Raw genomic sequence first — 70,971 nt, 5'->3', positions numbered from 1 at the left:
TTTTAAATATAATGTGAATATTGAAAAAATATTTATATTATTGCAAAGTATACCAAAATTTGGGTTGAATCAATTTTATTTTTTTGCCAAAACATAGTATATGAATTTTTAACATTAATATGGCATTACTCTAAATTCCATTGGCCAATAAATTGGCACTGGAAACTTTAAACAATAATTTTAGACAAGACACTATATTAATCATATATTGGAAACGAAAATAAAGTAAATCAAATTGTATCCTAAGCATATATGGAAAATATATGATAAATAAAAAATAACAAAATTAGGGTTTAGAATATGGGAGGCTCGTATCATACCCCTATGAGTGCTCGGCAAAGTTGATGCATCTGATCGAATGAACCGTGTTTTTGGTTAATTATTGACCATCTAATCTTTTAATCTTATGCATTTTTGTTTGATTATTTTAAGTCATTTTAATAAACGATGACCAAAAAAGATCTAAAAATAACATCAAACCCGAATTTTATTAAACAACATAAAACTGATTAATAATGACCTTCTGTATTTTTGGTTAATTATTGACCATCGGAACGTTTAATCTTATGCATTTTTGTTTGATTATTTCCCTCATGGAGTAATATTTATTTATAATCTGTTTAATTTTAAAATACGAAATAGTCTATTTATATTATGCTTGAAGAAGTACATATAGTAGAACTAGTGTTATCACATAGCACAGGACAAATGATTCCACCAAGTGGGTCCGAAGTTATAGAAACAATCATGTCAAGCCTAAATCAATTTTAGAGCATTAGCAAGCGCCCTAAGGCACTCTATGTACCGCTACATCATTATTTTTATCCTCCTACCCTCCCACCTACAGTGGGGCGCCCTAAGGGACTCCCTAAGGCGCGCCCTATATGTTTTACTATTATTTAGTTAATTAATTTAAATATTTTCATATATATAATGCAAACTAATTAAAAAAACACAACGAGTATCTAAAAACCGGCGAAGACTGCATTGATTAACAAAGTTACACAATTCAAGTTGGCTAATCTACGCAATTCCCAACTCCCGGCGCAGCTCATCGATCAACCCCTGGAGGTATTCGGCTTTGGCGGGGTCCGTGCACTTCTCAAGGGCCTTGTGAGTCTGCAACAACGTCCGCGCCATCGAGGCTCTTGCCAAGCCCACATACGCGGCAGCAGTCGGGCTCAGGGTCGGGGTCGGGACCGGGAGCGGCGATGGGGTGGCGGCGGTCGAGGATGATGTCGCCGTCACCTTCCCCTTGTTCTTCGCAGCCTTGACGCATATGGGACGCCGGGAGGGCATCGGTGTACCGGAACTCTCCTCCTCCGTGTACGTCCGGTTGAGGTCCGTCCACCGGACGAGTTCCGCTTTCGCTGCTCGTGTAACCACCAGCGGCGGTGGTCTTCGTCCTCTTTGTCGCACCGGTGTGCAGAATCTCGCCTTGGAACTTCTGCTTGTCCCTCAAGAGCGCCCAGATGCCCAAATGCTTGAAGTCGCTGTACAGGGACTGGTACGACAACAGCGCTCTATCGCGCACGTCACTCAAGCTCTCACCGCTCCCCTGCTCCCTCGCGCACTTCTCGTACTCTGACGTGAACAGGTTGACTTGCTTCTTCACCTGATCCAGTGCTTGCGGAGCTGCTCCCGTTGGCGCTTGTACGCGCTCGGCGATGCGCTCCCAGTACACGAGCTGCTTCTGGTTGTTGGCGAATATCGGGTCCTCCAATATATCCACCCAACACCTCGCCAAGACGAGGGTTTCATCCGGCTGGTAGTTCGTACGGCCGGGGGTTTACTCTTCATTCATTGCCGGAGGTGGCAACTTGTTCGCGCGGTGCCGGATTCTCTTCTTTTTGGCGGGGGCGGCAGCGGCGGATGGGGTGGCGGCGGGTCGGGTTGGAGACGGCTCCATGTTAGACAAACCATACGAATCCGTACTGAATTCGGGATCGTACTGCATGTTGGCATCGAATGGCCGATATTCGTCGGGTTCTGTACCCGGCCAACGCGCATCACCACTAAACATGGACTATTGAGACTTGAATCCATTTCGTAGTAAATGTGAGTTTCGAGAGTGGAATCGTGAAACGAAATGTTACAAATGAAGCCGGGGTAGGGGTATTTATACAAATTTTTCGAATTTAGCATTTAAAAAAAAATAAAAAACGCTTGCCATCGTTCGCGGAGCCCATAATGGTGCCCGATGGCGCAGACGATAGGCCATCGTCCGCGCTTCTTCCGCGCCCGAAGCTTAGGGCGTGGACGTAGGGCGTGCCATCGGGCGGGCACCCACGATGGAGCCATCGGGCGCCCCATTGTGGGTGCTCTTAGTGCTAATGTGGATTGCTCGGTCTAGATTATTTGACAATTGTAGATAGAGAAGTCAGAAGTACTTCATTCGTCTTAATTAATTGTCCACTTTTATCATTTTTATCTGCCTCTTATTAATTGTCTACTTTCACTTTTTACCTTAAATAATAATAATAGGTCAAATATTCCACTAAACTCATTTCGCTCTCATTTTATTAAAAAAATAGTAATATATAAAAATGAGATTTATATTCCCCTAACTTTTTTAACTCCTTTTCTTTTACATTTTTTAAATTCTGTACTAAAACTTAAGTAGACCATTCTTAAGGGTGGAAGGGTGTATATACTACCAAATTAATTAAAGAAGAATTTATATAATAAGACATGTGAATTGATAATAAATGAAAATATAAAATAATATCTTTTCCAATTAAGTTATAATGGATTAACTGGTGTATAATTTGTATCGCTCGTGAAATCTTCCACGCTTGCACTGTCTAAATAATAATATATCCATAGGCAATAGCGACATTAGTCACGTTGACTCGTACTACTAAATTAATTTAGAGACGACGCCATCCTCTTAATAAATAATGACTCGTATGCGTTTGATTAATTTCATTTCATTTCATTTCATTTGCTTGTAACAATTTACAAAACACTTTTATTGAGTTGATGTGGTGAGCAAGATTAGATCCGGATGGATACGAACCGTACCCGCGCCCCATTTCCCCAGATTTTCTCTTCCAGCCATCTTATCCTTCTACCCTTCCTTTTTCTTCTCATGGCTTCCTTGTTATCTGTCACTCGGTCTATCCATTTCCAACCCGCCTGTCTCATAAAACCCTCCTCTCTCAGACCTCGTTTCCCATTTTACCCTCGCCCCCCTCTCAAATCCCGTCCCTGTCCCCTCTGGTCTTCCTCCTTCTCCCTCTGCCTTCTCCGCACCCGCGCTCATCGCAAACCGATCAACCGAACTCACCTCCCTCCCTCTCCGCCCTCCGTCCGGTCCTTCTGCGCCTCGCCTTTATCCGACGTCGCGGAAATGGCGGAGATCGAGACCAATCCTCTGCTCAAGGACTTCGACTTCCCGCCGTTCGATTCGATCAAGGCCGAACACGTCCGCCCCGGAATCCGTGCGCTGCTCAAGCAATCGGTGCGTGTTTTTGAATTTCTCGTATTGGTGTTTTTCCTTGTTGATTGAATTGAATTGAATTGTTACGCGTTGGAATTTCGAGTTAATTGGATTGGAGGAATTTATAGGAATCTGACCTGGCGGAACTGGAGAGGACGGTGGAACCGACGTGGCCGAAGTTGGTGGAGCCGCTGGAGAGGTTAGTCGACCGTATGGCTGTGGTTTGGGGCGCTGTTTCGCATCTCAAGGCCGTCAAAGATAACGCCGATCTCCGTTCCGCCATAGAAGAAGTCCAGGTGCGTATACGGATTAAATGCAACTCTATATACGTATGTGTATTCAGTTGATAACATGATTTGTATGTTGTTTTCTTTCTTTGGCTTTTGTAGCCGGAAAAAGTGGCATTTGAGCTTAAGTTAGGGCAGAGCAAGCCTATCTACAATGCCTTCAAAGCTATTAGAGAATCTCCTGATTGGGAGAAGCTCAGTGATGCCCGCAAACGGATAGTTGAAGGTGCATTGAAACGCCTGTCTTTACTATGATTTCTGGATTCAGACGATTTCGTATTTCTTTTTGATATTATGTGATTTTGCTTAGTTCATCCTTTTATTATTAGGATGTTTATATTGGCATTCTGATCTTGACGACCTTCCTCATTGAACAATTTCTGCAGCACAAATAAAGGAGGCTGTGTTGAATGGTGTTGGACTTGAAGATGATAAAAGGGAGGAGTTCAACAAGATCGAACAGGTATCTTCTACAAAATATGTGATCTTGAATGAACTTGACTATGTTTATTATGCTATCGTTGATCCTCCTGGGATTTCAAGAGTTCATCGTTGCTTGTGTACACAATGCTATGCATACGCTCCAGCATATTCATTTTTAAAGCAGAACCAGTGTAACTATGATCATGAAATGTGGATGGAATGTGCATATTTCTAATCAGTCATCCCTATTGTTACTCTTAGTTTTACAAATATCTGTTGCATAGTAATTAGTATGCCAATATCTGAACATTTGGAAGTTTTTCTGGTGACCTTTTTCTGTAAAATAATCACATTTTCCTCTATTGAATTGTTGCAGGAATTAGCTAAACTCTCACAAAAGTTTGGGGAGAATGTTTTGGATTCGACAAAGAAATTTGAAAAATTAATAACAGATAAGAAAGATATCGAAGGTTTGCCAGCTACTGCTCTCGGACTGGGTGCACAAACAGCAGTGTCTAAGGTAATTACATTGGATGATTTATTTGGTTATACCTCTATCTTTTTATTTGATATGTTATCACTTGTCAATTAGGCGCTCTTGCTTATTTTCATTTTTGCAATGTATACAGGGTCATGAAAATGCCACCACAGAGAATGGGCCTTGGATTATTACTTTGGATGCTCCTAGTTTTATGGCTGTTATGCAGCATGCTAAGAATAGAACCTTACGTGAGGAAGTCTATCGTGCCTATATAAGTCGTGCTTCGAGTGGAGATATGGATAACACAGCAATCATTGACCAGATATTGAAGCTTAGATTGGAGAAGGCTAAGCTTCTTGGATATAATAACTACGCAGAGGTATGATACCTTGTTTTCTGTATAACTATCTGTAGAAATTCCTAATGAGGCGATCTTTATCAGGTAAGTATGGCCAGCAAGATGGCAACTGTTGAGAAAGCAGAAGAACTCCTTGAAAAACTTCGATCTGCATCCTGGAATTCTGCAGTTCAAGGTAGTATGATTTCTTAACACATAAATATAGAGACATAGTGGAGAAAGTAGTTGTATATCTCATTAGTAAACATAGGCAACATATATATAGTACAAGAAACTAAGCTAGGCTATGTTACATAACCGATGTGGGATAGAATTCATATACTATATTAACAGGAACGTAGCAACATAGTATCTCTTTGACTTTAAAGGAGACTTTTATAGGGAGATTTTGCATTGACATTGTTGTTTGGCCTGGCAGATATGGAAGACCTCAAAGTTTTCTCAAAGAGTCAAGGTGCTCCAGAAGCTGACGACTTAAATCATTGGGATACTAGCTTTTGGAGTGAGAGACTTCGTGAATCGAAGTATGAAATAAATGAGGTGAGTTAGTGTATCTATCTATTCTCTCAAAAGACTAGTTTTTGAATTGTAGAAAATGCAAAAGCATGCGGTGTCTTTATCTTTTATGAAATACGTACTTACTTTCTGCTTGCTTTAATTCTGATACTCTTCCACTATTTATTTGTTCCTTTGCATTTCCTGCATAGAGATGTTGCATGATTATTTATTCATATTTTTGTTTGCCAAGTAAGTTGTGCTTAGTGCTTACTGCTTACTGCTTACTGCTTATGTTAGAAAAGGCTCCTTACAGTAATGTATTCCTCAATGCTAGTTATCATTCTTTGATTGTTAATCTTATCTGAATAAATTTAGTCTGCTGATGAATAGTATTTATTTTATGTTGGTACTTTGGGCTTTTGAGATCCGATTTGGACATATATTTCTTGTTAGTCACTCTGTGTTTGCTCTGTGCTTTCGCAAATAATGTACTTGTGTAGAATTAGAATTTAGAAGCTGTAGTGACAGTTTCTTGTGCATCTTCTTTATGGCAGAACTTTGATTGCTTTTAGTATGATTCAATGCACTTCCTATCTACCTACTTACTTCTTCTGAACATACAATCTGATCACATTTAGTGAATTCAACAGGAAGAGTTGAGACCTTACTTTTCTTTGCCTAAAGTTATGGATGGTCTTTTCAGTCTGGCAAACAAGTTGTTTGGGATCACTGTTGAGCCTGCAGACGGCTTAGCTCCAGTAAGATACTTTCTGTATCTATGTTTTAAGATTTAGAGCCAGCTTATCTGATGATGCACGGGGTTGTCACTAACAGAATTATATTTTTTCTGTAGGTTTGGATAAATGATGTTCGATTTTATCGTGTCAATGCTTCTTCAGGTAACCCTATTGCATACTTCTATTTTGATCCATATTCTCGCCCTTCTGAGAAACGAGGAGGAGCATGGATGGATGAAGTAGTTGGCCGAAGTCGTGTCATGTCACGAGATGGCTCCTCTCCTAGGTTGCCTGTTGCCCACATGGTGTGCAACCAAATGCCACCTGTAGGGGACAAGCCAAGCCTTATGACATTCCGTGAGGTATGCACATGTTTCTTGTACTACCAACTAGAAGATGTATATGGATGGAGTATAAGTTATAACAGTTTATGATTGGACTATGTTACTTTGCTAGTGGCAGCTACTCCAGTTTGTGCACTAAGCATGAGACTGCACCTTTTGGGCCCTTAAATCACATTTTAAGGTGTAAAGAAGTATTAATGAAATTTAGTTAATACTTGCCTGTCCCAAATTTGTTATATATGCTCCCTCAAGTTACATAGATTAATATGCTATGGCATGAAATCTTCCCAATTATTGACAAACACGTGTGAAATGATTTTGGAGAAAAAAGTTGCCAAGTCTGAACTCTGAAGTTCTGGTGCTATTCTTTGTTTTAGCTACTCTTTATGTGATTGATTCTCATGGTACTTGTAGGTTGAGACTGTATTCCATGAATTTGGCCATGCACTTCAGCATATGCTGACAAAGCAAGATGAGGGTTTGGTTGCTGGTATAAGGAATGTAGAGTGGGATGCCGTGGAACTGCCTTCCCAGTTCATGGAAAATTGGTGCTACCATAGGTAGGTATTTTTACTTGCTTATATATATTTTTAATGTCCTATCTTTCCAATAACCAGGATCTGTTATACTTAACTTTTATACTTATTAGGCCACCTCTCATGGTCAGGTTTTCCTGTTTGGTGCCATTTGTTCCTATTTTTGTAGACCTGACTAGTTCTTGTGATACGTCTCAGAATTGAAAATTGAACCTAAAACAATATTTGTATCCAACCTGCTGATTATAAAGCTGCTATTATGTTGATTCTGTCCCAACACTCAATGACATGCTCCTCGATATAAGAAACTCTTTGATTCTTCTCCAGTCATCTTACTCATTGATAAGATTTAATGTGTAATTGTTTGCAGAGATACCTTGATGAGTATTGGCAAGCATTATGAAACTGGTGAAAGCATTCCAGATGACATATACAAAAAGCTTCTTGCTGCTAGGACTTTCCGTGCTGGTTCTTTAAGTCTTAGACAAGTGAGTGCAGTGTTATCGAAATGATTGTTGATTTATTCAGCAGGGTTCCATTTCTCACTTATAAAAAAGTATGCTACTGCACAATGTTATCAAATAGCGGATATGGCGGCGCCATGGCGTTCGGTGGTGGAAACGCCATAGCACCATGTCGCTGCCATAGCACCGCCATATCCGACATTTGACAACATTGCGTGTGTACTGCATTTAGGAATAGGGCATTATGCAAGAAACATGGTTGTTAGAGTGGTATATTATGCTTTATTAATTGTTTAAAGTGTTTTAGATGTTATATTTTTAATATTTTTTAATTTTTGAATTATATATAAATATATAAGTATTATTTTATTTATTTAATTTTTGACCGCCATATCCGCCATACTAATACGCCATATCCCTGTGGCGGTTTTTAGGCAAACCGCCATAAGCCGCCATACGAGATTGATAACATTGCTACTGCATGATTACATTTGACTGCCATGGAAACTACTTATATACTCTCATGTATATTTCAGCTGCGATTTGCCACTCTTGATCTAGAGTTGCACACGAAGTATGTCCCTGGTGGTTCGGAGTCAATCTTCCATGTTGACAGAAGAGTTTCTGAAAAGACTCAAGTGCTTCCTCCACTTCCAGAGGATAAGTTCCTTTGCAGTTTCAGTCATATATTTGCTGGTGGATATGCCGCTGGATACTACAGCTACAAGGTAATTTTTTGGCCTCTCTGCATTAATGCTTGGGTATGCACTTGGGTGCTCTTTAACCTTTCAAATGCTTTTCTGGTTCAATTCGTTACTATTTCTTGATCTACAGCATTAGGCAAAAATTACCCTGAATATTTCCTTAGTAGAGAAACTCCATGCTTGAATTTTGAACTTAACTAATTTCCAATTTCTAGTTTTCTTGCTAACACCAACTGATGTCCATATCTTCATGCAGTGGGCTGAAGTTTTGTCAGCTGATGCATTTTCAGCATTTGAAGATGCCGGATTAAATAATGATAAGGTATTTTTGATGTCCTCTCGTTTTGGTGCTCATATGCATATCACGGAAAGTTAATGCAACTGGCTTTCTTACACCTTGTGACTAACCCTTGTGACAGGCGGTGAAGGAAACAGGCAATAGGTTTCGAGAAACAGTTCTTGCTCTTGGAGGCGGAAAAGCACCTCTAGAGGTTAGAAGTGATGATACTTCGGATATCCTACTCTTTTAAGTAAAAATATTATAGTACAACAAAAGATTTTTACATGATCTCTAATTTTCCAAAATATTTGGTCAGGTCTTTGTGGAGTTCCGTGGACGCGAACCCTCCCCCGAAGCGTTACTTAGGCACAATGGTTTGTTGCAAGTTGCTTGAGTTCGCTTGTAGCCAAATTTTAGTACATCCAGTAAGGGCTTCGGTTTTTTATAGACACAGAAGGGTACAATGGCATTAGTTTTTTATAGACACAGTAACTATGCCCTGTTTCTCTCAAAGGCTATTGACTGTTTATATGCCAACATTGCATTTCTTAATGCTAAGATGCATAATTTGCCTTTTTGGAGTATTATTTTCAGATACGGCTCTGCCGCACGAGTCTCAACTCTCTCTCCGCCGACTCAAAGATGACAAAATATAAATAAATGAATTTGGTGTATCAATTTTTTTTAAAAGAAAAATCAGCTTTTTAATTCATTTTAAATGTCTGTAATTTTTTACCACCTCACTAGGGGTGAGCATTCGGGTCTCGGTTCGGATTTTTGCCCAAACTGAACCAAAACTGAAAAATTAAATTTAGTTCAAAACCCAAACCAAACTGAAAAATTGAAAAACCGAAATAAAAAATCGAACTAAATCAAAAAATTGAAATTATATGAAAAAACTGAAAAATCAAAAAAACATATATATATAGGTCCATGATCAATTGAGATTTTTTTTGCTAATTGAGAAATGAGATGCAACATCAGCCACTCATTTTAATTAAATGAGTGGTCCAGATTTTGCCACACAAAAAATACTTTTAAATTAATTTAATACGAAAGGGTATAATGGTCATTTCGCGGTTTAATTTAGGGTTCTTCAGCGTTATGTGAGATTAGCGTTTGGCGATTTGCGATTTCTCAGAGATCTCTCTGAGGCCATTGATTCCAACGTTTTCTGATTCAATTGAGTCGAAAATTAGAACACAGACGCTTTCAACGATTCCTCAGCATATCAATTTTCGACGATTTCTGCTTCGACGGTTTCAACGACCAATTCGACGCAGTTTGGTTGAATCTGAAGTTTTTAGGTTGATTTTATCGACTTTGATTCTGTTTTTATGCTTTATTTGTTGATGCCCAGTCGAATTTGTTCCTAATCATTTTTATTTTTATTTTTTTCATATGTAGCTTCGAGTTCAATTCGTAATCAAAAGGTAAGGTGTTATCTGATGGATTCTTCATCTTATTCCGAGTCGATGTCGACTAATGGTGAAGGTAATTTGGATTGGTTTTCATTAACATGCCTTTTTTGTAATTTGTTGGTGAATTATACTCTGTTGACATAAATCCGCAGTTATTGATATTTGAATTGACTTTCGGTTGACATAAATGCAAATTTGTTGATATCATGTATGTTACCTGTTAAATATTGTATGTAGATATACGCTTTGTTAACATGCACAATAGTTGTATGCAAAATGCACTCTCCCCTGGCTATAGAGCTTCTGCTGTGGTGTTTGTTGGTGGAGGAAGGTGTTATGGGTAGGGTTGACGGTTCATGATAGGATGTCTAAGATGTTGGTGTTGTTGTGTTAGTGCTGCATATTTTGAGATTTTGATTCTGTTGTGGGTCATTTAAGATATGATAGTTGACATTATGTTCTGATTTGAATTGAAGTTTTATTGATATAAATGCAAATATGTTGACATGATGTCTGTTACATGTTAAATATTTTATTTAGCTGTACTCGTTGTTAACATTTTTTTGACATACGAAAAACCCCTGCTGAAATGCAAAATGCAAAATGCACCCTCCCCTGTCTGAAGAACCCCTGTTGTGGTGTTTATTGTTGGAGGAAGGGGTTATGGCTATGGTTGATAGTCCATGATAGGATGACTGATATGTTGGTGCTGCTTATTTTGACATTTTGATTCTGGATTAAGGTGTTGGTCAGTTAAGATATCGTAGTTCACATTATCTGTTTTAGGTTGTTGACATATTTTTCCATCATGTAGTAGGACCTGTTATTCCAATTTGCAAGGCTGAGTTGAGGCCTTATGAAGGTCAAAAATTTTCTTCACTTGAGGAGGGAATTTGCTTCTATGAAAAGTATGCTCAAGAGGCTTGTTTTGATTTTCGAAGATTTGGAAATAGGTCTAGTGGTGGTGTTATTACTTTTCAGTATGTTGTCTGCAACAGACAAGGTTTTCATACAGTTGATCCGTTGGATGTCGACGTAATTATATCTGACGATGTGAACGTATCAGATGACGATGAAGTTACTTCAAAGAAGAAACGCAGACGTGGCACAAAAAGGTGTGGATGTGGAGCAAGGATCAGTTTCAAGTTTTATTCTGATTGTGGTGTTAAATATTATCTTGTGCATCAATTCATTGAGGAACACAATCATGCTATGGTTGACAAAGATCATAAGCGATTTATGAAAGGAAATCGCAGTATGAATGATGTTCATCACAAGTTTGTTGAAGATTGCACCAAAGCTAACATCGGTCCTACTTCAACTTTCAACTTATTAAAGGAGTTTTTTGGTGGTTATGATGTTGTTGGGTGTACGTTGAATGATGTTAGGAATTGTTCTCGTGATATTAAAGAAAAACTGAAAGAAGTGGATGTTCAAATGATCCTAAATCAGATGCAAGAGAAGAAGAGAATTTGTGAAGGCTTTTTTTACAAATATCAATTATCACCCGATGATAATAAGTTAGTGAGCTTATTTTGGTCTGATGCAGAGTCTCGAAAACACTACCACATGTTTGGAGATGTTGTAGCATTTGATACAACATATTCGACAAATAGGTAGTTTATTTATTATACTTGGTAATTATGAAAAAATTTGTTGACTTTGGTTATTATGAAAATTTTGTTGATGTTTTGTGTTGATCTATTTGTTCAATAGGTATCGTATGGTGTTTGGTCCATTTACCGGGAAAGACAATCACGGGTGTCCTATTGCATTTGGAGCTGGTTTTGTATCCAGTGAGAATTGTGATGCATTCTCATGGCTTTTTACTGTGTTTGTTGAATGCATGGGTGTTGCTCCAAGGATCATAATCACAGACCAAGATTGGGGAATGAGGCTTGCAATTGAGAAGGTATTATCCGATACAAGGCATCATTTGTGCATGTGGCATATTATGAGCAAGTTGTTCGAGAAAATACCTAAATCTATTTCTAACAGAGAACAGTTTAGTAAGGAGTTTAAGGCTTGTGTTTGGTCAGAATTGTTAGATCCAGAAGAGTTTGACATATTATGGACTGGTATTGTTGAAAAATATGGTATGGAAGATCATAAATGGTTTAAGGACATGTTTGCTGTTAGACATATGTGGATCCCAGCCTACTTTAGAGATGTTCCTATGGGTTCTTTAATGAGAACAACATCTTTTTCAGAATCTGAAAATAGTTTTTTTAAGAGGTACTCGAAACCGTTGTTTAATTTTGTTGACTTCACTCTTCAGTATAACAACGCCATTGATGCTCAAAGGAATCAAACTGAAAGGCTTGACTATTATGATTCTATAATCTCTCCAAAATATGCCACTGATTTAGCATTTGAGAAGCAATTGGCATCTGTATACACGGATAGGATGTTTAGAGTGGTACAAGAATTGATTTCTGAGGCTGATAAGAGTTGTCGGATGATTAGCATGTCCACTTTGGAGAACATCGAGGTCTTTAAAGTTTCTGATGCTAGAAAGAAGACCTTCACAGTTACACATGAGAAAGAGACTGAGTCATTTGATTGTGAGTGTAAACTCTTTGAAAGGTGTGGTTACCTATGCAGCCACCTTTTCTTCGTCCTCAGAAACAAAGATGTCAACAATATTCCAGAGAAGTATGTTGGTAACCGGTGGCTGAAAAGTGATTTATTGAAGGCAGTTCATGGTCTCACGAGTGATGAAAGTGCGTTGGGCAAAGGTATGTGAACTGTTTCCTATAGATATTTCAGTTGATTTGTCATATGTTGCTCAAACAAGACGCCAACATTCTCTGTATCTAACAAAAAACACTCATGTTTAGAGTATTTCAATTTTGTGTTGACATAAACTGTATAGGCTGTTGACATATTACAGATTTAGTGTACATATAATTTATATAGGATATTGACATGTTATATGTTTGCAGGTTCTAACGAAGATGACAAGCTACAGATTGGGAACAGGTGTCATGGACGTTACTTTGGTCTATATCAACGAGCTTTTAAGAATAAAAATCATCTGATTGCATTGGATAATTTGCTTGCGGGTATTGCTCCTCAAATTTTTACTGATGACACTACTGGATCTTCATCAGTTGATAAAAATGATTCCATCATGAACATATATGGTATTGCTGTACCTGAAGACATAACTGCTCATGCTCCAGATGTGCTTAGTACAAAGGGAGGTGCAAGTGACAAGAAAAGCAGGATTAAGTCGAGCATAGAGAAAGCAATTGAAAAAGCAAGTAAACTTCATAGGCGTTGTGGAAAGTGTCATAAAGTGACTGATCATAATGCCAGGAGTTGTGGCAGAAAGTAGACATAATTGTTCTTTTTTAACAAACATAGTTGTTTTTGAGTTTTTAATATATGCTACAGGTTATTGACATTTTCTTATTAGTAGTTGATATTTAATTTTGGCTATTGATATGAGAATTATTTAGTTGTTGACATTTTATACAGTTTATTGACATTTTTTTTATATGTTTTAACATGTGATTTGCTGTCTATTGACATGTATTATATGACCATAATTCATGTACATGTGCCAAATAGGGGGTAAAATATTTGTTTTTTTTTAATTATAAGATTTATTTTTAAATTGATGACATTTTCTTATTTGTTTTTAACATTTGATTTGTTGTCTATTGAAATGTATTATATGACTACACGTACAAGCGACGTCAACTGTGTTACAAGCCATGTCAACTACATGCACTAGCCATGTCAACTACACGCACTAGCCATGTCAACTACACGCACTAGCTATGTCAACTACACGCACTAGCCAGGTCAACTACACGCAAAGCAATGTCAACATTTAACATTAATATCACTTTTTGTTTACTTCTTTCTACAACTAAACAACTTCTTGTACTTGTTGTTTAGCTCAAGCAATTTCTCCATGTTTGCTTCCATCCAATCATGCGCCAGTTGTAACATCGGCGACCTTTGGTTATTGTAAATCGATGAAATCATTGTGTAGCAATACCTTCCTCTGAGTATCTGGGGAATCTTTACACTACGTGCAGAGAAGCCAATATCCCATTTACTGCCCTTTTTGCCAACATAGGTCTCCATGTGCCTCATCAAATAGACACCACAGTCCTTCTTGTTCGTGCTTGTGGCCCATTCTAAATGCAGAAAGTTGAGTGCAGACTTGTTTATATTTTCTGAAATATTTAACATTTTCTTCTCTATGAAGTATGCTTCAAACATATCTTTCTGCAAAATATATAAATAACTAAATCAAACTACACAAACAAAGCATTTTAACATGATGTGGAAATTATGTCAACCAAATGTAGAGAATATGTCAATAACATAGATAAAAGCATACCATTAAACCAATATCAATGTCATACTTCTCGAACGGATCCATATCTTTATGTGGCTTGCTGTTATCTATTATCTCAATGGTATTTTTCTTCATCCAATATACTACAAGATAGTAATGGAAATTTGCACAAACTGGGAAGAAGACCTGTATGACATGAAAGATAAAATGCCATTAAAGATAAAATTATATCCAAAGAACACCTGTTCATATTCTTACGTAAATGTCATTGTGAGATGTTATTACCAAATCAATTTATCTCCAGTTGAAATCTGGTCTTCTTTGAATCTCATTATCTATCTGAGAAATGAAATTCTTCCTTGCTTTCGAAGCATCCCAATTATCCGGCCGATTTGTTACATTGAAATTCTGCACTTAACATGTTTGGTTAAGGAGACGTCTGATTCAAACAGTTTAGCTATAATTTAAGATTATTTACACATGGAGATGTAGTCAGAAAAAAGCGTGAAAGTGATGTTGTGGGCCTTTCTTTTTCTCTGTTGTTCAGGTGTGAAGCCCATGCGTTAATTACACCAGCATTAATTTCTTCATGGGGCTTCAGTGACGAAAACAATTCCTTGGTTGCCCAAGCAAAATCATCCTCATAAACGCATGCATCTGTGAAATGAAGTTATACAAACGACACAAGAACAACATTCTTCAATCATGTTAACTGCACAGAAAACTAAAAATATTTTTTAGAGCAATGAAATAATTAAATGATGCCTACTTGTCTACTCCTTCTGTTTCTAGTATGTAGTAGTAGACATCTCTTTCATTAGGTTCCAGGTATGTTTTTGTATGTACAGCTCTTATGTCAAGTGGATAGCCTATGAATGGGTCAGAGTGCGTCTCAGTATGAGACTTTTTCACTCTGACTTTTGACACTGGAATCTCCAATAATGGAACAACAATCTGTTATTAGTGCAATAAAATTCATGTTAGTTACAATTAAAATTATGCCAAATATGTATACTAGCCATGTCAGCAAGTAATATAATTATGTCAACTATGGTGCATCTCGTGTCAACATCACATACAAGTCATGTCAACTACATGTACAAGCCATGTCAACTATGTTACATACTATGTCAACAACACATACAACGATGTCAACTACAATTATAAGTCATGTTAAAAACAATCAGAAGCCATGTCAACAACAATCAGAAGCCATGTCAACTACACACAGAAGCCATGTCAACTACACACAGAAGCCATGTTAATAACAGTTAAAACCAAATGTCAACTTCACTTTCAAGTCATGTCAACTACACAAAAAACATGTCAACAACAATTAAAACCAAATATCAACTTCACTATAAGCCATATAAAAAACAATTTAGTCATTTTAGTCATAGTTTAGTTATTTTACTTTAACAATATTCTCTTCTTTCTCTTTCCCTTTGTCCTGCTGCTTTTCTTTGTTCGTTTCAACATATGCGTCATCCGTTGGGCCTGCAGCTGGTGGTAAGATAGGAGAGGCTGATTCATTACTGTAATCAACCACTGTGTCCTCTTTTGTTCCTTCTCCTTCTCCTTCTTCGGCAGCCTATTCAATTAGTAATTTATAATTAATATCAATTTAATTTCAATTGATTCTAAATAACAAAAGATAGGATTTTGCTCACCCCTTTAGGATTAGAAACTGGCGAAGTAGGGTTATTTTCTCTATTTCCTTGCTCTGCATACTGCTTGTAAATTAGTTCTACAATGTAAGTATCTAAACTACAGGATTAATCTAATGTCATCTCAGAGAAACATATGTAAAGAAAATGATGTACTTACTTTATCCAAGAAACGTGGCGTTTTGAAAGTTGGAAATTCAGCCAAATCTTCAAGTGCTTCCTTTTCTTTTTGAGCAAGAAGCATTGATTCAAAGATTATTTTCCAACGATCAAAAGTTTCAAGCTTGTCTTCCTCAAACATCTTGGACAATAGTTGACACTTCTCATTCACAGCCTCAATTGTCGGTGTTTGGCTTCCAACTGAAGATCTAGCCATATCACACAACATTCCGAATAAATAGTTAGTTTTGATATGTGGAGGAGCTTCTTTAAGGGTCTTGACAAGATTGATTTTCCAGTGATTCAAGTCAAGAATGCTTGTTACTACATTCTTTATGAATTTTTTTGGTATTTGTAGATTATGAGAAGACCCAACTCCACTGTCAAGAGTAATCTGTGGATGAGGTACATGTTCATCCTCCTCCTCTTCCTCCTCATGCTCCTCCTGCTCGTGCTCCTTCTCCTCTTGCTGCTCCTCCCCCTCCCCCTGCTGCTCCTCCTTGTCCAAAACATATCTCTTCTTTATACGTCCTAAACCAAAAACTCCTTCTCTGATCTCTTTATCTTCTCTAGCCTGAAGATGTTCACTTTTCCATCCTTTCATTAACGGAAGTGAGCGAGGAACAGGACGCTTGTCTTGTATAACTCTATCTAAGTAGCAAAGCTGCACATGTTAAAAAATGCATGTCAATTACTAGTGTATAGTGTCAACTCAATATAGAAGCCACTTAAATAACTAATACAACTTATGTCAGCTATATTACAAGCTATATCAACTACACATATAAGTCATTTCAATAAGTAATGTAATGCAAAATGTAAAACATACCATGAGGAAGGGAAGTGGTCCTGCAAAGGCGTTCTTCTCTGTCTTCGACCAATTATCAATAGCAAACTTGAGCACAGAGATTGTATATGAGCACCAGTTGATATTTCTAACATTATCCAAATCATCAACTATCTCTCCAATCTTAGATTTTATCATTCCACATGTTGAAGGCTCAATCAATGCAGATTCTAATAGGACCAAGAACAATCTCTTGAACTGTGGTCCTCCTTCCTTATCTGCTAACATAAGTTGTTCAACAGCTTTATGGTTCACATTTCCTGGTTTTGTATCGCATTGTTCTGCTAACTCCCTCATGAAAGGTACATTACTTTTCCACTTCTCCCTGCAGTAAGTAATGTCACCTCTTGGAAATCCATACACAAGCTCCACATCCTCTTCCGTGATATGAATTTTTTTTGCCATTACAAAGCTTTATCTTACAATTTTCTTCATCAAAGCTCTTCAACAAAGAAAATGCTAATCTACTAGGAATGTATTCAATTTTGTAATGCAAGACACTCTCGAAACCCATATCCTTCACAGAATTAATTTGTGCCTCATTCAACTGGCTTATTGCATCAACAAAAAACAAAGGCTTCCTTTTCACTAGAAGCCTTTGAGATACCTTTTGAGCATTCTGATTCTGTTTTTCATTCTCTATAATTTTCTTTTGTTTTTTCTCAACATTCATGAACTCTTTCTGAGATACCGAGGTACTCCTTTTTTGCTTTGATATTTTCCTTTTTTATGGTTTAAAATGAAACACAATAAATTTATATCAATAATAAGTTTGGCCATTAAGTATACTCTGTTAATAAATCCAAAATGAAACACAACAAATCTATATCAATACCTCTTTTTGGTTCAATGTACTGCTATTCAAAAAAATCCTTAACTAGGTATTATAGCTATGTATATAGCTATGACAATAGGTATTGTATTAAATTATCCTTACCTATGTTAATATTAACCATATATATAACAATTACATGACAATAGCAAGTACACATATAAGTCAGCCATCGTAACAGCCATATATATAACAATGGCAAGCATACCATGTTTTCTACACTATGTCAATAGCAAGTACCCTGTTTTCTACACTATGTCAATAGCATACCCTGTTAATATTAACCATATATATAACAATTACATGACAATAGCAAGTACACATATAAGTCAGCCATCGTAACAGCCATATATATAACAATGGCAAGCATACCCTGTTTTCTACACTATGTCAATAGCTATTGAGATACTACTACAAAATGTCAACACCATTATGTCAACAGACATCCTTTAATGTCAATAATTATTGTAATTTAAATATATAGGAGGAGTATTGTAATTTAAATATATAGGAGGAGTACTTAACTTGAAGAAGATTTTTCCTCTGTTTCTTTATTTCCAGCTTCCGACCCTTCATCAATTTCCATAGCTAATCAACCCCCCCCCCAAAAAAAGCAGAATTCAAACTCATCAGATAACTAAATTATGAAAACCTAAACATAAAATTTTTGAATACTCAAACTTTGTTTTAAAAAAACTAAAATTAAAGCCATACAATTAAAAACGAATGTAATCTTTAACCTGAAAGAGTCGGTTCAGTCGTTTTGGTGTTGACCTCCAAATTGGAAGCCATTTTTCCGGCAACGGGCGACTGCTCAATCGATTCTCTTGTCATTGTTTTAGAAATTATTTTTTAGGCAGGAGATAAAAAGGGCTTATAAATCAAACTAGTTTGATATTGTAGATGAAGGTTTAGGAATTGAATGAATGTCGACTTTGGATTTCTATCGGCATGAAGATTTAAGAGAAGAGAAAGTGGTTGGGAGAGAAATTTTATATAAATCTTCTTTTGAGAGAGGGGTTTTCAAGTGACATATGAGAGAAATGGCTTTTAAATTTGATTACAAATCCGTTTAACTCTGTTTTTGAGGAAGGAAGGAAAATGTTTTTTTAATTAAAAAAATTGTTTTTGAATTGTTGTCATTTTATATGATGCCTATTGAAAAGTTGTATACATTTTTGCTATAAATTATTGACATTTATATTCAAGCTTTTGACATGTATTGTATTATAATTATGGTATAACTTATGTCAAATTAAGAAAATAAGAAAAAATAGTTGTATACTTCTTGTTGACATTTAATAAGACAAAATAGTTGCTTACACTTTATTAAAAAATAGTTGTCATTTAATAAGAAAAAATATATGTTAACATTTAATTCAAGTTGTTGACATTTGATAACAAAAAATTGCTGTTGACATTTTAATTCTGGTTGTTGACATTTCATAAGAGAAAAATAGTTGTTGACATTTAATTCTAGTTGTTGACATTTGATATATTTCTATATAGTGCATGGTTTAAAAATCAGTTTGAGATAATTGTTTAACATATCCATCTAAAAAACATAATAAGATCAAATATCCAAACCACTTTTTGTTCAAAATCAGAATAAAACAGTTGTTTACTTCTTGCTTCTACAGCTAAACCATTCCTTGAACTTTTTCTGTAACTCAGACAATCTGTGCTTGTTTGCAGTCATCCAGTCGTCAGCGACACGTAGCATATCCATACACTTCTTGTTGCTCCTTGATGTAAGCATCGCTTCACAATATCTTCCTCTGAGTATCTGTAAAATCTTTGTGCCACGTGGAGAAAAGCCAATATTCCATTCCCTTCCCTTTCTGCCAAAGTAAGTTTCCATGTGTCTCATCAAATATATACCACTGTCTTCTTTATTGGTGCTTGTGGCCCAATCTAAAGGAACAACTTTGTATGGAGACTTCTTTATATTTTCTGATAGCCCTGATATGTTCTTCTCTTTGAAGTATGCCTCAAACATATCTTTCTGCAAATATATAAACAAAACTAAACTACTTATACAAAGCATTTTGACAAGATGCATAAATTATGTCAACAAAATGTAAACATAATGTCAATTTTATTGAAAAAAGCATACCAGTATTCCAACTTCAATGCTATAGTTTTCCAATGGATCCTTGCCTTTTGGTGGTTTGACACTATCTATTATCTCAATTTTGTTGATCTTCATCCAAAATACAACAAGGTAGTAATAGCCACTTGTAAAAACTGGGAAGAAGACCTGTATAATATGAGAGAAAATATTAGATAAAAGAATTTGACAACACCTGTCCAAATTTATGTTGTTGACATTGTGAGATCTTTGTACAAAAATAAATTTTTTACCAAATCAATTTTTCTCCAATCAAAATCTTGTATTCTACTAGTCTCTTGATCAATTCGTGATATAAAGTTGTTCTTGGATTGTAATGGATTCCAATGAGGCTCCCGATTTGTTATATTCAAATACTGCATTCAACATTTTTTGTGAGTGAAATATGTCATTCAAATAGTTTTTGTATAAATTTAGATTACTCACACATGGGGATGTTGTTAGAAACAGCCGTGGAGGTGACGTTTCTGCCCTTTCATTTTCTCTGAAGTTCAGGTATGTTGCCCATACATCAATTACACCTATATTGATTTCTGTATGGGGTTTCAGAGATGAAAACACTCCTTTGCTTGCCCAAACAAAGCCATTAGTGTAAGCACATGTATCACTGAAATGAAATCATGCAGACAACATTTAAACATCATTCATAAATTATGTCAACTGCATAGAAATTTAGAAGTGATTCAAAGAATTAAATTACACATACTCATTTGTTCCTTCAGTTTCTACTATGTAGTAGTAGATATCTCTTTCATCCAGGTTCAGGGTTGGTTTCATATGCACAGCTCGTATTTCAAATGGTGATCGTAGCACTGGGCTGGGGCGCATTTCAGCATGAGTCCGTCCCTCTCTAGCTTCAGCCAGTGGAATCTCAGAGATAGGAATAGGGTTCTGTTGTCAGTGAATTTAATGTTATTTACCATCACAAATCATGTCAACTATATTATACTAACCATATCAATAACTAATATAATTATGTCAACTACAATAGATATCGTGTAAACTTCACATACAAGTTATGTCAACTACTCTACATGCTTTGTCAACTACATATACAAGTCATTTTTTAAAAAATAATAAGGTTAATTTTACTTATTTTACCTGGTAGACAGTCATTCTTCTCTCTGTGTTTTCAGGAGTTTTTTCTTTTTCCTCATGCATCTTCTCTATCCATTTATATCCTTGTTTTTGCACGTTCCATTCAGGAGGTGTGTCATCCATTGTTTCAAGACCCTCTTGCATCATATATTCAACAATTGAGCATGCAGCCGCATCCTCCCTATCTTCCTGAAACTCCATGCTATACCATGTTAATTATGTATTTATCAATGTCAAATACGATATCCACAATGTCACTAACTTATATAAAATCTATAAAATTTATATACAAAGCTTCTAGAGTTTAAGATAATCATTATAAATTGTACCTGTTCATTCATGATATCAACAATGGTGTTTGTGGCCTTGATTGCTTCTTCATTGTTTCTGATTTCATAGTCATCACATACTTTTGATAATATGTGCAAGGCATCTTGTGTTCTTAACTCTCTATCAGCTTCAACATCTTCTTGAATTTCCAACTCACTTCCCCTGTTCTCAGATCCTATTAGTGATGCCAGTGTGTTGTCATGCTCTGAAGCATTGACTTCTTGTTGTTGGAGAGATGGGGATGATGTCCGTGGAGATCCTAGTATGGCTGTCAAGATAGGAGAGTTTGATTCGTTATGGTCATCACAAATCATGTCCTTTCTTTGTTTGTCTTCTTCAACAGATGGTCTGGCCTCTTCAGGATCACCAACTGGTGAGGTCAACTCACTTCCCCTGTTCTCAGATCCTATTAGTGATGCGAGTGTGTTGTCATGCTCTGAAGCATTGACTTCTTGTTGTGGGAGAGATGGTGATGTTGTCCATGGAGATCCTAGTATGGCTGTCAAGATAGGAGAGTTTGATTGTTATGGTCATCACAAATCATGTTCTCCTTTCTTTGTTCGTCTTCTTCAACAGACGGTCTGACCTCTTCAGGATCACCAACTGTTGAGGTAGGTAAGTTATCTTTGTTTCTTTGTTCTACAGCCTGTTCAAAAATTAGTTCAATAATGTTACTTTCTAAACTGTAGGAATAATCCAATGTCAACTAAGAGAAACATATATCAACAAAATGATGTATTAATATCATTATAGGTTGTTTATGTACTTACTTTATCAAAGAAATCTTCCAATCTGAAAGTTGGAAATTCATTCAAGTCTTCAATTGTTTCGTTTGCTTTTTCAGCATTCCGTATTGAATCAAACATAGCTTTCCAGTTATCAACAGCGACATCGTTGTTTATATTATATGACTGCGACAAATGGAGAAAAGTGTCACTCACAGAGGCAACTGGAGATTTTTGGCTTCCAATTGCACTTCTAGCAATATCACAAATAAATCCGAATAAATCATTATTCTTGCTCTGTGATGAAGCTTCTTTGAGGACTCTCACAAGGTTGGTCCTGCCATCACTTATCTGCTTGATGTATTTTACTAAATTGGCCACCATATGTGATGGGAGTATGTTCTGAGAAGAAGATCCAACTCCACTTTCATTTACATCAACACTCTTTTCTTCATTCCCTTGCTGCTGCTCCTCCTGTATGAAATCTTTTGGGAGTAGGTTCTGGGAAGACCCAACTGCACAGTCATCAGGAATCTGTTGTTGAGGCATCTGCTCATCCACCTCAACCTCCTGCTTCTCTTCCTCGTGCGGCTCCAGAGTACGGACATATCTCTTCTTTATACGTCCTAAACCAAAAACTCCTTCACTTGTCTCTCTATCTTCTCTAGCCTGTAGATGCTCCCTTTTCCATCCTTTCATTAATGGAAATGTGCGAGGAACAGGACGCATGTCTTGTGTAACTCTGTCTAAGTAGTAGAGCTGCATGTGTTAAAAAATTCATGTCAATTACTGGTGTGTAGTGTCAACTGAATACACAAGCCCCTTAAATAACTAATGTCAACTATAGTACAAGCTATATCAACTACACATACAAGTCATTTCAATAAGTAATGTAATGCAAAATGTAAAACATACCATGAGGAAGGGAAGTGGTCCTGCAAAGGCGTTCTTCTCTGTCTTCGACCAATTATCAATAGCAAACTTGAGCACAAAGATTGTATATGAGCACCAGTTGATATTTCTAACATTATCCAAATCATCAACTATCTCTCCAATCTTAGATTTTATCATTCCACATGTTGAAGGCTCAATCAATGCAGATTCTAATAGGACCAAGAACAATCTCTTGAACTGTGGTCCTCCTTCCTTATCTGCTAACATAAGTTGTTCAACAGCTTTATGGTTCACATTTCCTGGTTTTGTATCGCATTGTTCTGCTAACTCCCTCATGAAAGGTGCATTACTTTTCCACTTCTCTCTATAGTAAGTAATGTTACCTCTTGGAAATCCATACACAAGCTCCACATCCTCTTCCGTGATATGAATTTTTTTCCCATTATAAAGCTTTATCTTACACTTTTCTTCATCAAAGCTCTTCAACAAAGAAAATGCTAATCTACTAGGAATGTATTCAATTTTGTAATGCAAGACACTCTCAAAACCAATCTCCTTCACAGAATTAATCTGTGCCTCATTCAATTGGCTTATTGCTTCAACAAAAAACAAAGGCTTCCTTTTCACTAGAAGCCTTTGAGATACATTTTCAGCATTCTCACTCTGTTTTTCATTCTCTATGCTTTTCTTTTGTTTTTTCTCAATATTCATTAACTCTTTCTGTGATACCGAGGTACGCCTTTTGCGCTTTGATATTTTTCTATTTTCTGGTTTAAAATGAATCACAATTAATCTATATCAATAATAAGTTCAAACATTAAGTATACTCTGTTAATGAATCTATGTCAATACCTATGTCAATAGCCATGTTAAACAAATCATACTCTGTTCAAATAAGCATATACTCTGTTTTATAGCTATGTCAATAGCTATTGTATGAAATGAAACACAATAAATCTATATCAATAACTCTTTCTAGTTTACTCTACAGTCATCCTAACAGCTATTTAAACAAGCATATACTGTTATTATAGCTATGTCAGTAGTTATTGTATGAAATGTCAATAATCTTAAGAATTTAACCAAATTCCTAACTGCTAGGAGGTGATGCTTCCAAAAAAATCAGCACAAATCAAATTCATAAGAAAACAAATCCAGATTTAATTTAATAAACTAAAATCGAAGCAATATATTTCAAATTTGAATCAATTGGTAAACCTGAAGAAGTCGGAACCACCGCGGAAGAAGTCGAAACCACCGCGGAAGAAGGCGGAACCACCACTGATGTGGAACACCGATTTCCTTCAATTGGCGCTTCAATCGATTCAGCTACGGTCGGCGCTTCAACCGATTCAGCTACAATCGGCGCTTCAACCGATTTTCTTCGAATTTCATCTTCAATCGTCATTGTAGAAATGTATGTTTGAAGGAAGTTCAACAAATTTGTGTTTGCACAGAGAAACCGAGTGTTTTAGAGAGTTTTGGAAAATGATTTGAAATAGAATTTTTTTTGCACCATTTGATTACTGAAATGACAGTTATACCCCCGTGTTGACATAATGTAATAGCTGTTGACATTTAGTTAATCTTGTGGATTAGTGGCTGATATTGCATCTCATTTCTCAATTTAGGTAAATAATCTCAACCTAACAGGACCCTATATATATATATATATATATATATAGGGGTGCATTAAACTCCTTATGACCCCTTGGTATAAAACATAGGTCTAATATTATCCCTTAGATCTATTAATTCAATGGTTTTGATTAAATGTCAGTCAGTACATTATTACATCGTTTTCGTACATTAAATGGCAAAATTGACAAAAACTATTATTTACAACAGTTTTTAAACTGCAATTCCATGATTTCAGCCATTCTCTCTCTCTCACCACCAATCTTCCGTCTCCCTCACTTTTTCTCTCTTTCAAACCCTAGTATCCCCAATTTCTCTCTCGGTTCATTACTAATCATCACAAATTCTCTCTATTTTGGTGTAGTCGACCACTTTCCGAAGAAGATACTGCAAATCTCATTAATTCACGATCTATTGCTCTTTATTTCAAGGTATGTTGATTGTGATTCAACCATCCTCGATTCAGTCGCCGGTTGACGTTTTGAAGACGACAGAGAGCGTTATGTAAAAGAGCCGCATTTTTGGTAAATTTCGACCCTAAATTAACTTGGTTTTATAATTAGACGTCTATTCTTCAGTGATTGTATGTGGTTTTTGCTCTAATTTCTTCGGATGTTGTGGATTTCTGTTAATTGGGAATTTGTTCATTTTTTTTTCAATAAAAGATTTCATGTTTTGATGATATATCTACATTACAAATTGCTCATTTGTGTTTCATATTAAATCATGTGTTCTTGTTGTGTGTTGTTGTCAATCGTGCACATTATTCACACAAATTGGTACATTAATTCGGTAATGTACGATTATGATTATTTAATGTACGAGTATCAAACAATCACCGTGAATACTTCTTTGAATTTAATGTACGATTATGATTGTTTAATGTATGTCACATTCATATTAATATAGATTATAATGGGTTTAATGTGTTGCGGAAGTTAAATCCACCCCCAAAGGGTTTAGCAATCCATAGGGCTAGGGCATAGTACCGACTCACTAACAAAATCTCGTTGTTCATTATTTTGATATACACTGCTACATTATACAATCCTTGTTGTACATTATTTACCTATGAACTTGTACATTATTATGTGGATAGTTTTCAAAAATACATTGATAGAAAAAACATGAGATTAGTTCTTGATATCTGCTATATTAATATGTGTTATGGTAGTTTGAGTTATATTGGTGAACATGTTATGTACGTTACGTACAGTTGATTATCCACGTTATTATTTGATGTACTTTTGTTTGATGTTGCTTAAAGTGTAATCTCCCTGTATTTTGGTTTGATAATGCTTGTAGTCTAATCTCCTCAATGTCAATATTTTTGAATAGGTATAAAGCGCCCAATAAATCTTGGTGATGAGGACTTTGAGGAGGACATGCAACATTTCCCAACCCATGATACATTATACGTGCATAATTGTACATGACTTCAAAATATCATTCAATGCGACATGATATAGCTATATATGTACATACATTATTCAGTAATTTAATTACTTTAATGTTTGGGATTCATATATTCAAATACCATTTTCATACATTAACATCGACATTAAACTAATTCTTTCGTACATTAAACTAAATCTTTCGTACATTACAAAACCATATTCGTACATCAACTTATGTATGAAACCAAAATAAAAGGATAAAAATAAAAATTATAGGAAAGTGTAGGTAATATGCCCTAGCCAAATGGATTGCTAAACCCTAAGGGAAAATAGTTATTTCCTTGCTCTTGGTGAAGTTTTTGTTAGTCGGTCGGTACTACAACCTAGCCCGATGGATTGCTAAACCCAAAGGGTATGGATGCAACGTACTACAAGACATTAAACTAAACCTTTTGTACATTAAACTAAGTCGTTCGTACATTACGAAGCCATATTCGTACATCATGATTCGTGTGAAATCAAAAACCCAAATGATACAAACAGAAATTATAGAAAATTGTTGGTTATATGCCCTAGCCAAATGGATTGTTAAACCCTAAGGGAAAAGAGTAATCTCCCTGCTCTTGGTGAACTTTTCGTTAGTCGGTCGGTACTACAACCTAGCCCGATGGAATGCTAAACCCGGAGGATATGGAGTCAACGTGCTGCAAGACGTCAAACTAATTCTTTCGTACATTAAACTAAGTTTTTTTTATATTTCAAAACCATATTCGTACATCAAGTTCCGTATGAAACCAAAACCAAAGGATACAAACATAAATTATATAAGATAATGTACGAAAACGGTATAATAATGTACGTCGTCACTTTTAAACATAGTCATCATAAGGACTTGATTTATTGGTTGATATAATGATGCTGCAAAAATAATTAAATTAATCAACTAATATATTCAAAATTAAGAAAGGAAAATAAATCAAGGCATTAAATACAAAATCATGGGAGGCGTGAATCATGGGCTAGGCATAACTGACATTTTTTGGCTCTACCATCCATACCCTTTTCAAATTTTTAATTATTTTAATTTATTTCAAGTGGATCTTATATTAACCATTAGATCACACCTGATCAAGGGACTTAATTAGTTTTCCTTTTTAACTGCTTTATACACATTAATCTGAATACATCCGTATATATATATATATATATATATATATATATATATATATATATATATATATATATATATATATATATATATATATATATATATATATATATAGGGATGTATTCATTTCCTTTTCTCATATTTCCTCCTTTTTCCTTCTTGATCTCAGCCGTTGATTTCCTCCATCCAATGGCCTAAATTATAGGCTTTAACCATTAAATTTAATTCAATTAAAATCTGAAAAGGACATAATTGGTAAATACTATTTTGGTGGTTATGGAAACTTCCTTAATTTCCTCCCTTGAAGATCTGCACGTTTTTTTTCTTTTCACAGATTGCTCAATTACTTCACCACATCCGATTCAGATAGCGCACCCCACTCACAATTGATCCGAATATGCCGAAGCCGGAAGTTGGATTAATTAGTCAAACAAAAATGGTGGGATCAGAGAATCCTCATAAAATATTCATGTAGTTAGTGAATTAGTCCGCAATCTTACAAACGTGACGGCATACAATTGGAAATCAGAGGTTGTAAATTATTTTCATATCAGTCGCCGATCCCAAACGTTGTTTAGCAGGAAATTCGTCTGGGGTTGCAGCGATTCAACCACAAGACTCTCGCGCTGAGGAAATCATCGTAGATCGCCTGATTGTCGTCGAGCGATAAAGCGAAGTCGTTAGATTTTTTTGCCGGCGGAGAGGTTGGTGTAATCGGAGTCCTCGAGAGAGGTGAGGTAGAGCAAAACGCGGATGTAGAAGAGGTTGCGCTAGTGAGTTGAATGGTTCAACTCGGGGAATTTGAAGTACCGGTGAACGTGAACTCGGTCGTCGATCCACATAATGTACACATAATGTACATATTGTATAGTATAATGCGTAGTTTAGTTTCTATAATGCATTATTTGTGATATGTAATGAACATTTATAATGACGCGTTTAATTTATGTTGTGTCGTATTTCGATGTTTGGCGCACGTTTCTTGTTTTCCCTAAGGGTTTAACAAGTCTAGGGGCTAGGGTTTAGTATGTTCTATGTCTACAAAATGTTTTCCAAATACACGAGCTGCAGTAATTCGTCTGGGTTGCACATAATGTATATTTAATATAGTATAATGCATAGTTTAGATTCTATAATGCATTATTTCTGATATGTAATGAACATTTATCCTGACCCGTTTAATTTAAGTTGTGCCGTGTGTCGTTGATTGCCGAACGTTTCTTGTTTGCCCTATGGGTTTGACAAGCCTAGGGGTTAGGGTGTAGTATGTTATAAGTCTAAAAAACGTTGTCCAAATACACGAGATGGAGTAATTCGTCTGGGGTTGCACATGCATAATGCGTAGGTATATTTTAAAACAGATATACATAATGTACATATTGTGTAGTATAATGCGTAGTTTAGTTTCTGTAATGCATTATTTGTGGTATGTAATGAACATTTATCCTTACCCGTTTAATTTAGGTTGTGTTGTGTTTCGATGTTTTACGCACGTTTCTTATTTTCCCTAAGGGTTTAACAAGCCTAGGGGCTAGGGTGTAGTATGTTCTAAGTCTAAAAAACGTTGTCCAAGTACACGAGCTGCAGTAATTCATCTCGGGTTGCACATGCATAGCGCGTAGGTATTTTTTAAAACAGATATACATAATGTACATTTTAGTATAGTATAATGCGTAGTTTAGTTTCTGTAATGCATTATTTGTAATATGGAATGAATATTTATCCTGGCCCGTTTAATTTAAGTTGTGCTGTGTTTCGATGTTTGACGCACGTTTCTTGTTTTCCCCAAGGGTTTAACAAGCCTAGGGGCTAGGATCTAGTATGTACAACTGCAACCACGTGATGCATAAACTAGATAAATAATGCATTCAAATAGCCAAATAATGTACAGAATCACTCAAGTAATGAACATACAAATATTGCATTCATTCTTAGACTCATATACAACAACAATCTAAAGATGCATAAAAATGATAAATAATGCATATAAATAGCTAAATAATGTACAAATATTGCATTCACTCTTAGACTCATGTACAAGTTCCGTGACGGCTTCTTTCTTTCATGGAGTTAAACTCTGTATACAATTCAGAATCTCGGTAGGGGTTCGTCGACAATACAAAATCAAGGACCGCCCCAAATCCTATATCAGTGACGGCCCTTTTTTGTCGGGGATTCCGCCGTTTCAGGCAGTCTATGAATTCGGACGGAGTTCGACGGGAGTATAGTCGATCATGCTTTCGCCCTGTAATTGGTCTAGGCTCATCCTGACAACCAGAAGTCCCAGGAGCTATCTCAGCTAATCTCTGTCTGAGTTTTGTTGCAAGCGCAACTGGAATTATGCCATCTACCGCATCTTCTATGTCTACTCTAAGCAGCTTATCTGAAATGACACAAACAACACATCATGAACAGATTATATAGACTGAGTACTGCATATTTAACAACATATTATGCTTAAGGCATAACAAATAATGACTTAAGTATGTTTCTTAACAACCACAGCAATTACCATTACTAATGGTTAACATGCCAACTATAATGCATACATGATGGTACATAATGCACAATTTAAGTTCAATAATGCACCCAAAACTTTTTCTTGAAGCCAGTGTGTATAACACACGGGATACACTACATACACCTATACAATGCATCATATACTTCAACATATGCAATTTTAATCTACATAATGCACTTTATAGCTAGTAAAACCACACCAGCTGAATAATGAATGAATAAAACCCTACCCATAGCAAACACGGTGCATTAACACAAAATAAATGACTTAAGTGTGTTTCTTAACCACCATGGCTAATACCAATAGCAATGCTGAATATTAATACTATAATGCATAGATCTTGGTATATAATGCACAAGCTAAGTCCAATAATGCATATAACTACATGTCTTAAAAATAAATTGTATAACACACAAACTTGATGCACTAGGAACAAATAATGAATAATCCCCCACCCATAATGTAGAAGATAAAGAAAATAATGAACACTGTTGATGCACGTTTAGTCAATTTATATCAAATCATCAATCAGATTCCTCTGTAAAAATCTGTGGCAACAAACCAATACAACCAATGACCAGTGTTAAAACCAACATAATGCATACATAATGATACATAATGCACTGTCTGGCATAAAAAATGCACACTGAATTCTTACGTACTGTATTCTGGAGCACACTAGACTACATTATGCACAATGTAACACACACAATGAATCTCCAATCACTTAAATAATGCACTAATCTCCAAACACATACATAATGCTTAATATTAATACAATAATGCTTAATATTTATACTATAATGCATACATCTTGGTAAATACTGCACAGGCTAAGTTCAATAATGCATATAACTATAAGTCTTCAAAATACATTGCATAACACACAATACACTGCACCCACCTCTAAAATGCACCATATACTGAAAGGTATGCTATTATTCTTTTAGATAATGCACTACATATTAAATAAGAGTACATCATGATGCAGTAGGAACAAATAATGCATACAAACCTACCCATAATGCAGAAGATAAAGAAAATAATGAACATTGTGGAGGTATCGTCGGGCCTACCCAAAATGAACAAATAATGAATACAAACCTACCCATAATGCACTGTCTGGCCAAAAAAATGCACACGGAATTCTGACATAATGCACATCAAAATACCCCTAAAATGCTAGTTTTACAGCAAGTAATGAAACTAGACATCTAAATAAGGCTATTCATATTCATAAAAGGTGAAAACACAGTCAAGATTATTTCGAACCAATTGACCTCAAAACAATTACCTAAAATGGTCCAGTAAAATCATTTTTACACTGTATTGTGAGCATCAAAGAAACATGCAATTTACAACAAAAATAATACTGAAAAGCACAACCAACGAGTGCAATTTACCTGCTTCCTGTGATGCTTGCGAGCGTGGACGACCTCTTTTTGGCATATTTGATCTGGAATAAACCGAAAGAAATAAGATACCTGAATCGAGACGTTGTAAACCCAACACAATGCCGAGCACTCATAATCGGAGACAACCCTAGACGATTACCTAGTTAATTCCGATATCCTAAAGCCTAGGCATACGCTCAGTTGAATGTTTTCCCTTTACATACCTGCGAGATTTGTTGAATATGGCGTGCAAACACGTCAACGCCGGTCGATTTTGTGGGAGCTGCAACCGCCGTGGAGTGGAATCGACGCAAATTGGTGGCGGAGGCTGTGGCAAGCGAAATGTGGCGGATGTAATTAGGGTTTAGAGAGGGGAAGGAGTGGGGGGAGTCGAGGAGTCTCCTGGAGCAAATAGGAGAAAACTGAAGAGAGGAAGATTGCAAATCGCGTGACATTCGCAATTCCCAAAAAAATGGCAGTTCCAATTTATCAATTTTACTATATTAACCCCATAATGCACAACGAATGGAGCTATAATGCAACGCGGACATAATTAATAAGGATTAACGTGGTCCGTTGATTGGAAGGATCTAACGGTTATTATTAAGAAGAGAAAAGGATCTTAGAGTGGAAAAGGAGAATAGTGTTCCCCTATATATATATTATTTTATTTTTTATAATAGAATATATATTTATAAAATATAATATAAAATTAATAGAATATATAATACATATTATATAGAATATATTAAAAGAATATATATGTGTTGAATAATATAATATATTAAATTAACAGAATATATATATGGCTTTTCGGTTTTTTTTGCCCGAATCGAACCGAAAAACTGAAATTTTTGTATTTTCAAAACCGAAAAACCGAACTGAATTTCAAAATTTCGGTTTGGATCGGTTCGGATATTCTGTTTTAGGTTTTTTCCTCACCCCTACACCTCACAAATACACTTGACACCGAATTGTAAATATGGCGTCAATACAAAAATAAACACTAAACATCGAAGTGTATCATCAACATAAGTGAAAAAAGTTTCCTGAATGGGAGCTTTTTTTGGTATTCTATGAACGGGAAATACGCCAATGTTTGTTACGTATTTAAAGAGGGGATGAAGGCTTATACGCCATTACAATTGGTGTGTTCAAATTTTGAATAAAACACGAGGAATGAATGGCTCCATTAAGAATACAGATGCTCAACTGGATGATTTTTGGCCTAAGCTAGGTGGTCTTGCAATATGCATCTTGGAGGAAGGCATTTGGTTTTTGCTTATCCATCCTGTTATAGTTTTTACACAATACTAGTAATGAAGCAATGGTAGAAACCAAATAGTCTAGCACTACTCATGTTTTCTAAATCTTTCATCCAATCGTAAGCTGACTGATTTTGTAAGTAACAGCCTCAACGAGCAGATTATCTTGGCTGTGGAGGAGGCGGCTGCATAAGAATAGGGGATGGCTCTGTCGGAACTGGAGTTGGCCTCTCTATTGAGTAGCGATTGGACCCACCAAAACTCTCAATGGATTTCATGTATTCTGATGCATTATTTTCTATGATGAAAGCATCCTCTAGCTCACGAACAATGTCTGCCATGCAGGGGCGATAAGCCGAGTAAGGTTCAATACACGCTAAAGATACCTCTACAACTCTCCACATTGCTTCAGCATGGTATCCTCCTTTAATGCTAGGATCCACTATCTCTTCTACTTTTGAGTTCTTTATATGAGGCTTTGCCTATATGTTATTCAAAAATCAAAGAAATAAGAATCAAGTGAATATAAATAGTTGAATCATAATTTAATTTCATCTCTTTCATGTATAAAACCTTACCCATTCAACCAAGCTCCACTCACTTCTTGGCCTGTTTATATTGAGAGGTTCTCGGCCGCTTACAATTTCCAGTAAAACGACCCCAAAGCTAAAGACATCGCTTTTTGCTGATAGATGCTGTGTTGAGTAGTACCTGAGAAGGCACAGTTTTGTTAGGAGATAGAAAGTGGCAATTCTTGATACTGCATATTTGTGAATCTGTGTGATAGCATACTTACTCCGGGTCAAGGTATCCTGCAGTGCCCCTTACTTCAAGTGAAGTACCGCTATCCCCTTCTTGAGGTGCGTATTTCGAGAATCCAAAGTCTGAAACCTTTGCACTCATGCTATGATCCAGAAGTATATTACTCGATTTCACATCTCTGTGTATTACACAACGCTCGGAGAAGGTGTGCAGATATGTTAAGCCTGGAAAATATGAAAAGATTCGCAGTTGGTAAGCTCATGAAAAATGATAAAAACATGAATTTTTCTGGAACTGTTTTGCTACTTGCCTCTTGCAGCACCTAAAGCAATGGAAAGTCTTGTTGGCCAGTCAAGGACTTTACGCTTTGCAGCTGCTCCTGTTAGTGAATGAGAATAGATGAATAAAATCTGAAGAGAATCTAACTTCGATCAATTTCCATGTAAACGAGATTTACCATATAGACGGTCTTGTAGAGAACCATTCGACATGAAAGGATAGACAAGAATTTGCTGGTCATTCTCACAGCAATATCCGATCAATGGCACCAAGTTCTCGTGCCTAATTGCTGAGAGCAGGTTTAGCTGCATAATTTACCGATACAGATTCTGTTAGGCTGGTATCATCCATATGGTGTATATACATGATAGAAACTTACTTCATTATCAAACTCGCGAGTTCCTTGTGTTGAGGTGGCTGATCGGACCTTCACTGCGACTTCTTGACCATCGGCTAGAGTGCCACGATAGACTGATCCAAATCCACCTTCTCCTATCAGTGTTTTGTAGTTTTGTATGGAAGCTTCTATGCACTTCAGTGTGAAACTTTGGATAGAAATTGATTTTGTAGCCACGGATTCTGTGCTCGCTATTGCATAGATCGCATCTGCACTTTAAAGCAATGCTGTTATAGCTTCATGAAATAAAATTCTCCATCAGAAAACACATTGAGATTTTCTGTGTACTTACTTTTCGACGTCTGTTGCCTCTTGTCATCATATTTGTACAGAGTGATCCTTTTCTTTCTGTAAATACAGAATAGGCATGTCCCAGCTATGGCTATGGCTATAACTAACAGAGATCCAGCTGCAATTGTGCCTATGAGAATCCGAGACGAATGGGAGGACGCTTGAGCGTTGCATACCCCATTGCTACATATATGAGTGTAGATTGATAAATAAGGAGTCAATTCTGTCTCAAAGGTACATATAACAAAACGGATGAAGATAACGACAGTCTTGCAGCGTAAATATGCTGTGGATTCCTAAAAGGATTAACATCTTACTCTGTACTGAGATTTGACTTGCTTAAGTCTGTAGGAACGCTTCTTGTGAGGTGAGAATTGCAGCCGAAATATCTGTTGAACAACAAAATAGATTCGAGCTTAGATAAACGATAACGCACGGACAAAACCAATTTAACCAGCACCTAGTAGTAGTTAGTCAAGAATATAATGTGTGAACTTACAGTTTCTCCAAATGTTTCATTTTGGAAATAGTGAATGTGATGTTTCCTGTGAGTTCATTGTGGCTCACATCCCTACAGAATAACCGAAAAACTCATAGATGACTGTCTTAAATTATCTGATACAAAATAAAATAAGCTAACATACTAATTTGAGTTGAATTATTACAGTGAAATCAGCATGTAAGAAGCTGGAAACTGAGGAACAGTGCCAATGAACCCGTTATTGCTCAAGTTCCTGCGTTTTACCATTGATCGTCACTACTAACAAGTGCATAAATCAACGAAAGAAACTAAAAAGAAGAGTACTGAGCTGTACAATTCTTTCAGGTATTTCAGGTCAGTGATACTGGAAGGGAGTGGCCCGGTGAGTCTGCTGGAGGATAAGTCCCTGTGACAGCAAAAAATTGAAGAATCATCGTTGGAACAACGAGTTTGCAGGTGTAACACATTGAAGGCAGCTTAAGCATGAGAAAGGAGTATGTGTTATGGATAAGTATCTCACATTAGACTGATAATTGAGGTACCGTTGGGAGCATCACAAGACAAACCATGCCATGGAAGAGGGAGACAAGGGTCTCCGGACCATGTCTTCAGAACTTCACTATCTTGATTCTGGGCAAGCAACTCGTTCTTCACTTTCGTTATCACCGCCACTAAATACATATACAAGAATCTTAGTCATCTGTCAAATCTCTTGCATGAAAATATTAGGTAACTTAAGTGCTTAGTTACCTTCCTCCGCATTCGTTTCTGCATTCCTCGGGTAAACTTGCCAAATCTCATAAGCATTACAGAGGGGTCCCAGCTGAGAATTCGAGGCTCTAACCAAGGTCAGATTAAGAACTCCATTTGATGCGAAGTTGAGAGCTACTTTCAAGAAGGGTGCACCACTAGCCCATATATCAACCGTAGATACATTCTTATCATTGATGTACACATCGAATACCCTTTCCCCGACTCGAACAGATTCATTCAGCTCAAGAAAGTAGAGGTAGAGGTCGTAGTTTCTTGATCCTGCATCGAGGGTATCATACTGAAACTCCAACCGTTCCTGATGAGTCACAGCTGTCTGTAATACTTTAAGAGGAGGCATTATATTGTCTGGATCAGTGATATTGACATCGGTGGTGGGAGGCGGCATGTATCTAGCTGTTGAATCAGGGTATATGTCTGATCTCCAAATTCGATCATACGAGTCCTGTGGGTACCTGTGATCTCAAGCATGGAGTAAAGCAGAAGATTAGTTGTTCATTCAAATTCTTATTACATTCTTCTCTGGTTTGATCTAAATTTATATCATAGATGCTGTTATGTTAATTAGAGCTTCCCATTTATATGTTCACTTATAAGTAATACTAGTACTAACAGAATAGAGTCTTAGGTGACAACTTCAGTAACAAACCATGCTAAATCAGTTCATCACTGCAACAACCTTCAATTAGGAAGCATACCTGATATCAGCCACTGTGTTTCCTACATCTACCCGATCCACAAGTTTGAGCAAGCTGGAATTGTATCCCGTTAGGTATACAGGACTTGAAGGTCGAAGTTCCAGCTTTGAAAGGTATGCTTCTCCTTTGCCCTTCACTAGGCAGAAGTTAGTGTAGTTACTCATAGCTATAAATAATCCCTCAACTCGTTTCGATGAAGAATTGACTCTCTCTATTTCTGTTTCACCAACTGATACGCTGAAAAAGTTGTCAGAAGGCGATGATTCCAGCGGATTGCTGAGAGGAAACGTTCCTCTAATCAAATAGGAAGATCCATTCCATGTTGGCAAGTTGTAGCACCATTTGCTGTTGTATCTCGACTCAAAATATCTTGCTTCGTTAGTCTCTTGATTGACATGCCCAGTCCAAACTGTGTTTTGGCAACTTTTGTTATCAGGATACCAAGTTTCATCTGATACGTAGCGAATAGTGGTATTCGGATCCGTAAAGGCAGTATCAGCGCAACACTGAATGCTAAGCGAGCCTGCTGAAGATCATCTCCGAAATGTGAAATATTGACATTATAAACACTACTACTAGAAACTAATGTTGGATCCTGTTATAAATTGCCTAGTTTCCTTAGACATATGATTAAAACAGCTGAAGTTATACAATAAAATGTTCTCTTCAACATTTGCTCTATATATTCTATAGCTCTGGAGGCATAAAATTGATTAATGTGTACAAGATCTACAAGAGAAAAAGGCAAAACATACCTATTAACTAACAAAGAAAACCAAGAAACTCACCTTCTTGTGCATAACTTGAATTTACCAACAGGAATATGAGAAAGATGCAACATGTGATCAGTCTCGTATTCGCGATATCCAACTCCTCCATCATCCTGAAATCGTCACAGAAAGTCGCCCCATCGGGGGGTGGTTTGATGATCTCAAACTTTATAGTTATGCTTGCTTTGATCAGGAAAACAACATGGTAACTCAGCTGATGTTGTTTCCTGGATTGAATTTCTCAGGGAAGACAAAAACAAGAATTACATGGAAATTGAAGAAAGCTCAGATGATATTCCAGTTTGACTATAGTGGTTGGTGCTTAAGCATTGACAAGAAGTTAGAGATATATTAATCTAATTGCATAAACTATAAGTTTAATGACCATTAGTTTTAACTAATACTCTTGATGATTATTATGATTTGTTTGTTTTTAGAGTAGTTGATATTTCTTTATTTTTGTGGAAATTAAAATTTGTTATGGGGCTGAGCCACCAATTACTTATAATTCATCTTTGTCCCTCCCTTTGTCAGTTACCTTGAATGATTGATCATGGAAATGGGATTAGTCTTTAAATAATCGTTATTTGAATATGATTTATAAGCAACCATATGGTGACAAATAGGTCACTCTACAATTTCTCTATCATCTGTTGACAATTAGGCCACTCTAGAGTTAAATGTGATTAGCAAAAGAAAATATAAAATTTAAAAGAGCAATTAGTGATGACCAGAGAAACAATGAAATGAGGTACATAAAGTTGTAAAATTTGGGAGGATTAATGTTACAGACTGGATAGATGTAGATATTCTGACATTTAGTGTGTTTACTTGGTCAATTCGGTTTGATCCCTAATTTTGCTAATTAAAGTCCACTGCTACCAAGTTAATTTCTTAATCTAATCTTACAATATTTTATAGCTTTATGACCTGTGTTCATAATTTGGAAACTGTTGTGAAGCACACAGGCACAACTAATGCTGCACCTTTTGTACTTGAAATGAATCTTTGGATAGCAATTTGACTTAACATATTTTCAATTTTGTATTGAACACATGCTAATTCTTTTTTATAAGTTTGTGAGATTCGTTCTGAATTTAAGACATTTGGCAGTAAAAATTTTGATTTTTTTGATTTTGGAAAAGTGAAGATCAGTCTAGAGTTGATTAAGTTGGAGAAATTATTACATTTAAGATTTACAATTATTGAAGACTAATAAATAATAATAACACCAAACAAACGTCGTCGTTTATAAAGGGGGAAATTCCCGCGAGGGTTTAAAGCGGGTTTATGAAACGAGTCGTGCGACGTCGTTTTGGTCGGCGTTTCTTATCTCCAAATTCATTTCTTCCTTGTCGACAACTCAAACAGACCGCTACCATGGCTTGTAAACTCTCTCTCTTCACCTCCACTCTCTCTCTAATCCATCCAGAAATATCTCCATATTCTGCAAAATTACCACTTCAATTACCAACTTCTCAAATTTTCCAAAGCTTTACAGCTGCGAAATCCAGAAGAACCGTAGGTATGCTGCATTATTTTATTCACTTATTGTTACCAGCTTTAGTTCAGCAATTTGAGTGATTCTCTTGATTCAGTTGAATGGAAGATTTGTGCTGCCGCAGCTGGAATGGATGTTGAGGTTGAAGCTGACGTTGAAGTTGAAGTTGCAGAGGGGTACACGATAACCCAATTTATTGATAAGATGATCGACCTTTTCTTGAACGAGAAACCTAAGTCTAGAGATTGGAAGAAATACTTGATTTTCAGAGACGAGTGGGGCAAGTATCGGCAGAAATTTTGTAATCGGTGTAAAACCCGCGCCGATTCTGAAAATGATTCAATTATAAAGCAAAAATTGATAGACTTGTCGAGGAGAGTTAGAAAGGTACTTTCTCTTGTGCATTTTTGTTTCCTTTACTTCTCTCTATTGATTCCTCAACTTTGCTACTTTGTAAAATCACTATGCTTTGATTTCACTCAACTAATTGTGCTTATTCCATAAATTGGTTTGATCTCTGTGATTTTGGTAAAAATAGCTTAAAATTCAGATAATATTTATGTAGAAAATTAGCGGTGCGGCAATCAGAGGCATAACTGCTTATGTGCTACAAATCAGCTACTTATTGTCTTACGAAATGTTTGGAGGATTAGAATGTGTATTGTTAGTTGAAATTTTCATTGTAGCTACATATCAATCACGCATGTACTTGGCAGATTGATGATGAAATGGAAAAGCATAGTGCACTGCTTAAAGAGATACAAGAAAGTCCCATGGATATCAATGCTATTGTAGCAAAGAGACGTGGGGATTTTACAGACAGTTTCTTTCGCCATCTCACGTTGGTTTCAGAAACCTATGACAGCTTGGATGACCGAGATGGTAATGCTTTTAAATAGCTTATCCAGTCCAAAGGATATGTTTTTAAGCGAGCCTTAGTTTATATGACTTGGTTGAAGTGTCTAGCTAGCAAAATAGTGTATTCTAGGTGATGTGGTGCTTAGAAGTGCTTCATTTGTTTTTGGATGTTCGAACTTGGGATAAAATTACGTAATAGGGCTTATGCAATTACTTTTGCCTCTCATTATGCCAATTGTGAAATACATATTGCTAGTCTACATATGTACTTTTAGTTCTATACATGCTTGACTTCTGTTGTATCGTAAGAATTTTTTAAATTTGTAGTCCGAGTCCCAGTATATGCATGCATGTTCATATATAATCAGTTATTGAAAATATCTGTAAAAATTATGCAATAGGGAATCACATATCATCTAATTTGGATTTCATAACCCTGGTTTTATTTTCCAGAATAAATTCAGGCATTGCATTGTCATTTTTGTTTTTCCTTAAATTATAATATTAAAAATATATTATGATTATTACTCCCTCCGTCCGCAAAATGTTGTCCATGTTTGACTCGGCATAGGTTTTAAGAAATGTGAAGAAAACTGGGTGGAAAAAGTTAGTGGAATGTAGGTCCCACATTTATATATTGGTTTTAAAATAGAATGTGAGTGTAATGACTTAGTGGAAAGTGGGGACCATTTACCAAAAATGGAAAAAAAAAGCAAAGTGGACAACATTTTACGGACGGACTAGAATGGAAAAACTGGACAACATTTCACGGACGGAGGGAGTATAACTGATTGTCAAAGTTCTTGAATAAGGGTCTGATTGTAATCTTATAATTGAGCAGCGGTTGCAAGGCTTGGGACTCGATGCTTGTCAGCAGTCAGCGCTTTCGATAATACTCTGGAGATTGTGGGTACATTAGACATTGCTCAGGCTAAGTTTGATGACATCTTAAATTCCCCTTCAATAGATGCAGCATGTGAGAAAATAAAAAGCCTAGCCAAGGCAAAAGAGCTTGACTCTTCTTTAATTCTATTGATAAATGGTGCTTGGTCAGCAGCAAAGGAGTCAGCAACTATGAAAAATGAGGTGTGAATCAGCTTTCCATATTAAAAAATCTTATTAATACCTGAGATGTCAATTTGATTTGAAAAGCAAAACATGGTGTCATTTGCTTTCCATTTATCATCTCCAGATTTATGCTGTGACTCCTCTTTTTTTACTCTACCTATACTATTCTCATCCTTGATTTAAGGTCTTAGATTCTTAATGGGTTGGACATTTTAATAAGCTGATTGGTTATTCTTCTAATGGTTTGCAACAATTACCTAGTCTACAGCAAACATGCATCAAATTTATAACATATTTTCTTATGATACTTAGACGTAGTTTATATCCAGTTGGCTTGCATTTCTCAGTTGGTTTTGAGAAAAGTTGCTCTTAGGTGAAAAGTTTATAATAAGCAAAATTTTGTAGGTGAAAGATATAATGTATCGTATATACAAGGCAACACAAAGCAGTTTGAGGAGTATTGTGCCCCAGGAAATTAAACTGCTGAAGTATTTGCTGAACATCACAGATCCTGAAGAGCGATTTTCAGCATTGGCCACCGCTTTCTCGCCTGGCGACGAACATGATATCAAACAACCAAATGCTATATACACGTAGTGAAAAATGTTTTTTTTCTAACTGTTTTGTCATCATGTAAATGAGTCAGAATCTCTTTCTGATGTTCCTGCATCTTCATCTGACGTTTCAGAACTCCAAAGGAGCTGCACAAGTGGATTAAGATCATGCTCGATGCATACCATCTCAATATGGAAGAGACTGAAATCAGGGAAGCCAAAAAAATGGACCAACCTATAGTTATCCAGAGACTTTTCATCCTTAAAGAAACTATTGAAGAGGAGTACTTGGAGCAAAATGTCAAAGCAGAGACACACACAAATTCAGAACCCAACTGATGTACACTTTCCATCAAAGGGTGCTGCTAAATCTGTGAGAGCTAGTAAACCTAGAGGTTCACTCCAAAGGTTTGTGCTTTGTTTCCCTATTTGGCTGTAATGAACTGATACATCTTTCATTAGATCGATGTAAGCTATTTGCCTCCAGCACACGTGTATCACTAGTTGCTCTTATGCAAGCGTCCTATGTATGTCATCATGATTTCCTTTGAGCTGAAAAAATGGCGTCTGGTTGCCTTTTTTCTTACTTTTTCGGTTGTGGTATTTGCGTGATTCTACCAGTTGTTTAGTTCGTCAAGATATTGAGATGGTTCGAGATCACGTGTTGGAGGGGTTGATGCCTTCTTCTAAGGCTTTTTATGTGAGCAAAAACAGAATATCATGCTGTTTGTGCAGCAGCTGATGTTTTCTACTGAAATTAGGCCCCAATTGCAACTCCATGTGAAATTTCTTTGTCCTTTTCTTTTTCCTTTTTCTGAATTGCTAAACCTATGCAAAGAATCATGGGGGCAGATGATTGATTTTAATTTTTTCTATAGTTAGCTCAACCAATAATTTAATACGTGCATGATTACCACTTTATAATTTACAGTCTATGAGGATGGCGTGTAAGTTATCATTTTTCTTTTTATATTTTATGAAAAAGACAAATGTAATTTATGTTATATTATTAAAGTGGGTCATATATCGACGTGGACCTTCTTGTACTGCCTAAACTACACATTGTGACACATTCTATTCATCACTTGAAAGTTTGCCAATTATGTCCTTCTCTATTTACCATTTTCACAGTATCTCAATTAAAAAAGTAATCATATGCCAAATCATGTTAGGATTATTATATACTAGTACAGAGTACTATCTACAGTAATTTATTTGGAACGGAAAATAATTGTAATTAACAAAATCAAGTGCACTAATTAGACATCTTTAAAATAAATTCAAATCAAAATACAAATACTAGACATGTCTAAACTAATGCCTACATTCTCCATAATCATATGTAATGAAAGTATGTAAATTTCAATTGTATACGGAAATATGTAAGTACTTCTTATTTTTTAGATAAGGCTATTCAATTTAATCTGATTTCCATAATTTGATTTATCTCTATCTGAAGTATATTTATCAACATATAAAATATAATTACTGAGAAAATAACCGTATTATGACTCGGAGCATCTCCAACCATTTACACTAAACTCAAACTCATTTTAGTGTAAATGTCTCATCAAATATGATTTACTCCAATTATTTACACTAAACTCTAATTTAAAAAAATATTCTCTATATTGTGCTTTTTACTTATAAAATTTGAAAAACTTTTGGGTTTGGGTTTAGTGTAAACCTAAAGATTGATATTTTTTCTAAAAAATAAAAAATAAGATTGGTTTTAGAGTACTATTGAAGCTAATTACCTATCACATTTTACGTATTTTCGTACATAAAATGGTGGTGTTTTCCATTATGGAAGAGGGTATTTTCGTCACTCACTCCCTATTTGTACTACTTCAAGTTCTTCAACTAAAAATATCGTACCCATGGAATATGCTATAAATACCGGACAAATTCAGCGCTGATTCCTCATCTAATATTTCGTCAACGGAAAAGTAATTTTCAGGTGAATTTCCTAACGCTTTCTCGTCACCTTCTGTTGATAATCATCCTTATTTTTCCGATCATCGTTGCTGTGAATATAATAGCTTTGCTTGCTAATTTTACTTTGACTTTTAGTTGGTTACTTCAAGTCACATAATTAGTTTACTTGAAATCCGAAACCGAAGTGATCAGGATTCCATTATTGCGTTCATTTACTGAATTGATAGCCGATTTGGGGATAGTTTATACGTGTATCGAATTTCCGATCGTGCACTTTTACTGGCTGTGAAAATTCCGTTTTCTTAATTGTTTCGGTAGTTAAAAGCTGTGAAGAATGGAGAAGCAGCAGGAGTTGGAATGGGAGGCAGCACAGAACACTGAGATCAACGTCGACCTTGTTTCCGCGGCAAAAAGGCAGCTCAAGTTTCTCGAGGCTGTTGATCGGAACCGTTGGCTCTATGACAGCCTTGGCCTAGATAGGGCCATTTACAGGCAAGCAACTCACTGCAATCGCGCTTCTTTTCGTTTATTCCAACAGTTGATGTGTATAGATGCGCTATCGAGATGCCATTTTATGAGTCGTTTTTATGTTATAGATGATGTTTTGAGTTGGCGGTCGTCGGTCTGTTGTTGTGTTGGCACAGTCCTGATAACCCGAAGCAAAGTCGACATAGTATAGGAAAAGTTGAATTGCTATCCCTTAGCAGTTGTGCTTAATATCACTGTTAATTGGTTAGATCTCCTGGTATGTCGTCAGGATGATGAATTTGTATCCATTATCACAAGGATCTTCATTATAATTCGTACTTTTGCTTTATCATCTTAACGGGAATCATCTTGTTTCTACCATTAGGTACAATGCTTATTGGCTTCCAATGCTGGCGAAACATTCTGAATCGCCACTTTTTGAAGGTCCATTGGTTGTCCCTTTAGATTGTGAATGGATATGGCACTCTCACAGGCTCAATCCGGTATGCTTCCATGCTCTTCACTTTATTGTTGACTTCAGCAATGTATTGTGTTAGCAGAAGATTGAACTGGCCTAATCCTCCAGGTTAGATACAAAAAAGACTGTGAGGAGTTCTATGGCAGAATTCTTGACAACAAGAATGTTATTTCTTCTGTGGAGGGAACTTTGAGAAAGCAAACCGAAGACGCTTGGAAAATATTATTCCCCGGCGAGCCATTTGAACTGGATTTGGAACTTCAGCAAGAGAATATCTCTGGTCAAGGAGTAGTGGCAGAGAATTTCACGAAGTATGATTTGATCGCAGCTGCTCAAAGACAAGCCCCTTTCTTTTATCAGGCAAGTCTGATTATATAGTAATTTTAATTTTAGGATCCTTTTATAGTTTCTCTATATACATTATTTTCCATTATTAGAGTCATGCATCAAACCGTGTCTATTACTTGACTCACAATTTCAATCTTTTCCTGTATTTTCTTCTCCTTTTATATTGCAGGTCTCCCAATGCCATATGAACGACACTCGCTATATTATAGGAGCTGTGGCTAGGTACAAAGGATTTCTGCACCTAATCAAGAGGAACAAGGAGAAAGGCGTCAAGAGCTTCTCTGTCCCCACTTACGACATTGACCTTATCTGGCACACTCATCAGTTGCATCCAGTTTCTTATTGTGAAGATCTTCTAAAAATAATGGGAAAAATTTTAGAACATGATGACACTGATTCTGATAGAACAAAGGGTCAGAAACTGGATGTTGGGTTTACTGGGACGACCGCGACCTTTGAAGACCTGTATGGCCATAGGTATTGGAGAGCTGGAGCAATGTACAAGGGCATTGCCCCTACACCGGTCAGACTTACTCCTTACCTGGGCACTGTCACGAAGAAGGTGGCAAGTATTAATGAGAGCCCAATAGTAGCACTTCCTGTGACAAAAGTTTTTGAGGTACTTCTCAAGACCTTTACAACACTCTTTGAATAGACATGTATGCATATTGCATTGTACTAGGTTGATTTTATGCCACCATTCTCTTTTCCGCTATTATTTCGAACCCATAAATCCTTAAGCACACTGTTACATCACCATATAGCTGGGGAAATGGTTTTAGCACAGCACCTTTCAGTTTCTGGGATTAGAATCTATAAAGATCAAAAGTTTATGATGTGAACCTGTCTTTACCTGAGATACCCTATAGCACATACCCTGTTTTACTTTGATATATGATCCTTATCCACCAAATACGATTCAGCTTTTTTGATGAAAGATTTTCTCTTCAGATCATTTGTCCTTTAGGGTTGGATGTACTTATAATTGCTTCACAAACTAAATCTCTTCGTATTTTGACTCACACAAGAACTCATTTTTAAAGAGAAAAGGAAGCAGATGAAAAGAAAAGAAAGAACGAAAGAAGTGGAAAGACTTTTATTCATACTGTTTTGCATCATGCTGTTCACAGAGTCTGAATGCTTTGTTGAGAATCTGTTTCTCAGAGACAATATAACAATAGTCATTTTCTTTAGAACGAAAGCATTCTGGATATGATGTCTATTCATCGTGTACAACAAATGGAGCTTCAGCAGTCTATACCATGCTTTCTCCATTATGCATGATTAAATAGGAAAATGATATGGTTAGAGTATTAAATTGATATGTTTATTCAATTCCTCAGGTCATGTTGGAGTTTGTAAGTGTAAGGAACCTTCCAGAGGGACACAATGGAAATCTCTGTGTGTCCTTCAGTAAATCGCAGCCAGATATGATCTTCAATGCAAAGAGAACCCTGAAAATTCTCTCTGAATCTGGTGATAAACAAGTGGCATGCTTCCAGTGTGAGCCTACTGGGAACCTGCTCTTTGAGCTCATGTCCTCACCATCTGTTTCACCTCTCATAAAAAAAAACAAGAACATAGGCACCACTTTCATATCTCTGGAAGACTTCCTGTCACCTGACTCCAATCCTACTGTGGAAAAATGGTTGGATTTGGTTCCTAGTTCACACATCACAGAATCCAAGCCGATTGGCTTGCGAGTGGCCATGTCAGTTACCATACCTACCCCAGCACCACGTAAACTTCATATGGTTCGGTCTCGGCCATTTTCGAAAAGTTCTTGCTTGTTCCCATTGCCAGTCAGGGCCCAATTCTCTAAAAATTGGGCACGCATAGTAGATGAGGAAGGAAACATGGTTCTCAACCTGCATATGAGGTATTTAAGATTTGTGTTTCCTTCATTATAAGTTGCAGTATTTTTGGGCTTGGTTGGGTGCGTCTGTATGCATTTTGTATTAATTCTACTTAATTTTGTTTCGCCATCTCACTTTAACTTCGTCGTCATTATTTAGCTTGAAAGTTGTGGTAGTAACTAATGCAATATGCTTAGATTATCTTATGAATAATGTTATAAGATGTTGTTTGGATAAAAAACGTACAATACTTAGATTTGAAGATCACAGTCTACATATGTTGTATGATCTCCTGATTTCAGAGATAAACAGAAGTCAAAAGGCAAGAAAGAATCTAAAGTAGTGGTTGGAATCATGGATTCGGGCAAAGCATGTACTCTGGCCGAGTTTGAAGAGTCCAAGTGGTCTATGGTGAATTCTCCATGGTCCCTTAAGCTTCCAAACACAAACAATGATGACGGACACCTCTTTGAGATGACCGGTCCTCATACCGTAAGTATCCTCCATTTTTGTCTTATAGTAATTTTTTATACAGAGAATAATTTCTAATAGTAGTAGAATAAAAGAAAAGAAAAGGGTTTGAACAACACATTAAGTTTTATTTTTAACTGTGATGGAGCATGAACCATCTATGTTTACAGGTTATTCCAGAACAACATATCTTTTATTGGTAGCAGTATTATCTTGAGATTGAATTTTTCTTCTATTTGGCCATTTTTATATGATCTGGGAAACCACGTCTATCCATTGATGGAAAATATCACATTTCCTACTACTGAATGTTTTGCTTCCCATGGGATGAGAGCATTAAAACTAACACGGCTTGAATCTACATCTGGTACAACGTGGACATATTATAGAAGAAATTACTATTATTTGAACTTAGTTCTTGGTCGAAACCCAGCTTCTTAGGCATTATTTTTTTATGTTCATAACGTGTGTGTTCATACAGGTAAGACTTTTTCCTGGCGGAAGGCTGGACTATGAATCAAGGCGTTGTGCGAAACATAAAGCTGAGTATCAACATGAACCTCACCTAATAACAGCTGTAAAATTCTCTACTGTAGAGCCTTATGGAACCACAGTGGCATTACTTGACATGAAGTCTGGCATTATCAAGGTACTATTATTGCGTTAACTCAGTCATGTTCAGTTAAGTATATTAATCACTCATCACTTTATTGCTATTTTTGGGATTTTAGGTAAAAGAAGACTGGTTCGTTTTGCCCGGCCTCGTAGTTACATTTATACTAGGTAGCACATTGAGGAAAGAAGGCCATTATAATATGGCGTTGCACAGTGAAGAACTCTCAAATGAAGCACATAATCTTGCAGTAGGGAAAGAAACCAACCAGACTTCTTTGCATAAGGAATTAGTTTCAGCAAACACAGGTGTTCTTGCCGGTGGTTGTGGAGGATGTGGAAATGGAGTAAGGACCGTGGAGTCTGGTGGATGTGGAAGCATGACAGCTAACACAGGTGGTTGTGGTGGATGTGGTGGTAGCGGTGGGTGTGGAAGCATGATGGTTAAAGATGGTGTTAGCGGTGGCTGTGGTAGCGGATGTGGCGGTGGCTGTGGTGGTGGATGTGGAAGCATGATGGCTAAAGATGGTGTCAGCGGTGGGTGTGGTAGTGGATGTGGCGGTGGCTGTGGTGGTGGATGTGGAAGCATGATGGCTAAAGATGGTGTTAGCGGTGGTTGTGGTAGTGGATGTGGGGGTGGCTGTGGTGGTGGATGTGGGGGCATGATGGCTAAAGATGGTGTCAGCGGTGGGTGTGGTAGTGGATGTGGCGGTGGGTGTGGTGGTGGATGTGGAAGCATGATGGCTAAAGATGGTGTCAGCGGTGGGTGTGGTAGTGGATGTGGCGGTGGCTGTGGTGGTGGATGTGGAAGTATGATAGCTAAAGATGGTGTTAGCGGAGGTTGTGTGGCCAGTGGATGTGGAAGCATGATGGGTAACTCCGGTGTTAGTACTGGTGGGACCAAGAACATGGAGAAAAGTGGAGGTTGTGGGGCCGGCGGCTGTGGAAGCAAATTAGGAGACGTGAGCGATGGAGGCATAAATCAAGAGATCGTTGTCGCTTGAGATGTGAGCCCACCAGAATGTCTAAACTGATGTATATATAATAAGTCAGTTTGTGTGTGTGTGTGTTTGTAGTCATCTTGATTCTGTGAGAGATGCCACTCTCCCTTGATTGAATGCATGTGTTGTGAACAAACTGGTAAAGTCCTTGTTCAATAAATCTGTTCATTATTTGCAATTCCAACATTACTTCCAAATCATCTTAAGTAGTCCTTTTTTACTTTGTTGATAATTGTGATCGCTGACAAATTTCTTGGAAGCTAAAAAGTTTGAGGCATTGTTGATGTGCATGCATGCGGCATTGCGATGTGTGATGAGTAGCTGCAAAGTGTCGCGGTTGCAATTCATGTCCCATCATTTTTTTCCAATTTTTTTTTATTTCTATAAATGGGTATCAAATTAACACATAAAAATAAGCGATAATTTAGTGGTAGAAGAGAGCATCTTTCTTTCTTGCCACTTGGTGGGCTCAAAATATTGTTTAATCTTTAGTAGTACTACTATAATTTTAGTGAAATATGAATATTTGATTATTCTTATATCATTTTAAATTTAATTATGACATATAATAGAGTGCACTCATATTAGATCCCTGTAAAATAGAATTACATCTTTTATGTCCATGAACTAAAAATAGTATCACTATAGATTTTCTTTTCTATTTTACCCTCGAATTTCCTGAGGCATAACTATTTTAAATTCATTAGTATATCCTGAATTCAAATTAACATTTAAAATTTATATGTACTATTTCTTTAATTTTTAATATATACCAAAATTTAATATGCGTATGAATAATAAGTAAAAAAAAATAGTACATCTTATGCATAATTCATTTGAAATGAGCTCGAAACATGGGAATAAAGCTTTAATTAGGTAACATGAAGGAAGGATCGCAACACTTCAATTAGGTAACAATAACACAGGGCAACAAGACTGTCAAACGAATGATAAATTATTTTAAAATAAGTCATATCATAAATGTGTAATTGTGTATGAGATAAATTTTTGGTTAAATGAACATAAACAAAAATTTAAAGATCGTGTTATGGCATATACGATCGCATTAACCCCTCGACCACACGCACTCGTGTTTGAGATAACTCTATACTTATATAAGTAGAGAGAAAGACAGTACCATCCTTGAAGAAAACCGGTTTCTCTTTGAAGCGGAGGTGCAGGATAATGCGGTGGAGGTACCATTACTGGAGTCCCTAGATATGGACCTTATATCTAGGGCTGGCAATTTTCGACACGACACGATAATCTGATATGAATCCGCACGAAATTATTGGGTTGGGGTCAAGTCTTATTGGATCCGTGTCCTTATCAGGTTGACCCATTAAGAACCCAATAATTTCGGGTTGGATTCGGGTTGGATGCGGGTCGGATACGGGTAACCCATTAAGAAATAATATTATTATTTTTATTATTATTTAAAAAAATATATATTACTTTGATTTTTTACTTTCTTATATATTAGGTTTAAATAGTATAAAACGAATTTTAATTGTGTAAATTAGGTTAAAAATTAAGGTTTAATCGTGTAATATCAAGTTCAGATTGTTATAGTGTCGTGTCAACCCATATTATATCGTGTCGATAACGGATTCGTGTCGGATGCGGGTCGTGTTCGGATTTGAAGGTAGCAGGTCGGGTTCGTGTTCGGATTTACTGTTTCCTTAACAGGTCGGGTTCAAGTTATGCCTTATTGGGTTGGGTCATTATCAGGTTGACCCGATAACGACCCAATCCGCACGATTTGCCAGCCCTACTTATATCAATAAAACCAAAAAAAAAATACTTCAAAATGTAAAGTAGTAAATTCAGAAAAACAGAAATTCAAATAAATAAATACTGTGTATGATTGATTACCTTGAGCAGGATAGGAGGATGGGGGCCTTGATAAGGACCTTTTATCAAGAAATTAAAAAAATAATTAACACCGAATTTACTTCAAAACGTAAAATAATAAATTATTCTGGCATATGATTAATTACCTTGAGCATGATAGAGCGGAGGCCCTTGAATCCTTGATGTAGATCTTATGTAAAGAAAAAATAAAAAAATAATAATAAGCATTAGATTTACTTCACAACTTAAAAGTAATAAATTTTGAAAGCACAAAAATAGCGAAATAGTGCCATATGATTAAAATTACCTTTAGCAGCATAGGGCGGAGGCCCGTGATATGGGCCTTTATATCAAGAAAACCAAGAAAATAACCAGCATTAAATTTACTTCAAAATGTAAATTAATAAATTCAGAAAGCAAAAATTCAAATAAAATGTATAACGGCATACGATTAATTACCTTCAGCAGGATAGTGTGGAGGCCCTTGATATGGATCTTTTTGCATCATGTAGCAATAGTAAATTCAAAAAGCAGAAATTCAAAATAATAATTAGTCGCATATGTTTAACTACCTTCAGCAGGATATGGTGGTGCACTCATTTCATAGGGCTGAGGAGCTTCTCAAAATTTCAACCTGTTATAATGGAGATCATTTGTATATAGGTGATCAGTCCTATAATGTTTGAAATGAGATTATAAAATTATAAAGTTTTTTTCTTAGTTGTCCGATCTAGTTTATGTAATAGATTTATAATAAAATGTGAGTGATAATTAATTAGTGAAATATAGGGTCTACTACTAAAATTGAAAAAGTGAAAAGTGACAAATTTTTAGAGACATACAAAAATGGAAATGAGTGACAAACTTTCAGGATATGGAGGGAGTATACGATTATAGGAGATATCATTACCAATTCGAAATTATTTCCTAAATATATTCAGGTGAAAAATCCATCGCCTTAATTTTGTCAGATTGAGTCATTTTATGCATAAAATTAGTAGTAGGGTTTTGTATGGATAGTATTTTCACTTTTGAGTGGAATAATTGAAGAATAAAACATATCCAAATCGACATGGAAATCAGAAGCTACCCCTTGTTGAAGCATAAATATTTGAGCTTGGATAATAAATTCGATAGAATTCATTGGACGCATAGTCAAGTCTCCGGTGGAGCAATCAACTTCCATTTGATATCCCAAGTTGGTTTGGAAGTCACAAATTGAATAATAAATTTTTGCATATTCACCCATCAAATTGTTTGATTCAGTTGAAATAGCGACGTACTCTCTTAATAGGAATTCAATCCAAACATATATACAATGTATTAGATCCAACTCTATCCATATACTCTCAAATTAATCATGACACTATTATTTTGAACAATAATTTTGCAAGAGACTAGCTAGATACCACCTTGACTTTGAGGATGCATTATTATTAATTTATAATGAGTGTATTTGTCCATCAATTCCGTTACACATTGAATGGGTCAAAGTACTTAAAACAACCATGAAAATGGGTGACATCATCTTTGTGGATAGAACACCCTAATCACCATAGTCCATAAAAGTCATTAGCTAGTCTTACTCACTAACAACCAATCACCATAGTCCATACTCCATAGCTAAATATCTAACGTTCCAGTTCTTAAAAAAATTTCAACAATAAAGTCACTTATTCAGTACTCTTCTGTTCCACAGTAGTAAAGTCATTTTGTCATTTTAATACCTTATATAATAGTGGAGTCATTTCTCTTTTTATTAAAATCAACACATTTCTTTTCACTCATTTTACATTCACTTACTTTATTCTCTATCATCGCTTAACCTTTTGCATTTCCTATTATATTTTTCCTTTACTTAACTTACTTAACATAATTTTTATTAAATACAGCAGAACAGATGGAGTAATATTTTGGGAACTCAATAATATAAGTATGAACAAGTGCATAACCAATCGTGGGCAGTTCATCAATATACCAAATTACCAACTAAAGTATACAGTCTCATTTCATTGGCAAATTAGTTCACCTGTGCAACTTCAAAGTGATAGTAATACTAGTTTCCCCAAATTATGTAAATGCACAATTTAGATACGTACAATCTTTTAGTTAGAGCATCCACAATGGCGCCTAGCGCACCGCCTAGCCGAGCGTCGGCGCTAGGCGGTCGCTAGGCGAACCATTGCAGAAGCCGAAAACCGCCAAGCGGTTTTTCGGAAATGAATTTCGCCTAGCGCTAGGCGGTCAAAAACCGCTGGGCGATCCGCTCGGCGTCATTGCAGCGCCCGGATCGCCCAGCGCATAGCCCAGCGGTTTTTTTTTTCGAAACACTATATATACGCGATTTGCACTTCATTTTCATTCGCACCACTTGTATTAACGAGTACTCTCTCTATCTTAATTTCTGTACAAGATCAACACCGAAAAATGAGTAACGCGGGTGGTAGTAGTGGAGGTAGTGGGTGGGACGCTGAGGAGTACGAACGTCGAATGGCCGAAGCGCTTGAGGCATATACCAACCGCGGGATAGACCAATGGATGCAAAGCGCCTTGCAGCCGGCGGTACCTCGACCTCGGCCAGTTGTCCATCACCGACAAGCGATTGATCGTGATCACGTAGCTGCACATCAGCGCCTATACGAAGACTACTTCGCAGAGGAGCCGCGGTTCAACGCCAACCTTTTCAGGTGACGTTTTAGGATGAGCAGAGCCCTGTTTATGCGTATTGTTAATGCCTTGGAGCAGCGATATATGTATTTCCGCTTCAGGCACGATGCGACTGGCAGACCCGGCCATACACCTATTCAAAAGTGCACTGCGGCAATCCGGCAGTTGGCCTACGGAGGCGCGGCAGACATGTGGGACGAGTACCTCCACATCGGTGAGACGACTTCCCTGGAATGTATGAAGTATTTCTGTGAGGGCGTGATTGAGATATTTAGTGATTGAGACAAAAGGATTTAATTGAAGAGTTGTGGGCGCGGAGGATTGCAAGACGTTAGTTTTTATTTAAATTTATGTAATTTTTTAAAATGTAATTTATTTAAAATTTAAATAAAATTGTTGCATTTTCCCGTATCTGTGGCGTAAATTTAATTCCGTATTTTGTGTGATTGTTCATTATTTGTTTTATATAATTTTGAGTGATGTGGCTGGGCTATGGCTGGACTATTTGCTTGTTTTGATGATGTGGCAGGAGGATTTTTAATGCTGATGATGTGGCAGGAGGAGTTTGTGGCTAGGCTATGGCTGGGCGAAAACCATTGTGGATGCTCTTAGATATTTTAGTGGAAAACTTCTTCACGTTATAATTATTATATTAACAACGCCACATTTTTCGTCAACAATTTTTCCTCGAATGAGAAAATTAATAGAAAAATAATAAAAATATTCAACTGAGGTGACTTGATATCATAATAATTCTACTAGTCCCGGTTTTTCGACTTGATATCTTTAACACAATGTAGTAATTAAAGTATTACTACTATTATCTTTTCTCTACTCAGAAACATAATACAAATATGAGTCGGGGTGTTTAGTTGAAGTAGTAGATTATTAGAGGCAGATTTATAGGTAATGCACCGAATAATTTTGAACTTATTTCATCATACAATCATTTGTGTACACATCTAAAAATGTTAAAAAGCAAAATGGGCTAAAGAAGGAATGGTGTGGGCCATCAACACGATTCTCTTAATCCAAACCATAATGGCATGTGGTGTGGTGTGGTGTGGGTCTCTGCCAATATTTGCAATCAAACCTCGGTAATCTATTCACAAACCACCAACAATTTACTGTACATTCACCAAAATACTATATAAACAAACAAATGTACTACCATTAACAAACAAATAAATACTCAATACATCTCTAAACAGAACCCCCTTTTTCTTTTTCTCGACATAATTAATCAGTACTAGAACATTTTAAAACATTAAATAAACCCACCGAAAAAAGAAAATGAAACCCAACATATTTACCGAATGACCCCAGTCAGACATGACGCTGACGCCTACTATTCCCATTCAATTCCACGCCATTCACAACCGAAACCGGGGGCATCATCGGAATTAAATTATAAACCGGCTGCTCCCGGTTCCCATACGAATAGCCATACGCAGCAACCGGTACCCGGTGAACCGCCGGTCCGTTGCTGAACCGGGCGGGAACCGGGAAGAGATCGAGCGGAGTGTGGGCGATGGTGGGCTGGTTCTCCTGGTCGAACCCGAATAAGTAATCCGGGTTAGACGCGGGTTTGACCGGGGCGGAAATGTTGAATACGAATATGCGGAGGCGGGCGGGTTTGGGGGAGATCCTGTGCATGCGGTCGTACTCTATCATCATGTGCTCGACGTCGTCGTCGTCGATTAAGGAGACGAGGGCGTCGAGGTCCTCACCGGGGAGCTGGTACTTGACGGAAATGTCGGCGGCGTCGGAGAGGAGGGATTTGAGCTTGGCGGAGAGTTGGGAGAATTTGACGGAGCGGTCGACGGCGACGATTTTGGTGTCGCCGCCGAGGTAGGAGAGGTGGTGGTCGGAGGGGCGGGACTTGATCTGGCCGCCGTAGCTGCAGAGTAGTTTGACCTTTTTGGTGCCATTGTTGGGGCTCTGCTCCATTGTTAGAGAGAGAGAGAAGAGCTTTACGAAGATTCTGAACCAACTAAGAAGCTTTTGGATTCTAATTTGCTAGTTCTTTGGCAACTCTCAACTGGTGTATGGACTACTTATAAAACTCATTAATTCTTTTATTGCCACTGGAGTTTGTCAAATTGCATAAAAGCCCATCCAATTTGAATATGGACATGAAATTGTATCTAAGCTAGATTAATTGGATAATTGCTATTTTGACAAAATAATAATACTAATAGTTATAAAATCCCAATTGCCAGAATAATAGGGAATCCCCAACTGCCATAACATTATAAAATCGTAGTATTATTTGTTTGCAAAGATTTGAAATTGAGGTCAAAATTGTATAATGAATATACATTATACTGAGAAGCTTGTAGTGTACATATAGTCGTCACTTAGAGCATCAGCAGTGGAATGGAATTCTAGGCGGAATTCCCCGCGAAATTCCCAAAAACACCTCCTGCCACGTCATACGGACTTCCCACTGCCCTGCCACGTCATACGAAATTCCCACTGCACAGTAGCGGAATTCCCTATGGAATTCCCGACGGAATTCTCACATTAAAAAAATTCACAAATTCACAAATTAGACAATTTTCGAAACTAAACAATTTACGGAATTAAAATTTCTACGCGAATACGGAGAAAATGCAACCACTTTATTTAAAAAAACCATACTTCATTGTTGATTCGAAAGAAAGGTATCGCTTGAGGCGGGGGAATCGATGCCGTGGTGCTCCATTGTTGATTCGAAGGAAAGGTATTTTTAGAGAGAGAAACTTGTTAATACAAGTGGTGCAAATGAAATGAAGTTCAACGGAATGTATATATAGGAATAAAAAAAACATTTAATGAAAAAAAGCGGAATTCCGCGGGCGTCAACGCAATGACGGACGTCCGCACGGAATTCCCCACGGAACTGCGAATTCCTTCGCGGAATTCCGTATCCGTACCCTGGGACGCACAATGGTGGACGTCCGCCACGGAATTCCCGCAAACCAGTGGGAATTCCGCGTGGACGTTTGTCATTGCTGATGCTCTTATGTTAAAGTAATCTTAATATTTTTCGTATTTCAGTTGATATTCCAAGGGCTCGTTGGGTCGAGCCATCGAGGTTAAGATTTTGCAGTGCATACAATTTTTTATGTGTATGATAAGCATGATAGTGTATGAAACTATGAAAGTGTATGGAGCAATAAATTAGACGTGATTGCCATATACTCCCTCCGTCCCGGGCTACTCGCTCATTTCCTTTTCGGCTCGGAGATTAAGGAATGGGTGTATAGGAAAGTAAAAAATGACGGCTATAGGTGAAATTTTTTACTAAAAATGGAAAGAGTGCAAGTAACTTGGGACGCCCAAAAAGGAAATAAGTGCGAGTAGTGCGGGACGGAGGGAGTATTACACTTACGAGAAATATGCTTCTATATCATTTTTCCAAATTAATAGTGATGTTACTTTTGATTTAGTAGACTGATTTATTACAACATTATCTCTACTTTTTATCTCTCTAACTTTATTTTTTCTTCATTAATTCACAAAATAACATTACATAAAATTACTTGCTGAAAATTAAATGTTTCATTTCTTTATGGGACGAAGGTCGAAGAGAGTACTACTGATTGGCAATATTAAAACCAAATGCAACAAAACAAAATCAAGACAAGATAAAATATGACAAAAATTAACAAGAATTCTACCAAAAAAAGCTTAATTAAATACCTCTAGGCTCAGATAAGTGACTAGTAAACTTAACAAGAAATACAATGAAATCAAGAACATGACGAGAACTAAACACCAAAATATGAGGGAAAAACCTACCCATGTACATGAGATACTATATGGATTATAAAAGAACAAAATAAATTGAAATAGAAATTGCAACGAAAATTAAAAAAAATATAAGTTGATTCGAGAGAAGTTTTATTTCTGCAAGTTATATTACGTCATGGCTAACGCTCTTCGTTGACGTAATGTCCCCTAAGGTCATCCACAACGCTGTTGCTATATCGTTTCTTAACCGTTCCTTAAACTACTATTTGCGAACCCCACTGTACTTTTTTACTCCATTCCTTAACTAAAGAACGGAACCTGCAACCCTCCGTTCCTTATCCGTTTCTTAACCGTTCCTTAAATTACTATTCATTCAATTTCATTTTTTATTTTTATTTCCAACCCAATTCAATTAAAACAAACACACTTCATTAAAAAACACACAACATAAAAAAAATTACAACTTACAATTTTAAAAAATAAAAAACACACAATTAAAATCCTAAAAAAATTAAATGTTGCATAATTTAAAATACAAATTTAAAGAAAATAAAAAAACTACTCCACCGGCGAATCATCCTCCGAAGGCGGTCGAGGTGCAGGGGGAGGCGGAAGGCCAAGTTGTGCTGTCATATGCACAATTCCGTTCCACCAGGTTTGGTATTAGGAGGGCGAGAAGCGGGCAATGTCCGCCAATGTGGCGATCAGGTACACCGCCATAAGGGTGTTCGAGCCTCCCCCCGAGCCCGATCCCTAGCCAGCCTGGCTTGATTCGCCTCGGCCCTTCCTCGCTCTAGCCGCCTTCGCCACCTTGGTCCCTTGCGGCCGACGGCCCCCACGTCTGGATACCGCAGCATCGCAGGCCGTGCCCGCAAACTCCTGCGGTGCACCCTCTTGTCCGCCGCTGCCCTCACCGGTGTCATCAGACGAGTATTGGCCACTCGCCATGTGCTTTGTGCGCTTTAAGGTTGAGCCCGAGCTGGAGCGGTCACCGCCGGCCCACCTTTCCTCGTCCTTGACGACCTGCCAAATATCAACATATTTGAATTGTTTACCGGTGTCCTGGTTATAGACGCGCAAAGCCGCCCTCAGAATGTCGGCTCCCAAAGCTACGCTTAGGTAGTATGCCGCTTCGGTCGAGTAGATGCCGCAGAATTTTTTGACCTGTTTGTCGACTCGGCCAAAGTGAGAGCGGAGCATCTTATATGTGCGCTTCCGGGACCCTTTCGACTTAATCTGGTGGTAGATCTCAGTGACCTTTCCCAGAAGCACTTGTTGGGTTGTTGATTCCCGACGACGGGATCGTACGAGACAGTGATCCAGGCGTTGTACACCGCCATCATTTCGTTGTTGCTGTATGGATGCCGACCTAGATCCTCCTCCTCCTCGCCCGCCTTCGACACCGCCCTGGAGCTTCGCCCGCCTCGGCCTCCCCCCCCCGCCTTGGCCTACTCCCAGAGTGGGTTCAACGGGGAAATCCTCCTGAATCTGGGATAATCCCTACGAATACCGCAGGGCGGAGGGACGAGCGTATGCATCCACGTCAAAAGTGGGTGGTTGGTACCCACCCGGCGTCGACGAACCGGAACCACCCAGTGTGTTGTACATGGTGATACGAACCTCTATTATTCTATTATTATTTAGTTTAGATATTATAGGGATTTAGCATATCTTTTTCTATATCTTTGTTTTCTTGTTCATTAAGTCAGTAGCATTATAAATAGGATAGACTGTTATCTTTTTTATTCATTCAATCAATTAATGAAATATTTTCTCTCCCAAAGATAACGTGTGTTTTCCAATCCTAATTTTGGATTCCCTCCGCCGATCCTAATTGGACGCCGGAGTATTCTATCAATCGCCGAGTTATCTGCCCGACGGGAGCGACTCCCGCGCACAGAAACTCCGCCATCGTCCGCCGAGCCTGTTGGCCACCAGAAATTTATCTCCACCGCCGAGCGAAACTCGCCGCCGGTGCTTGTTAAGGGAAACACCCTTAACAATTGGTGCTTTCATCGTGATCTCACCCTCCCACCATCTCGAACCGAAGCTACACCGCTGCCCGACGGAAAACATTCCGCGCACAGCAACTGCTTTGGTTGTCGAGTCCCGCCTGTCCGCCGAGCCCTAGCCGCCGGACAACACTACTTCTGCAACGCCCGACGGGAAGGATTTCCGTGTGCCGCGTCGAAGTCAGACGATCATCATCCACCACAGCCACGCTTCAGTCCGTCGACATGTCATACGACTACGCCAGTTATCGCCGTCGTCAATACGACTTCCCTCAGGCCACACAGTCATTCCGTCCCTACCAGCCGGTCCAACCTCGCCGTGTAACCTGTTGGGACCCTTCAAGCAGCCGGGTGGAAGTACTCCATCCGCCGTCGTGGCCTGATCCAGAACCACCTTACGTCTCACACCACGTGGATCCACCTGATCGTCGCCCACGGCCGAGATACCCGCCCATCGGGTACCGCGATCGCGCGCAAGACGCTTGGCCCCGACACCGCGGGGGCTACGTCGAGAGGGGTGGCCACCTATCTGATCGCGGAGAGCATCAGGCCCAATTAGGGTTTGATAGCTACCCGACAACCGCAACGCAGCGGCACCGCCCAACGTGCTGGGACCCACCGGCGCAACAGCAGGACCGCGGCTACCCGACCGTTGACCGGCCTCGACGCTCGGAGACGTGCTGGGACCAACCTCGCCCTCGGGAGGAGGTGAGAGCGCGAGTCCAGCCCGCCTCCCACCAGCCCCGCTACTCCACCGAAAAGCCAACGCGGAACCTGTATAGTCAGCCCGCACGTGTGACCAGTCAAACTCCGGAGCAGCCACGCCTGCCGCTAATACGGGTCTCCCAGACGGAGAAGTCAGAACGGTCCAGGTTGGGTCTCTGCTGGCACTGTCCCGAGAAATGGGTGATGGGACATGTGTGTAAACAACGCATTCTCTGTTATGCGGATGATGGGGAGGAGTTTGAGGAGAACATTCAAGATGAGAATTTAGCCGAAGAGAAAACTGATAATACTCCCACGATAGTATTCGGTGATGATGTTCCCAATGACATTACCGATGTTCACAATGATGGCGCTCCTCTTGATGTTCCAAACAACGAGTCCCTTGGAGAGTTCGTCAAGAACAAATGGATTATCAAGAACGACAATGAGCCACCGCAAGTGCTTATTGGGGTATATGATGAGAAGATTGGTGAAAAGGAGGAGACATTGCTAGAAGATAAAGATGAGGATGGTTCTATTGGTGAAGTGGAGAAGATAATCGCCTCGCTCAATGTTGGTCAAGTGTCATCCAAAAATGTTGTTGGAAATTGTGGGGGCAAGAAAGGAGATGGTGCTTACACCGATTTGCCCGTAATTGCTTGTGTCTATGCGGATTTGAATGTCGGTGATGTTCCAAGTATGAATCATCGATCAACATCTCTCAACAAAGATGCAAGGTTGATCCCACCGAGTAATGACATGCCATGCTTGGGCATTCTAGGAGGCGTGGACAAGCTTTTCGATTTGGCAAGGAATTTTTTCGACAAAGTTGGGTTTCCTTTGTTGATTTTTTATGGAAGTGAAGAAGAGAGACGTTCATTTGTTCGGTGTGTGTTTGATCCAGGAGGAGTTGCCTTGCCGAAGCTTCTCTTTCAACTCTCCTTTTTGCTTCGTGGTTCCCACCTTGAGGACAAGGTGGATTTTAACCGTGGGGGAGTTGATACGAACCTCTATTATTCTATTATTATTTAGTTTAGATATTATAGGGATTTAGCATATCTTTTTCTATATCTTTGTTTTCTTGTTCATTAAGTCAGTAGCATTATAAATAGGATAGACTGTTATCTTTTTTATTCATTCAATCAATTAATGAAATATTTTCTCTCCCAAAGATAACGTGTGTTTTCCAATCCTAATTTTGGATTCCCTCCGCCGATCCTAATTGGACGTCGGAGTATTCTATCAATCGCCGAGTTATCTGCCCGACGGGAGCGACTCCCGCGCACAGAAACTCCGCCATCGTCCGCCGAGCCTGTTGGCCACCAGAAATTTATCTCCACCGCCGAGCGAAACTCGCCGCCGGTGCTTGTTAAGGGAAACACCCTTAACACATGGTCTCCCAATCGTTAAACGTGTTGAGATCCCACCCGCCGGAGCAACCACCGCCGGAGTTGCCGTCGCCGGACATTTTGTGATGAGATGTTAGATGAAAATTGGAGAGGAAATGAAGTTGATTTAGGAGGAATAGATGTGTAGTTGTGTGTGAAATGAGGATGAATTATGAGTATTTATAGAGTAAAAAAACGGTAATAGTTTACAAATTTTTTTAAAATTAGATTTTTTTAAAAAAAGATTTATTGCATCAGCACGTGACGATGCCCACTCGCGGGCCGGCGAGTGGGCGTCACGCACGACATAGGGGCGCGCCACGTCGCCATGGCGCGTGGCGTGATAGCCCGTCCCGCGTCTCGCAGGGACGGGTTACGGAACGAGATGGGAACGGTTCGGGGGCGGGACGGTGTGCCGCAACGCGTCGCGCTGGCGTTCCATTCCTCCGGAACGAAACGCGGGATGGTTCCGCGCCGCGTTGCGGATGCTCTAAAAAATGACCTTAAATCTGTTTGGCATAGCTAAATTTGACAGAGTTGTAAAAATTCAAACCAACAATGTTACTCCAAAGACGATTAAACGATTTAGATTTAATTATTGAAAAGACCAAAATTATACATGACATATTAGAATTGTTAATATAGCAATAATATAAATTTTAAAGAGTGTAATTTCACATACATTAAAATAGTAACATGAAGAAATAATGGTGTGGGCTTAGTATTTATTGACGTGGAGGGCGGGTTTAGAATTATGGGAGACTAGGAGGATGTGGTGGCAGTGCATGTGGAGAAGTAATGGGAGAGTGCTGATTTGTGGGGTCCACGCGGAGAGCAAATTAAGGGTGGAGTGGAGGAATGCTCCACTTTCAGTTTATGTTTTGAATTGAAATTTTATATTTTAAAGTGGAATTTTATATTTTAAAAGAGAAATTTTTGGATGTGGGATTGCCATGGATTTTTCCCTTACTGGAAATCATCCTAAAATCTGTTTAAAACGCGTCAATGGATTTAATATGCGCCCCTAAATCCGTAGGTCCCACTAATTACAACGCTTTCATTTCCAATATTTCTTATTTCCATTTTTTTAATATTCTCTATTTATTCGAAATTGGTGTCGGCTTAATTATTTTTCTTTTTATAGTATCATAGTTACAGAATCAACAGGCAGATGTTTTGAGTTTAGTTCTGCTTGGTGCATATTCCTGTCTAATAAAGTGTAATACTATTATATATAATGAATCAGGACGCATAATTATTACTCCCTCTATCCGCTATCCGCAAGAGGCTCGGTTTACCATTTTAATCTGTCTCCCATTAAAAATTTCGGTTCACATTTAGCACTATAAATGATAGGTAGACCCTATATTATATTACGCTAACTCATTCCGCTCATATTTTATTATTAAACTAATACAGTATATAAAAATCGATCTCACATTTCACTATTTTTCACCTACTTACTTTACATTTCTTAAAATTTGTATGAACTTAAATGGGACTCCTAATAGCAAACAAGGGAGTATGAAGAAAATAGTTTTTACTATAATAGTAATAATCTTTTAATAGTATTTGCAAGTTTCTTGGTAGTGTGATAAAAATAAGAGTTGTAATTGGGTCTAGATTTGGCCGAATCAAAATCCTATTTGTGGGGTAGCTGCATTTTGTTAGAGGGGAATACGATTAAGATTTGAATGTCCTTGAAAAAATATTGATCAAGACTGGGAATATACCATTTATTCTCATTCAAGTTTCAACTTTTGTCTTTCACCAATGGTATAGTACGTGGAAGCTCTTTACACAATATTTTCCCCAACTTAAAAACATTGTTAGGGTGTAATTTAATTGAAAATTACACACGCTTGTTGGATTATTTTTTTTAATCTTAATTGTGCAAAATAAAATTCGAATTTTTTAGATTTTAAACTATTAATAAATTATTAATTTATCCTCCATATATTTATTAAAAAAAGCCTTATGTCAGCAGCTATAATAGAACTGAATATTTTTTCTAAACTCCATGATTATTTTTGGATTTGTTTTGCTTTATTCATTTGGCTATGTTGTTTGATTGGATTTGTTTTGGAATTCTTTTATTCTGTTTTAAACTTGTACTAGTACATATCTGCTCAATAACATACGTTTTGAGCCTTTGAATTTATCGAGAAAAAAAATGTTCACTGATTACATTACCAAACATATACCACAATCTCTCATCAATCAATACAAAGTTGTTAATTAGATTGCAAAACTCAACATGCATAAAATATACTCTTTTGCACAAAATTTATATAAATAAAGAAAAGGAAGTGTTTTGCAGGTGAAAAGACTATATATGAAGCAATGCAACGTATGTTGTTTTCACATGAAGACGATGAATCACAAAATTAGGGCTTCTTTTTGAAGTGGACCACTCTAGCTATGTAGAGCAAGAAAGAGATAACACACTAGTAGTAAATGCAGGTAAAAAAAACCTGTAAAAAAGAGGAGAAATTGAGAAGTAGGGGGCTCGTGATATGCTTACCCATTGTATATCAAAAAGGGAATTTGTAATAAATATAAATATTTTGAAAAAGAAATGAAGTATGAGCTGTTGTTGCACATGTATGGAGTTTGGATCATGAGAGTTTCATCATCAACACCTATGCGATGTGAAGATGCCTCATCACTTGTATAATGTCTTTACTCTCTTTATGGACTTTGAGATTCTTATTATTATTATTTTATTTTTTTAATGTTGTTATTAATTATACTAATATAGTAATATGGTGCAATAATTGGGTATACTTAGCGTGATGGTGTGCTAATCATATGAAGTATAAACTACTACTAGCATTAATAAAAGACCAAATTTTGATGGAGGACCAAATCATGAGATATTTTGAGACGAAAAGTTGATGGCGTGTGGTTTGTAAATCATTAGAGTGTAAAAAAACAAGATCAAAATTTGATGGAAGAATAAATGAGATTGAGACGAAAAGATTATCATGTTGTATGGTTTCGATCGTGGAGTATGAAAGGATGAGCTTTAGTGGTAGAAATTCATGTGATTGAGAAGAAAAGAACATTGTTTTAGACAAATGTTTTGGCAAATCAATCCCTACCGAAAAAATGGAAATGTTCCACAAGAAAAATCGTTTCATTTTGTTTGGCCTGATTAACCAATATATTGATTATTAGTATTTGATATGCAAAACTTGGCTACCTAATTCGGGCCAACTCTACCATATTGTTGGATAATGAATCAAAATATAATTTTATAAATTTGAAAGAAAAAAAAAACTCTACTAACTTTCACAAGTTTAATTACAAAATGATGAATTTCGAAAACTAAATAACGAGAATTCACTTATTTTGGAATAAACGCTATGGGACTTGGGATTATTTTCAGGTTAATCCTGTCAAACTGTAGACTATTTGGTTTTAAGTCATTCAGATTAAAAAAAAAATTGGGACTATAAATTTACAGCCTTACTTTATCAAATTTTTATATATTTAACAATTTAAAAGAAAATACTGTTTTTGGGCCTGACGAGCTAACTTTGAAATCTTAGTTCTTTTAAGAAAACATAAAATATTCGAGCTCGAAAATTTTCAGCCCATTTGGTATGAATCCATAAGTAGCCAAGCCCATTATAAAAGTGTAGGAATCTAGTTACTCCCTTTTTTTTCCACTAACATGAAATGGATAGATGGAGTACTAAAATTGTATTGAGTTGCATAGATTGATAAGCACTACTAGTGGTCGATTGCTAGATTAAATTATATATCAAGATATAATTGTACGAAATAAGCAACAAGGAAATCATAAAGAAAAAGGAATTGATTAAATGAATAATTTTTATGCCTGAATATATAGGGTTGTGTTATAGCTAGGCATGTTATCTCTATAATGCATAAACAAATGCCAAATCTGATACGTTGGATTAATAAATCAATTGTCTGGATTAAATATCTCAGATATCTCATAAAATAATTATGTAGTGACACATTTAGTCATGATAATTTTGATAAAATAATTTAGTTGAGGAAAATAAAAATTAAGGATTAAATAAGGATGCATTGATTTATTTTCTAAAAATAATTTTGATTCTCGCCTAGTTCATGACATGGGAGAGTATATCATTTCAAAATACTCCATAAATCATATCAAAATGATACATAAATTAGGTCATTAAATTAAAAGTAACATGCCTATTGAAAATTGGAATACCCAAAATGAACATAAATATTTATGGGTCAAAATTGAAGTGCAGTCTAATTATTGCTGCATGTGAGCACGTCTTAGGTTAAGACTATATATTATGTATTGACTTTGCATGTAGTATATACTAAAGGGGCCTATAACATAAGTTTGATTAACATCTTGTTAGGTACGTACATTATATACACATGGACTTTTGACTTCTAGTTTATTATTTCCAAGTTGTGAGAAAGATAATAATTATCATGTATAGAATTCGAGAAGTTCTCTGGGCTCTAATCTAAGTATATGGGTTGGTTTTTGCATGATTATATGATTTGTATTCATTGAGGCTAACTTGATAAGTCGATAATCTTATTGATAGTAGTTATATTACTGAGAAATGACTGATTCAGAACATTAATAATTCATTTTGTCACTAAAGTTTTGAATTTGGTGTGTTATTTTAAGTTGTATGCGAATTTCAACTGTTAAAAAAGCAGGCATTAATTCCCACACTGGCTTCACCCAATTACATGAAATATTTAAATATGGGGTAATTACATAAATTAAAATTACTATTACTCAAAGTCTTGGTTTATAATATAGCAGGAGTACTATTTAATAGTACTATTTTAAATATGGGCAGAACAAATATATATGATCACCTTTAAGACTTCCACAAAAGTACTAAATTTGCAATGTTAATTATACCTTGGTTTACAATATCAATATATCTTTGCAAATTCAAATTGATATGACTGCTCCATAATTAAGTATACTAAATTTACTTAAGATTCGATCTACTAATCTACATATATTATGCTCTGTCAGCTTTATTTTTGTCTGATTACGAACTACTATATTTTGGCCTTACAAACCATATTTGCCTTTTAAGCATAAAAAATATTTGATGATTTTAAGCAATTAACTTTTGTGTTTGTCGTATAATGACAATCAATCTAGCTCGTCAAAATTCGAGTAATATTTTTAAAAAAATCATGATTACATGTACGCATCATAGTAAGGTGTTGCATCACCTCGAAGATTCTATTTCCAATCAATGTTGAGAAAGAAATGTTTAAATTCGACACTTTTAATCAAACCTAAAATATATACGTCATAAAGCATTTACATGACTAGGCTTTCCACATTGGCCACATATATAAAAATGGTAGAATATTTAGGTTACAGCAACCTTATGTTAAAGGCAGCAGCTTTATTAATCATTAACGAATCCCACTCACCCACATATATAAAAATTTTCTAAATTTAATGACTATAGTCGAATCTGACCTAATCCCTCTTTCTTTTCTACCGTTTAATTAATTATCTAACAATTTTGAATTAACTTATCTCATTCTGATTCCCGCATAATTAACTTTTTCGTGCATATTTAAAATTTATGCTCACTGTTTACCAGAAGAAAGCAGTCTTTCCTAATCCGAACAATTTATTGCAAGTTTGCAACATATTCTTTGAGAATATATGAATGAGAATTATGCTTAATTGTTGAAATAATTGTATGTGAAGTCAAACATAAGCAGAAAATCAATGTTCGAACGAGCCAATAACCGTCACAAGCTAGCATGAGCCTATAATGCATTTTTCCTAATTTTGAAAAAAAAAATTGATAAGCTTTTGCACAATAATTTATTAAAAAAAATCAAAATTTGACAATATTATGAAAAATGAAAGAAAATAAACTTATGTAATCCATATTAGGAAATAAATATTTGAACGAGCCAAGATATATTGCAAGATAGCATGAGTAAACACATTATAATTTTTTCTATAGGAGCGATATCTTCTAAATTTTAAGCTAAAAATGGACTTATGTAATACATAATATTTGGATAGCATGAGTAAACATATAATTTTTTCTATAGGAGCAGTATATTCTAGATTTTGAGTTAAATTTTTGAAAAAAAAATTCTATTACTTTTTTTATATTGATAGAGCTTTCACGTAACGATTTATACGAAATATTAAAAATTAGAGAATACATTAGCTTGACATCTGTTCAAGTGGCTTGTTGCGTTTTCTTGTTTTCAACTCAGATTTGAATTTAAAATCATATCTGATGGCATATTTAGCTATGGTCTTATTAGAGTGTTTACAACTGAATTTTAAACTCTTTATAATAAATTATGTCCCCTCATATGCATATAATTTCCATTTTAATGTACCTAATTTTCTACATGGACTTCCACTAAGGTTCAAAACCTAATCAATGTTATGGTAAGTGACTAATCATCTCATCTCTATCCTCATTTCATTTCCATTGATGTTGCCAGGATCATCCAAACAATGTATAAACCTAATTTCTTGTTAATGGCGTTTACTTATTCGAATAAATAGCGACGCCTCAACTAATTATCTTACTAAAAAACTTATTATCTTCCTGAAAAAACTATGTGGCCAATCAACACGTAAATACATTGTTTCACGCATTTGATTTAACAAAGAGCCAACCAATAAATTCTCAACAAATTGCCTCGAATAAAAAAAAATACCATGGTGAAACTAGACTTAATTAAGGGGCAGATTGCCGAAAACATAACGAAATTAGGATTTTTATTCTCAATTATTCTATGACAAAAAAATACGGTAGCTTATTTAATTCAATCGTGGTGACACCTATATATGATTTCTTGACTTCTATATTAGATGCTCCATAGCTTCACCCGAAATTTTGACATGAGATATTAGAAACAAAATCAAACTTCATGGTTTTTCGACTTATTGTTAAATTTGCAGGATGGACCAAAATTTGACAAACCTTTATTGATTTCTGACAACATGACATTTAAATAAAAGTTATAATTTACTTCAAGATATTGGAATTTATCAGTATACAACAAAATCATCAAAAATAGAAATTATGTTAATTGTAAATTCTTGATAGTGAGTTGTTAGAATCGTATAAATATTCATAAAAGATTATAGAAATTGTCACATGGTTATCGTCGATACAAAAAGGACAAAAAAAATTAGGAGATTGTTGCTGGGAATTATAGTAGATTAATTTGGATCGAAGAACTTTGCTATATTTTATATACTTGCATTTTTAGGCATACATATATATTTTATTGACAGACGATGATGTGAGCACATGTGGATTTATGATATTCTTCTGCATGCTTACGTGATAGTATCATTAATAAAGATAGTACCAAAAAATAAACTATTACTATATCAAGCAATTTACCCTCATCAATATATACGTGCTTCATTGATTATTTTAAACAAGGAATCCGAATGCGGTAAATATGGCTAATTAACTATTTAACATAGGATTTGGACACTTATCTTTGTCAGCATATACAACATTCAAAAAATTTATGATAATTATAGATTAGATAAGGCCCTAATTTCCCCCCACCACATGTTGTCCCCTAAATTTCCATTTCCCCATGTGATTAAGTAATTCAAAAGGGAACCTTTTGTAATTTTGTACGATTATATGGCACTTTTGAGTTTTCCTTTTATTGGAGGGGCCGTTTGAAATTTCTGTGAAGTTCAGTTGCTGATAGGAAAATCAATTTCTTATGAAAAAGCTTGTTTATGTGAATTAAATCTCTATACTTAGAGCATCCACAATAGCGCCTAGCGCACCGCCTAGCCGAGCGCCGGCACTAGGCGGTGCGCTAGGCGGTCTATTGCAACCGCCCAGCCATTTCCGGATTTAAAAACCGCCTAGCGCTCGGCGGTTCCGTGGCGCTGGGCGATCCACTTATTGCAGCGCTCCGGATCGCCCATCGGATTTTTTTATTTTTTTTATTTAATATTTTTTTATGAAACTCATTCTTGGTTGTTTCTCTTTTATAGAGACATCCGTGAATGTTTTATGTTCCACTTTCGATGTGGGACAAACTCATTCTTGGTTGTTTCTCTTTTATAGAGACATCCGCGAATGTTTTATGTTCCACTTTCGATGTGAGACAAACTCATTCTTGGTTGTTTCTCTTTTATAGAAACATCCTTGAATGTTTTATGTTCCACTTTCAATGTGGGACAAACTCATTCTTGGTTGTTTCCCTTTTATAAAGACATCCTTGAATGTTTTATATTCCACTTTCGATGTGGGACAAACTCATTAATGAAGATGTTGTAATGTTATTTTAATTTTAATGAAGTGTATTTTTTTAATTAATGTACTTTTTAAATTTTAATATTATTATTGAATTTTCCCGTATCTGTGTGGTAAATTTAATTCCATATTTTGTGTGATTGTTAATTATTTGTTTTATATAATTTTGAGTGATGTGGCTAGGCTATGGCTGGGCTATTTGCATGTTTTGATGATGTGGCAGGAGGATTTTTAGTGTTGATAATGTGGCTAGGCTATGGCTGGGCTATTGCTGGATTATTCTTATTATAGATGGCCTTAGTAGAGTAATAGTGGAAAATAAGTCAAAAAAAGAATGATGAGAAATCAGTACAATCAATTTGTACTGCGAAATCAATTCAACAAAAGCAAATGCATAATGCATGTACAGTAAAATTAGGTCATGGAATCAAAATGCAACAAAAGTCGACAAGAATCATTATTATCTATCATGGTACATGTTGACTCGTTACTTTTTATTACTCCATCGGTCCCCAAATATTGTCTCACTTTAACCCGACACGGGTTTTAAAAAATGTAATGAAAAGTTAGTTGAAAAGGTTAGTGGAATGTGGGTCCTACCTTTATATATTAGTTTTATAATAAAATGTGAATAGAAATGTGTTAGTGGGATAGGGGTCCACTACCAAAAATGATAAAAAGTGAAATGGGATAAAATTTGTGGGACGAACGGAAATAGAAAAATGAGACAAACTTTCAAGGACGGAGGAAGTATAAAGTTTCAAAAGAGACATACTATCTTAATTCATGTCCTATTAGGAAAAAAGACCATATATATATATAGATGTATTTATTTCCTTTTTGTATCTTTTGTTCTTTGTTCTTTTTAATTTCAGCCCCATGATTTTGTCATCCGACGGTTAGATTGGTGCCACGTGTCATTTAATAATGCAGATTTTCAATTGAATAATGCACACCGACTAATAATGCACCATTATTGTGTAATAATGCAGATTTTCAGTTGAATAATGCACACCGACTAATAATGTACCATTATAGTGTAATAATGCAGATCATCTGGACCGTTGATGAATGAGATCTAACAGCCCATATTAAGAAGAATAGAGGATCTAAGGGATGAATAGGAGAATAACGCTCCCATATATATATATATATATGGTCCCCTTATTCCCACAACACCTTCTTAGTGTAGAACTAGAAACTAAAGATTAGCCAATGGATTTTAAATTAGTGGTTGAAATTAGAGCTCTTAACTCTTAAATTCGTATTTCATCCTATGAATTAAATTGTTCATCCAAATGGCATCTTAGTCATTCTGTAAATTATTGTAATTGGGTAAAATTGAATGTAGCGTAATTCAAGGGAGATTGTGTTAGGGTAAATCAAAAGTCACCCTTTCAGTCTCCCACTCAACGTTTCATCTTCCTCCCACACTCTTCTCCCCCAACGCGGTGTGTCATACTCCCATTCTCTTCACTTATTCACTGATTAATTCCTTCCGTCGCCATTCTCCATCATAGATTATCTGTGGAATTTCAACAATGGTGGAGACAAGATCTACAAAACTGAACGATATTTTTTTTGCTTAAGCATTTTTCTCAATCTACGAAAACCCTACAACCTTAACTCGAAAATTTTGGTTTTAGGTGAGCGGATGTTGCGCTCCAAAACTTCATCTGGAGTCAGTAAGTTCAAAGCATTTGTTTATTTTGTTTAGATTTTGTGTTTTCAAATTCTCGTATTTTTCAAATAAGTTCAGCGCATATGGTAATTTAGTTTTTTTTCCGTAAATATGTAATGCATTATGGTAATTTCAGTGCATATGGTAATTTAGTTCAGCCTTCATATTTCCAGATTTTGTGTTTTCAAATTCTCGGTTTGTTTTCTGATTTTGTGTTTTCTGATGATTCTAGTACAACTGTATTAAATTGGAAAACCGTTCTGGTGGGCTATCAACAATTCGGGAATTTTAATTTTGGTCCAAACTTTGTCGTTTGATTTTAGTTCAGTAAAGTGTTCCGATGTAACTGAAGTTATGAAATTGTTCGATGAAGTATTTTGAACATAAGCAGAAGTATTTATTGGAAGAAAATGTAAATAATTTAGCTGATTTTATTTAATTATAAAATGAAATCTTTTCTGCATATGATGAAGTATTTACTTCTGATTGGTGTCAGTTGGTGGTTTGTGAATGATTTATGTGTGCGATATATGAAGTGTGTTCAGTTTTAGATGAGTTTTTACTTCTGATTGGTGTTAGTAGGTGGTTTGTGAATGATTTATGTATGTGATATATGAAGTGTTTTCAAATTCTCGTATTTCCTCAAATAGGTTCAGCGCATATGGTAATTTAGTTCATCCTTCATGTTT

General features: G+C 36.6%; 7 protein-coding genes across 8 annotated transcripts; 4 read left to right on the top strand and 3 right to left on the bottom strand.

Moving 5' to 3' along the window:
- Nucleotides 1–2,942: 2,942 nt before the first annotated feature.
- Nucleotides 2,943–9,141, top strand: LOC121777559 (probable cytosolic oligopeptidase A). Its single transcript, XM_042174853.1, has 16 exons — nucleotides 2,943–3,463; nucleotides 3,571–3,738; nucleotides 3,832–3,955; nucleotides 4,116–4,192; nucleotides 4,529–4,672; nucleotides 4,782–5,012; nucleotides 5,076–5,166; nucleotides 5,410–5,531; nucleotides 6,140–6,247; nucleotides 6,343–6,588; nucleotides 6,985–7,130; nucleotides 7,477–7,594; nucleotides 8,107–8,298; nucleotides 8,531–8,596; nucleotides 8,694–8,765; nucleotides 8,871–9,141. The coding sequence occupies exons 1-16, from the start codon at nucleotides 3,008–3,010 to the stop codon at nucleotides 8,946–8,948; spliced, it is 2,439 nt and encodes an 812-aa protein (XP_042030787.1). The 5' UTR covers nucleotides 2,943–3,007; the 3' UTR covers nucleotides 8,949–9,141.
- Nucleotides 9,142–10,029: 888 nt separating this feature from the next.
- On the top strand, nucleotides 10,030–13,315 carry LOC121776639 (protein FAR1-RELATED SEQUENCE 5-like). Its single transcript, XM_042173829.1, has 5 exons — nucleotides 10,030–10,048; nucleotides 10,213–10,292; nucleotides 10,762–11,591; nucleotides 11,692–12,713; nucleotides 12,921–13,315. Exons 1-5 carry the CDS (start codon nucleotides 10,030–10,032, stop codon nucleotides 13,313–13,315), a joined length of 2,346 nt encoding a protein of 781 aa, XP_042029763.1.
- A 5,999-nt stretch (nucleotides 13,316–19,314) lies between these two features.
- On the bottom strand, nucleotides 19,315–20,472 carry LOC121776209. The gene is made up of 4 exons (XM_042173366.1): nucleotides 20,356–20,472; nucleotides 20,163–20,285; nucleotides 19,915–20,058; nucleotides 19,315–19,803 (listed from the first exon to the last, which is right to left on the bottom strand). The coding sequence occupies exons 3-4, from the start codon at nucleotides 20,005–20,007 to the stop codon at nucleotides 19,420–19,422; spliced, it is 477 nt and encodes a 158-aa protein (XP_042029300.1). The 5' UTR covers nucleotides 20,008–20,058; nucleotides 20,163–20,285; nucleotides 20,356–20,472; the 3' UTR covers nucleotides 19,315–19,419.
- Nucleotides 20,473–32,139: 11,667 nt separating this feature from the next.
- LOC121777612 (nodulation receptor kinase-like) lies at nucleotides 32,140–37,179 on the bottom strand. Of its 2 annotated transcripts, none has more exons than XM_042174919.1 (15): nucleotides 36,827–37,179; nucleotides 36,039–36,564; nucleotides 35,320–35,795; nucleotides 35,090–35,240; nucleotides 34,904–34,975; nucleotides 34,754–34,822; nucleotides 34,588–34,659; nucleotides 34,406–34,477; nucleotides 34,090–34,271; nucleotides 33,780–34,006; nucleotides 33,579–33,705; nucleotides 33,432–33,500; nucleotides 33,156–33,345; nucleotides 32,938–33,070; nucleotides 32,140–32,841 (listed from the first exon to the last, which is right to left on the bottom strand). In XM_042174919.1, the coding sequence occupies exons 1-15, from the start codon at nucleotides 36,918–36,920 to the stop codon at nucleotides 32,521–32,523; spliced, it is 2,781 nt and encodes a 926-aa protein (XP_042030853.1). In that variant the 5' UTR covers nucleotides 36,921–37,179; the 3' UTR covers nucleotides 32,140–32,520. The 2 variants fall into 2 exon arrangements, with proteins under 2 accessions (XP_042030853.1, XP_042030854.1); XM_042174920.1 differs by having other exon boundaries at nucleotides 36,039–36,561.
- Nucleotides 37,180–38,145: 966 nt separating this feature from the next.
- On the top strand, nucleotides 38,146–41,375 carry LOC121777847 (uncharacterized protein At4g37920-like). Its single transcript, XM_042175196.1, has 6 exons — nucleotides 38,146–38,333; nucleotides 38,407–38,696; nucleotides 39,026–39,191; nucleotides 40,009–40,253; nucleotides 40,641–40,828; nucleotides 40,924–41,375. The coding sequence occupies exons 1-6, from the start codon at nucleotides 38,189–38,191 to the stop codon at nucleotides 41,126–41,128; spliced, it is 1,239 nt and encodes a 412-aa protein (XP_042031130.1). The 5' UTR covers nucleotides 38,146–38,188; the 3' UTR covers nucleotides 41,129–41,375.
- A 1,257-nt stretch (nucleotides 41,376–42,632) lies between these two features.
- Nucleotides 42,633–48,145, top strand: LOC121777115 (glycine-rich domain-containing protein 1-like). The gene is made up of 9 exons (XM_042174255.1): nucleotides 42,633–42,749; nucleotides 43,046–43,219; nucleotides 43,581–43,698; nucleotides 43,782–44,033; nucleotides 44,191–44,640; nucleotides 45,365–45,900; nucleotides 46,180–46,369; nucleotides 46,830–46,997; nucleotides 47,080–48,145. Exons 2-9 carry the CDS (start codon nucleotides 43,062–43,064, stop codon nucleotides 47,962–47,964), a joined length of 2,757 nt encoding a protein of 918 aa, XP_042030189.1. The 5' UTR covers nucleotides 42,633–42,749; nucleotides 43,046–43,061; the 3' UTR covers nucleotides 47,965–48,145.
- Nucleotides 48,146–53,808: 5,663 nt separating this feature from the next.
- Nucleotides 53,809–54,432, bottom strand: LOC121776638. Its single transcript, XM_042173828.1, has one exon. The coding sequence runs from the start codon at nucleotides 54,430–54,432 to the stop codon at nucleotides 53,809–53,811; it is 624 nt and encodes a 207-aa protein (XP_042029762.1).
- Nucleotides 54,433–70,971: the final 16,539 nt, after the last annotated feature.

This window comes from Salvia splendens, chromosome 18 (assembly GCF_004379255.2).
Source record: "Salvia splendens isolate huo1 chromosome 18, SspV2, whole genome shotgun sequence".
Classification (NCBI taxonomy): domain Eukaryota; kingdom Viridiplantae; phylum Streptophyta; class Magnoliopsida; order Lamiales; family Lamiaceae; genus Salvia; species Salvia splendens.
Note: the sequence above shows the minus strand (reverse complement) of the source record. Positions and strands in the feature narration are given on the sequence as shown.

What these genes read in the sequence shown, in the direction of transcription:
- LOC121777559 (XM_042174853.1), top strand. Translation starts at nt 3,008, where the DNA reads ATGGATACGAACCGTACCCGCGCCCCATTTCCCCAGATTTTCTCTTCC. An exon ending in GATATAATAACTACGCAGAG is followed by an intron (nt 5,013 to 5,075) that starts GTATGATACCTT and finishes GATCTTTATCAG; the next exon opens with GTAAGTATGGCCAGCAAGAT. An exon ending in CCGGATTAAATAATGATAAG is followed by an intron (nt 8,597 to 8,693) that starts GTATTTTTGATG and finishes CCCTTGTGACAG; the next exon opens with GCGGTGAAGGAAACAGGCAA.
- LOC121776639 (XM_042173829.1), top strand. An exon ending in GAGCTTCTGCTGTGGTGTTT is followed by an intron (nt 10,293 to 10,761) that starts GTTGGTGGAGGA and finishes TATCTGTTTTAG; the next exon opens with GTTGTTGACATATTTTTCCA. An exon ending in ACAACATATTCGACAAATAG is followed by an intron (nt 11,592 to 11,691) that starts GTAGTTTATTTA and finishes TTTGTTCAATAG; the next exon opens with GTATCGTATGGTGTTTGGTC.
- LOC121776209 (XM_042173366.1), bottom strand. Translation starts at nt 20,007, where the DNA reads ATGAAGATCAACAAAATTGAGATAATAGATAGTGTCAAACCACCAAAA. An exon ending in GCATTGAAGTTGGAATACTG is followed by an intron (nt 19,804 to 19,914) that starts GTATGCTTTTTT and finishes ATATATTTGCAG; the next exon opens with AAAGATATGTTTGAGGCATA.
- LOC121777612 (XM_042174919.1), bottom strand. Translation starts at nt 36,920, where the DNA reads ATGATGGAGGAGTTGGATATCGCGAATACGAGACTGATCACATGTTGC. An exon ending in CTGAAATACCTGAAAGAATT is followed by an intron (nt 34,823 to 34,903) that starts GTACAGCTCAGT and finishes GGTAAAACGCAG; the next exon opens with GAACTTGAGCAATAACGGGT. An exon ending in GCAGGATACCTTGACCCGGA is followed by an intron (nt 33,071 to 33,155) that starts GTAAGTATGCTA and finishes GTGCCTTCTCAG; the next exon opens with GTACTACTCAACACAGCATC.
- LOC121777847 (XM_042175196.1), top strand. Translation starts at nt 38,189, where the DNA reads ATGGCTTGTAAACTCTCTCTCTTCACCTCCACTCTCTCTCTAATCCAT. An exon ending in CAGCAACTATGAAAAATGAG is followed by an intron (nt 40,254 to 40,640) that starts GTGTGAATCAGC and finishes AAAATTTTGTAG; the next exon opens with GTGAAAGATATAATGTATCG. An exon ending in CAACCAAATGCTATATACAC is followed by an intron (nt 40,829 to 40,923) that starts GTAGTGAAAAAT and finishes CTGACGTTTCAG; the next exon opens with AACTCCAAAGGAGCTGCACA.
- LOC121777115 (XM_042174255.1), top strand. Translation starts at nt 43,062, where the DNA reads ATGGAGAAGCAGCAGGAGTTGGAATGGGAGGCAGCACAGAACACTGAG. An exon ending in ACTCTCACAGGCTCAATCCG is followed by an intron (nt 43,699 to 43,781) that starts GTATGCTTCCAT and finishes CTAATCCTCCAG; the next exon opens with GTTAGATACAAAAAAGACTG. An exon ending in AGATGACCGGTCCTCATACC is followed by an intron (nt 46,370 to 46,829) that starts GTAAGTATCCTC and finishes GTGTTCATACAG; the next exon opens with GTAAGACTTTTTCCTGGCGG.
- LOC121776638 (XM_042173828.1), bottom strand. Translation starts at nt 54,432, where the DNA reads ATGGAGCAGAGCCCCAACAATGGCACCAAAAAGGTCAAACTACTCTGC.